This window comes from Triticum urartu, chromosome 4, assembly GCF_003073215.2.
Source record: "Triticum urartu cultivar G1812 chromosome 4, Tu2.1, whole genome shotgun sequence".
NCBI lineage: Eukaryota > Viridiplantae > Streptophyta > Magnoliopsida > Poales > Poaceae > Triticum > Triticum urartu.
Window position 1 is genome coordinate 32,571,869 of NC_053025.1, and position 72,089 is coordinate 32,643,957.

A 72,089-nucleotide genomic window follows, 5' to 3' on the forward strand; every position below is an offset into this window, starting at 1 on the left:
TTGGAGCCACCAACCGGGACCAAAGGCCGTCGCTTCCCGCCCTTTGGGCTGCTGAAAATTGGCCTTTGGTCCCGGTTGGTTTCACGAACCGTGACCAATGCCCTTGCTATATATACAGCACTTAGCAGTTTTTGACCAAATCCATCCCTTTCTTCTCCGCCCCACGCCCGCTGCTCTGCCTCGTCGCCGTCGCCGCCGAGCCGTCAGGCTGCTCCACCTCGTCGTCGCCGCCGCCTCCGACGCCGTCGGGCTGGTCCACCTCACCATCGTCGCCGCCTCCGACGCCGTCAGGCTGCTCAACTTTGCCGTCGCCGCCGCCCCGACGCCGCCCGCCTCCTCACCATTGTCCCTGCGCCCCGACGCCGCCCGCCGTGCTCCGCCACCCCTCTGTGAGCACCTGCCTCGCTCCCCTGCCTTGCCTCGCTCCCGCGCCCCTGCCCTGCCCCGCCGGCGCCACCGCTGCCGCCATGCCCCTCTGCCCCGCCGGCACCACCACTTTGGTTATTAGTTTAATTTTTTTTCATATATATATAATGTATGTGTATGTATGTGGCTATATGTTTTTGTTCATATGTTGCAATATGTTTTTTTATTTTTATTAGTTTATTTTGTTGTTCATATGTGATGTATATGTGTATGTGGCTATAATGTATATGTGTATGGGATGTATGTGGCTAGAATTTGCTAAATATATATGTTAAAAATGTTTTTTTGTTCATAGAAAGTTTTTTGTTCATATATAGAAAGTTACAATTTTAGAAAAGTTTTGTATATGCAAAAGTTACAATTTTAGAAAAAGAAGGATAGGAAAGAAGAAAATAAGAAGAGGAAAGAAAGAAGAAGAGGAGAGGAAAAGAAGAGGAGAAATAAATAAGAAGAAGAAAAAAGAAGGAAAAGAAGAGGAGAAGAAGAAAGGAATAGTGGAGAGGAAGAGAAAATAGAATATTCTATTTTCTCTTCCTCTCCACTATTCCTTTCTTCTTCTCCTCTTTTTGTTCTTCTTTTTTTCTTCGATCTTCTCCTCTAGCTATTCCTTTATTCGAGGGTTCTATAGGGTCGAGGGATCGAGGGTCGAGGGTTCCAGGGTCGTCTAGGGGTCGAGGGTTCCAGGGTCGTCGAGGGCTCGAGGGGTCAAGGATCGCCGAGGGGTCGAGAGAGGTTTTCCTAGTGTCAAAGTATTGAAGAAATCCATGGCTTCATCATTAGCCGGAAGTAACCAGGGCATGACGAAGTCCTCCAAAGTTATTTTGGAATGGTGTCCCGGATAGGATAATTTGCCTTTTTGTATGAATTTCAGCAAAGGCCTTCCAAATAACGATATTTGGAAGGTTCTTACTGAACTTTGTACCAAAAAGCGAATTATCTTATCTGGGACTCCGTTCCAAAATAACTTTGGAGAGCTTCATACCATCATGCACCTGTTACTTTCGCCTAATGATGAAGACATGGTTTTGTTGAATCCTTTGACACTAGGCAACCTCCCGACCCCTCGACGATCCTCTCGAACATGAGAGGAAGAAGAGGAGAACTCCTCTATTCTTTCTTCTCCTCTTTTTTTTCTTCTTCTTCTTCTTCTTTTTTTTATCAGGAACGAGGGTCGTCGAGGGTCGCCGAGCGGTAGAGGAGAAACCCTAAATAGAAAGTATCGTCGGTGTGAGATACATGTACTGTCGGTGTCGGACACTACATCCACGTCCCACAAGTGGCGCGGGCTTCGACGCCCACGTCACTTGTGGGACGTGGATGTAGTGTCTGACACCGACGGCCACATGTATCTCACACCCACGATACTTACTATTTAGGGTTTCCTCTACCGTTCGACGACCCTGACCCTCAACGACCCTCGTTTCCGATAAAATAAAGAAGAAGAAGAAGAAGAAGAAGAAGAAGAAGAAGAAGAAGAAGAAGAAGAAGAAGAAGAAGAAGAAGAAAGAGAAGAAGAGAAGAAGAAAAAAAAGAGAAGAAGAGCTCCGGGACTGCCGAATGAGCTGCAATTTAGACACCCGAAAGTAAGTACTATAGTAGCATGTTCCGCGCATCTACTAGTGATTCAAGCGCTAGTTTCATCAATACCATTTGGCATTCTTGCTTATCAGTTTGATTGACCTCTATTTCTTGTAAAGTGGTTGTGGCAGGAACAAAGGAATGATTTCTGTGGATACTACGTTTGCGAGTCCATCCGCCACATGACCTGTGAGCGGGGCTACACTGACGAACAATATGAAGTACGTAAATAACAGCATTCACAATTTTATTTTATTACCATCATTTGTGTTGAGTTTCATTCATTCATATATATATGTATTGACCCCCTTCTTTAAATTAGATGTTTCGGAAGCGGGATGAACTCCTAGCACCAGCTCGCATGCGAGCAATTCAAGAGGAATTGGCGGCATTCTTTCTTGACCACGTGATCGCTGAAGACGGAGAATACTATGTGGACCCTGAGTCCGTATGATTATATTTGTAAGAGATAATTATTGTATATATGTAGCCGGTAGTGTCGGATAGATATACGAGAACTTGTTGTTCGACCAATCTCTCGGAGAAGGAGAGGTGGTCGATATCACTTCTCTCTGTATGCATATATGTTCATGACGATCTTCTGTTTCCTTCGTTTGCTTACTAGCTAGCTAGCGTGTCTAGTCCTCTCCATACGTATGTATAGTACGTAGCGTCGACCAAGCACGAACATAAGAAATGACACTTCTCTCTATTAATTATAGCTAGCTAACACAATATATGAAACACCTAAATTAATCCCCCAAAACCCCCCAAACCTCCCCCCCTTTCAAAAAAACAAAAAACCCAGCCACAGAAATGCTGACGCGTGGATGCCTATTGGTTCCGGTTGATGCCACCAACCGGGACCAAAGGGTCTCCTGCCTGGGCTCCGCGCACAGGCCACGTGGAGGCCCATCTGTCCCGGTTCTGAATTGAACCGGGACTAAAGGGACAGGGCATTAGTACCGAGTCTTTAGTCCCGATTCCAGAACCGGAATAAAAGGCCCTTACGAACCGAGATAACAAGCCCTTTTTCTACCTGTGTGTGTGCGCGCGTGTGCGTGTGCGTGTGCGTGTGCGTGTGTGTGTGGCCAGCGATGGACTTCTTGTACGTGCGCCCGAGTGATCGAAAGGCCGGGGCGTGGCTATCCACACATTTGCATGGGCTTTGGCCACTAATCCATATCTAATTGATTAAAGAGCCTAGGTTGGGTTTTTACTTCTCTCTGGGGACATTCGTATGTGTTTGGGCCAACTGGGGACATTCGTATGTGTTTGGACCATAGGTTGGCTAATCACTCTATTACTTCTTAATCTTGCCGCATAATTAATCTAGACATAATACATGCATGCGTGTAGCAGCTCGTACATGCACCATGCATGTACGTATCTATTTTGTATAAGTGCACTTGGTCAAGTTTATTATAATGACACAGGAAAACAATTTTTCCATTGATAATTAGATGATGGCTTGACATTTTCTTTTTGCATCGTCGCGTGTTATATTATTTTACGCGAACATTATCGTGCCAATATTTTTTTAGCGGTGACAGAATAAGCGTTTGTGGATTTGTGCCAACGTTAGAATTTCACCGTTGATGATGACGTATGTGTACAAAAGTCATATGTCCTCTAATTTATGCGACGGTATTGTTTCTTCTCTTTTATTTCCGGGTCTGTTGTCTTATATTGAGCGGCGCCGCGGAAATTCATCATGATATTTTTTATCCGCGTATTCAGCAACTCGGTATTTTTTATTTTATGTAAATAATTTTATTTGAATAATATCTATGCGCCATATTTTACTTTTGGCCCAAATCGGTGTCAACAACTTGCAAGTAATAATGCATGGTGAAAGGTAGGGCCGGTCTCTCTCTCCTTCCCCTTACACTTTTATCAATATTACGGCAGTAGGCACAAAGGTCATGCTGGCGCAGACGGCCTTGCCGGAGCATGCTTGCCGGGGCGTCAATCAACAGATTTGCACCAGCGTTTTACTCAGGATTTTCCCTTAGCGGGACAAATGCTGAACCGAGTTCCGCGTGGGCTCATCGACGTTGATGGCGCTAAACCCTGCGCGGCTCGATCGTTGACAAGTGAAAGTGGTGGAGGAAGAAACCATATACCATATCACCTCGCCTTTTCCCCCGAATGGGGGCTGCATGGTGGCCACACTACCCGAGCCATCCAGGGTCGTTGCGTCGCCGCCACCTCTCGTTTCCGCCGCCACAGCAGCAGCCACCGTGAAGACGAGCCACGGAGCCTGGGTAAGACGAACGAGAGAGTGACGCTGCCTCCCCCCCCCTCCCGAAGCCGTTGGCGGAGTGAGCGCCAATGCTGATGACGATGCGTCTTGAAATGCTGCTCACGACCTCAGGTTTGTGCAAGCGCTTCCTCCTACCTGACGCGACAAAGATGTCATGGTGGGACACGATCACATATGGGGCCATCAGCCCCTTGTGATTCGGCAAGGGGGAAGGGAACATTTCACAAAAAGCGGAGACCATGGAGTAGCACGACAGGGGTGACACTTGTGGTTTTTACCCAGGTTCGAGTCACTGTGAAGCGTAAAACCCTACTCCTACTTTGGTGGATTGAATGGAGGACCGCGACGAACACGCAATGCTCAAGCCCGGCAAGATCGCCTCGGGGAGAGCAGCTACGCACGTGGAAGTGTACAAGGGTCTGAATCCTATTTTGGGTTGCCATGGCCCTCCTTTTTATAGGCTAAGAGGTTATTACAATGGCAAACCAGTCATTATCTACTGATTAGATATCCAACAGTGTTATCATACCTAACTCTGGCAGTTAGGACAAAGTGCATTAAATGCACTACTAGGTGTCACACTGAGGATGCAGCCCGGCAAGCCTGCCGTGCTGCTTAACCACCTTCTTATCTGTCTGCATGACACGCCTCTGGATGGGTGTCATAAAGGGGGAATCTCCCTTCCAAATGGTTGTCACGTGCCAAATGACAACCACTTAATCACTTGGGGGCTCGACACCACACTGATAAGTGACTTGCGTCGTTGTGCGGTGGAGCGGCAAAGTAGTTGAGTCTTGGCGGGGAAATCCACCCTTAGCGGCCCCGGCAAGCTTGCTGGGGGAATCTTGGGACTTGTCCTTAGTGAGGCCTCGGCCTGACCGGGCTCGCCTTCCCACTAAGGGAGGTTTTTCCTTAGTGATATCTTGTTCCCTTGGCTTGTCTTGGTCTTCTTGATCCGCCCTTTGGTTCCTCAAAGAGCTATCTCTCCAGCTTGGTCTTGTCTTGGATGCTTGTTGTTGCCGTACTCCTGCCGCGGCTTCGGCTACCGGGGTGGAAGGCCTGATGTCCGTGCACAAGTCAGGGGAAACATACACTCATGTTTGTGTACCCCGACAAGCGACTAATCTGATTGAAGTGTCTATGTTGAGGATTTTTTGCCACAGTATGCAAGGAGTATTATGGTTTAAGGGATAAATTGGTAGTAATATCAAATCGTGGTATCCCCTCGCATTTGTAAGTTTGCAACAACTTCCCATATAGATTCATCACAATCTTGGTAGCTTTAACAGTGTCGCTAGAGTTTACAAATGTCGGTATCACTGCTGAAAATACCAAGCGGCATACAACAAACTAAGAAAAAATATCTCCTTCCTAGTAAACACAATCATGCGTCGCAAACATTCATGTTGATCAATTAATACATTGATCGGTTCCATCTAACTGAAGGATGATGTTCTACTTATAATTATGTACCTTGCCCCACCGACATCCCACATTCCTTGCCCCCCCCCCCCAATGTGTGTCCATTGAAATTTAAGTTTAAAAATTAAAATGACTCTTGTACATGAATAGTAAGTGGCAACTTAATTCCACGTGTAAATACACTTAAATGATTTCATCTACCAAGTACAACCTTATTCAGTGGTCTCCAGCTGTTTGTTGCCCTCGCTATGTACATATGGCTTGATGCAACCTTAATGTAGCTCCAGTTCTGCTATGCTTGCCTCTTCTCGAAAACCATATGACACCTATAAAGAGTGTGCATTTGTCTTCTTTTTAGTCACAAGTAATATCATGGAAAAGTTGGTAGTTTCTTCGTTGCAATCTTGTATAGGTTGGATTTTTCTCTACAAGTAAGAAGATATCTATAAGACATAGGGCACATACTCACTTGGTTAGAATGGGCGACATTGGGAAAGCATGTTGAACTCTAGTGGTAGTTCAGGCGAGTAATCTGATTGAACTGTCTACCTCGAGGAGTTTTGCCACAAGATGTATGGAGCACTAAGGGATAAATTTTTAGTAACAACATATCGTGGTATCCCCTTGCATTTGTAACTTCGCACCAACTTCCCATGTAGCTTCATCACAATTTTGATAGCTTGCACGGTGTCGCTAGATCTTAGAAATCTCAGTTCCACCGGTGAAAATTCCAAGTGGAATATAACATGCTAAAAAAAGATCTCCTTCATGGTAAACATAATCATAAATTGCAAACATTTGTGTTGATCCATTAATACATCGATCAGTTCCATCTGTCCAAAGAAGTTGTTCTACTTTGTCTCTCGAAACAGTAGTCTCTCTCTCTCTCTCCAACGACACAGACACCAATGGAGGTGCGTCCGGCCAGATTGTCCACGCATACGAGGTCACCATCAAATACGAGCTAGTGCAAGGGTTTTCTAGGTTTTGTTGGACAAACGACATATCATCAATTTTATTTAAACTATGTCTGAACTTTAGTGAATACTCTCTAATTTGCATGAACATCATTCAATTTTTTTTCAAATCCGCTTTGAAATGTATGGGACATGGTTGTATGCCCAACTACTGCATCAGTGTCTGCGGATTAGTCCAGACCAGTCTACCAACAAATATCGTGTATGTTTTAGGGGCCAGTGTTGAAAATGCCGTTATACGCTTGTTTCCAACCACTTTTTTCCCATGATATGTACATCTCATGATGCAGTTGCCTGCATCAATCCATGCAGATTTGAAATTGAAGCAAGCCATTGGCTCATGTTGTGCAAGGAGGCATGACAGAATTGTTGGCCATATAGAGGAACAAAATTATTCTGCTTTTCATCTATGTAAATGCAATGTGGGAGCAAGTAGCTTCTAAAGTCTGACCTCCCTGCGATAATTATTATGTTCTCATTTTGAAATATTCGTGCACTTTTAGAAAAAATATAAATGTTCACACATTTAAGAAGCACTCACTTTTTTATATAAAAAATGTTTCAATTATTAATTTAAAAACAAAAAAAACTAGACAAACTAGGAAAGCCAAAAACAACTACTGAAAACCAGCGTTGGCTAACAACCGTAGCACGTCCGACTCGGTGGCCTGTGTAGAGAGCCGTGCATCCCCCCATCTTTTTGTTGCACAAAGTTCAAATAGGGGGTCTCATGAAAAATGAGCCTTGAAAAAATAAACTATGGTAGGATGGTGACGGTGCAACCCTACATTTAGCATTGACATCTTTTCCAAACTAGCGCCGTCTATCTTTTGTATAGTTGGTCAATTTTATTGTAGTCTCACGGAACTTTATCTTATGTATAGTTGATCAATTTTATTCTAGTTTCGTAGCTAACTTACACATCAAATTATAATTAAACTAAATAGAACATGGTTCAGTAACAACAAACTAAGGCGAATTACTTCATGCGTCCTAATTTACGTGGATGTATGCATTTTAAAGTCAAGTCTAACCAAATAGACAGGTGCTATGTGTCACACAAATTATATTATTGTATTTGTACTAGTTAAAATACCTTCAACATTATAACTTTAGTGACATATATTATTGGTTAAATTAATGGTCAAGGTTAATCACAAAAAATGAGAGTGCCATGTGAATGGGGACATAGGGGTATATAGTTTGTGGGTACTTGTTGCGCTCCCTGTGCAACCAGTCCTAGTTAATAACTCTTTTAAGGAATGACCATATATAACGCTGGTATATAATATATTAAAAAATCAAATAAAAATTCACAGCACGCGTCGAGAAAAACAAATGGAAAATTTTGACACTAAATTGTGGCTAATGTAAAGTTGGGCCCTAAACTTGTACGTTGTTAATATTGATAACAAATTAGTTGTATTTGATTTCTAATTAATTTAAAATTTAGACTTGGGATTTTTGACATCATAGATTAATGTTGTGTATATGTGCTAACTGTTTCTTATATATTTTTCAAACCATTTAAAAGTATCAACCGAAGCAAGGTGCACCACAAGCCTTGGTACAACAGATATTTCCCCCAACAAACTAAGTCTTATAACTACATGCCTTCCCCCCACTGCCGCCCCACGCTCCATGCCGCCCCCATGTGTATGTGCGCGCATACATGAACCCCCCATTGAATTTTAAGTAAAAAACTTAAAATGACTCTTGTACATGGATAGTAGGTGACAACTTACTTGCATGTGTATGTCTCTTATTTAACACATGTAAATACGCCTAAAAGATTTCATCTAGCAATTACAACCTTGTTAAATGGTCTCCAACCATTTTTCACCATCGCTATGTACATATGCCTTGAGGCAACCTCATTGTAGCCTCAGTTTAGCCATGCTTGCCACTTCTCGAAAGCCATACAACATCTATGTAGAGTATGTGCAATTGACCTCTTTAGTTAGAAGTAAATCTTGGGGAACTTGATAGTTTTTTCGTTGCAATCTTGTATGGGTTGTATCTTGCTCTACAAGTAAGAAGATGTTTGTAAGACATGGGGCACATACTCACTTGGTTAGAATGAGTGACATTTGGGAAGTATGTTGCACTCCAATGGTAGTTCATGTGACTAATCCAATTGAAGTATCTACCCAGAAGAGTTTTGCAACAAGATGTAAGGAGTATTATGGTTTAATGGACGAATTGGTAATAATAACATATTGTGGTATCCCTTCGCGTTTTAAGTTTGCACCAACTTCCCATCTAGCTTCATCATAATCTTTGTAGCTTTCACGGTGTTGCTAGAGCTTAGAAATGTCGGTGCAACTGATGAAAATGCCAAGCGGCATACCACAGACTTAAAATATATCTCCTCCATGGTAAACACAATCATGCATTACAAACCTCTGTGTTGATCAATTAATACATCGACCAGTTCCATTTGACCGAAGGATGTTGTTCTACTTTGTCTCCTGAAACAATAGTCTCTCTCTCACCCCCACACACATAATTCAAATCCTCCTTTACATGTAGGTAACATCAAGAAGGGATGTTATCGCGTTTGACCAAGTGCTAATTAAACCTGAATCGAAAGTAGGTGCACTATTTACTATATAGTCGATATTATCTTTCACCCCATCGCCAACTTGCCCTGCTCCTCTGTGTGGAGGTGACATAATGTTGGGATTTCACCACCCACTAGCGCTCAATAAACCCAGATGGGAGGTTAGCATTGGCCATGTCGTTCACGGGGTATTCGTAGAATGAAATGCACTAGAGGTCCTAGAACTATTATTGAGTGCTATTCATACTTTTTATACTCTCTTCCCATGAACCACATGGTGATAAACATGCCACAACTATTGTATCTTCATAATGAGAATTAGTTGTAAAAAATATCATGGTGTTGGCTCACAACAGGAGTTTGCCATGGTGAAGAAATAGCTAGCTAGAGAGATAGGGGTGAGTTATGTAGAGTTGGAGTTGGGAGGACAACTATGACATTTGTTGTGTGGTGGAGAAGTAAAGCAATAGTTTACTTCATGATATGGCCCATGAGTTATTATATATGAACAAGAAACCAGAATGTGCTAACATCTTCTTAATATGTGCTCATGTGATTATTGATTTGATATACAGGCATATCATTTGGTAATTTTACTAAACAAAAAGAGTGGATCGTCCAAAATTACATGAGTATATTCATTAATACAAACTAGAGATGATATGTGATGCTTTGACCTAATCATGCACTAATCATACACGCAAATGCGCACGATCAAGATCTAAGACTCACGGGAAGATATCACAACACAATTGTAGACACATATTAAAATAATACAAGCTTTGTATTACAAGCGCGAGGCCTCGAGGGCTCGAATACATAAGCTTGAATACACAAGAGTCGATGTAAGCAACAATATTTGAGTGCAGACATAAGTAAACAAGTCTGCCTTAAGAAGGCTAGCAAAACAAAGACAACATGGATCGAAAAGGCGCAAGCCTCCTGCCTGGGAGCCTCCTAACTACTCCTGGTCATCAACGGTCTGCACGTAGTAGTAGTCATCGGCGGGATCAGCTAGCTCCTAGACTCCGTCATCTGATCGCAGTAATCAGGTAGGGGAGAAAAGGGGTAGCAAAACAACCATGAGTACTCATGCAAAGTACTCGCAAGACTTACATCAGATATATACTAAGTATGCATCAGTATCAAAGGAATGGGGCTATATCTTTGGACTAAAGTGCGAAAATGCCAGAATAGAAGGGAAGGCCTAGCCTATCAAAGACTAGCATCTTGCAGGGTCTTGTAGCATTAGAAGAGTGCATATTAGCATATTAAAAAATAGCAAGTATAATGTAGTAATGCCCAGGGATCCTTCCTCGGAGTTGTATCCCTGCAAGAAAGCAATCTTGAAGCCATCATATCCATTTAGTGTCTCCAGTATCCAGTTCTAGTTTTTAATAGATCGGGATACAACTCCGAGCGTCCGTTACCATGGACATGGCTATTCGAATAGATTAACTTTCATGCAGGGGTGCACCAACTTACCCAACACACTCGATTAACTCCGGTCGAACACACTTTTTGGGTCATGCCTGGCCCTGGCTGATCAACATGTCGTAGTCCTACCTAGGCTTGATAGAGAGGCCAACACACTGGTCTACATCCTAAATGCGAAGGAGTCATGGGCCAATCATCCTTTGCAATCCTGCACGTTGCGAGGATGGCCGGGACCAGTCATGGCTACCTCTTTATACAAAGCTGGTGCTTACACGGACAACCCGGGCGCGTGCCTCTCAACTGCTGACGTCTGAGAGCTTTTGGAAGAAACATACAATACAGAGTGCCCATACTTATTCCCGCGTGGTGGTTAGTGCAAAAAGGCCAAAGGCCTACTCGGATCACATATCTAAACCGTTAGTGCCTTGGGAGCGCGCGGAGACGATCAATGATCCATGATATGTGGTCTCGTCGCCCCGTCTCACGGACTTACTACAAGGGCTAAGAATGCACGGCTGTGCCGCATAGTTCTCACGCGGGCACCCTCCAGGTCAACCCGACTCCACATCACTCGCGGGTACCCTCACGGTCAACCAGACTCACAAGAGACTATCGGGAACTCAGTCCACCTCTACCGGGGTGGTACCGCCTGTCCCTCCAGTCCCGCAGAAACAGTAACTCTCACGGGTACCCCTCGAGGCCGACCCATCTTTAACATGGTTCTGGGGGTAAAGTCAAAGTAACCGTGTGTCCATAACACCAAGGGGGAATCTGAGGGATCACCCTCAATGGATTCCACTTGATGTAACCGTCAAGGTGAACTTGGAGGAATCACCCTCGAGGGTTCACACTTGAGGTGTTGCACGGCAAAGTCGTTATCGGGAGTGGTGAAGGAGGAATCACCCTCCGTAGACCACGACCGATTAACTACACTATAGAGATCTCATCAGAAGTGCTATACGAGGTATCACCCTCGGCACTCAATAGTACCTCTGCAGAGTCGTACAACTAAGGGTGTGTGTGGTGATGTGTCGGGCTCTGGACGTCAATCACATTGATCGAGTCATCTGGTAAAAAGGCTATGCATCACTAACCAACCTATACTAAGCATATATGATAACAGCTAAGGTAACAATAGCAGGTTACAAAATTAGGCTATGCATCAGAATAGGAGCAACCAAATACAGTAGCAAAATCTAATGCAAGCATGAGAGAGAAATAATGGGCGATATAGGAATGGTCAAGGGGGGTTTGCTTTCCTGGAAGCTCTTCAGACAGATACGGACTCGATGGCGAAGTAGTCAATCACCGGATCAACAGCGGTCTCGAGGTCTATCGGAAAAGAAGTAACGGAGGAGGAAACAAATAAATAACGGAGCAATCAAATGCAGCACAAAGCATGACATGAGAATACGCCGTGCTAGAGGTAACCTAACGTAGTGCTACACATTACAGACGGGGCGGGAAAATATCCGGGAATATGTTCCCGGCTCTAGGCATTTATCAGACAAACGAACCGGAGGAGAAGATTCCATGTTTGTTGTGATGGGGGCATGTGACAGGTATGTGGATGGTGTATTCGGATTCATCATATTTTTCTGACCATTTTTTAAATATAAATTATTTTCATTAGAGTTACGGATTATTTTATATGATTTTTCAAAGTTTTAAACATTTTCTAGAATTGTCTAGATTATATTATTTTGAAAAAAAATAAATGGAAAAAGCTGCGGGTACACAGCAGGCTGTACCCAGCCATTGCATACAAGGGGCTGACTGGTGGGCCCCAGATGACTGTTCAACTGCCCAGTCAACAAAGGCTGACTGGTGGGGCCACGGGGCTGAGTCGGTGGTTGACCGTTGACTGGTCAAAGGTTGAATAGTAAGGTGACAACCATATTTCAGTGTCACATAGTTCAACCGAGTTATTTAACTAATTTTAATTATTATAAATAGAGGTGGCTCCCACTAGTCATAGACTATATAGTAATTAAACATTAACTAATCCTAAAACTAAGCTAATCTAATCAGGTTGGCCTCCTGGACAGAGGCAGCAGAAGCAACAGCGGCATCAGGCAAAGCAAGCAGCGATAGCAGGTGGTAGTAGCGCCGGCGCAAGCTACAGGCAGGGCCGCATGCGGCTGCTGGGGGTGTGCCTGGACGCGGCCAGGGCGAGCGGCGGGCACGCACATAGTAGGTCGTGGGGCAGCGGCGAGTGCGGCCAGGCGCGAGGTGCGGCGGACGTAGGGCGGCTGAGGGTGAGCAGCGGCAGCGGCGCAACAGCCGAACAAGTAGCAGCGGGAGGCACCCGACAGCGGTGGCAACGCGCGGGCGGCGCCAGTAGAGGGCGGGCGCGGTTGCAGCAGGGCGGCCGGGGCGCAGGGAGCACGAGCCGGGGCGAGGCAGGGCGCAGGCTGGGCTGTTGCGGAGACGCGCGGGCGCAGCGCATGACACGCGCACGAGGCATGGCCAGGGGACGGCCAGAACATGCGGGCGCGGCCGGGGAGCGCGCCGGACGCAACTCCAGGCAGGAGGGAGGGGGATGCCCTGCGGCGGCGGATTTGACAGAAAAAAATTGGGGGGGGGGGGGGGGGGGGGGGGGGGGGGGGGGGGGCGAGGAGCTCACCACGGACTCGTAGGGCGGCTCAAGAGGCTTGGGATGGTCGGAGATGCGCATGTTGACGGCGAGACGGATGCCAAGGTTGGAGAAGATGACGCTGGCGACGGCGGTGGCGCTCCCCGACTCTGGTCTTGCGGCGAGGGAGACGAAGAGGAGCCCGCCCGAGCTGATGTACGTGGCGAGACTACGAGGGGTGTGCGGTGGCTATGCAAACGACGGCGGCGCGGCCATGGATGGGTTCGGGCGAGATCGAGATCGAGCGTGGGAGAGGGGGATGGGGGCGAGCAGAGCTAGGGTCACGCAGGGGTCGCGGGGGATTTTGTAGGACGTCGGGGTGTCGTCGGATGGCCGTCGCGTGGCCATCCACGGCAACAGACGTGCGCACGGCGTCCACCCAGCCTCTGGTGAACAGAGGTAGGGGAAGAGCGGGTGGTGGGATGGGCCGACACTGTAGCCAGTGGGCTAGAGTGCACAGTGCCTCTTACCTCTTTTTTCTGTATTTTTTATTCTTTACTTTGCCTTTAATTTTAATAGTAAATCAGTTTTATAAAATATGAAACTTGGTCTATAAATAGTGTTACAAAGTTAGACATTGCCAAAAAAAGTTTGGAAAGCATTTGAAATATTTTGATTTTTTCATAATTTAGAAAATCATTTAAATTACTGTTTTGTCCCTGTTTTAAATGCTAGAGCCCAAACAAGCAAACAAGTGATGTTGTTTTCCTCAACCATGATTTGTTTTTGAATATTTTGCAAAATTTGAACTATTTTTCAACCATGTATGTGAACTTTAAATTTTCACTTGCAATTTGAATTTTGAATTTGACTTTGATTTTTCTTAAGTGGTAATTTGACTTAGTCAAACTTGATGACATGGCACCATTTGTGTGAGGCCACTGTAGCATGACACTGGAGGTATTACATGATACCTTGTGCATTGCTACGGGGATTGGTTGTGATTATTTCAATGAGAATTGGATGCATGAACATTATTATTTAGACTAACAGCATATGAATTGAAACTAAAATGCATAAAGTTTATTATAATTGATTATTCCATAGTTGTGTAATATTTTGATGCGAATAGCATGCATAGTGCATGTTGATATGGGTGCTTTCCTTGCATGGTGGCATCATATTTAGAGAATTGTAGTTAATGGGTATTGAATACGAGTCGCATGCATAGTGCATATAGGTGTTCTCTCATGCATGATGGCATGTTGTGCATGTTGAGAGATTTGAAGTTAGTGGGAATCGGCTATTTAGGTACATAGGATTGTCTTTCTTACATACCAAACAGGCTTTTGGCATTTTTTGGTGTTTGTTGTTTTTCACATGGATTCTTTTCCTGTCCATGTACATTTTTTTCATATTCCCGTATTTTGAATTTGTGTGTTCCAAGTGGAGCCTTAGAAAAAATATGATTATCTAACTGTTGTGATCTATTCATGCAGAATTATGGAGATGAGTGGTTATGATATGTTTGCGTACAATTATGGCGATCGAATGGTCATGGTATGTTTAGTTATAGTCGTGAAGATCTAACAGACATGATCTGTCACGTCTCCTCTATATCGTGTACCTTCTCTCACTCTCTATGTGCACATGCAACAACTGGAACATGGGTTAAATTTATTTAAAATGCCTCCCCGATAGATGCATGTGTACTTCTTTATATAGCACATGCAAATTGACATAAATAATTTAATATATCAAGTACAACCCCGTCCATTTGTTTCCAACCATCTTTTACCCTTGATGAGTACATATTTCTTGAGGCAACCTCATTGTCACTAATCCAATTGTGCTTGCCTCTTCTCAAAAACTTTCCACCCCTATATAAAGTGTGTGCCGTTGACATCTTTGGTCACAAGTAATATCATCATAAATTTGATCTTTTTTCGATGAGATCATATATGGGGTCGATCTTGCTCTACAGATAAGAAGACTATTATGAAACATAGGCACATACTTGGTTAGAGCGAGAGGGTTGAGAAAGTATATGGAACTTAGGTGTCGAGCCAAATGACCTACTACGAGAAGTATAGCGAAAATATTTTAAGAGTATCTTTGTTTAAGGGGTGAAATAGTAGCAATAATACCATGGTATTCCCTTGCATTTGTCAGTTTGTAACAATTTCTTGTCTAGCTTCCTCGCGCTCTTGACAACTTTCTCTATGTATAAGAAAAATGATTGTGACGCATAGACAAATCTCAGTTGATTAGCATGAGGGGCAATGGGAAAGTATGATGGGCCTGGGTGGTGCTTCAAGGGACAAATCCATATGATGTTTCTATCAAAGGGAGTGTAGCGACAAAGTGTTAGGATTACCTTGGTTTAAGGGATAAAACTGTAGTAAAAACACACCGTGTTATTTCACTTGCATTTGTAGATTTGTAAAAATTTCTCGTCTAGCTTCCTCCTAGTCTTGGCAAGTTTAGTGGTGTCGCTAGAGCTTGGAGATATTGATGTGTCCGATCTAAACAACAAGCAACATACATTAAAATACATATATGTCATCTTCTTCATTGTACAACCGTCTTGATCAATTTATACATTGATGATCAGTTGCATCCGACTTTGAAGAAGCTCTTCTACTTGACCTCCCAAAATTGTACCCATCTCTCTCTCTCTCTCTCTCTCTCTCTCTCACACACACACACACACACACACACACACACACACAAACACACACACAAACACGTGCGCGCGAACACACGGGGAGAGAACGAGAAAGTGTGTGATATCCCATTGAAAATTGTAGACATATGCTTAAAATGCTTCTCATTCATGAGTAGTAAGTGAAATCTTACCCGCTATGCTATCTATCTCGTGTAAATTGAGCTAAAAAAATATGTATCAAGTACAGTACAACCTCATACGCTTGTTTCCAACTACTTTTTGTTCATGATATGCACGTCTCGTGAAGCAGTTGCGTGCATCAGTCATTGCAGCTACGAACGATATCCTTTTTATAAAGAAAAGATACTTCTCGTGTAAATATTGTCAAGAATTCCAACTCTTTTTCATGGTGTTTCGAATGATAAATTAGAGAATCATGTTTATAGATCTAAAACGTAAAACATATAATGCATGTTACTCAATGAAACATATTTCTATTAGCAGCTGTGTACGCGTGAAGAGCAAATCTAATGGGAAGGGGCAAGAGCAAAACTCAAATATGCACACCCCCCCCCCCTCCCTCTTTTGTCTTAGGACATGTCCGCTCCTTTCCCTCATTTGTCCGGTACACAACAGTGTCTTCAATGTATTCAAAATTGTCTGGACACATGCATATAATTGGTGGGGATGTAAAGAGATAGAGAAAGGAGAGAAATTGATCCAAAGTGCACCGGATCCTACTTGATAGAATGTCTGGACATCCTAATACCCTCCCCAATATGGACTGACTTTAGGGATTTACGAATAGTTCGGAAAAATGGGGGAATTTTGGGGAGGGGGGGGGGGGGCACATTTGGGGGCTTCCCTTGGACATGTTCTAAGAGCATCTACAGCTGAGCGCCTCAAACCCGTCTCATACGCCCGGCCGGGCCGCCAGTCTGTCTGGTCACGTTTTCTTTTGACCCGAACAGTCCTCTCAAACGGCTCTCAAATGTCCGGGCTGACCGACATCCCTCATATCCAGCCTAAATATGGGGAGGATATGTGACGCATGGGCACGCCCGCCACGTCGGGCCCGGTCCACGCTGGCTCGCCCGACACCACATAAATTACTCCACATCCGCTCGCTGGACCAAACCATAGTCACTTGACTCCTCACCCCTCCACTCCCCTCTGCCACCCAAGCTCGTCTCCGGCATGGCGGGCAGCGGATCCGAGTCCTTCACCTTCAGATCCGTTGACCCCGAGCTCATCTCACGCAGCCTCAAGGAGGAGACGGCCTTCGGCTTGCGCTCCGCCACGCCCGAGAGGAGGCCCTTGCACGGCTGCGCTCGGACTCCATCCGTCGGGAATCCATTGTGTCCGCTCAAATAGTGCATGGATTCGGTGCTAGGCAGCCGTAGCTGCCTCGCCGGAGGCCGTCCGGTCTGTCTGCCGTCCGAACACGCTGGTGGATGCGCAACCCCTCCGTTGGCGCGGCGAGCATCGGGACACATCATGGGCCTTGTCCGACGAGGCCATGGCAGGGCGTGCCCGCCGTGCAAGGCACCGGGCGCAGGAGGCGGCAGCAGCCCTCGTGGCGGTGGATGTCAACGAGGCGGGGTCGCATTCTCCGGCACCCTGTATGGCGCATCGGTCCGGGCGCCGCAACTGCATCGTGGTGGACGTCGGTGGCTCGTCCCCGGACGAAACCGTCATCGAGCTGACATCCACGGGCACCCAACGGGTTCCGGGCTTCGACGAGGAAGAGCAGGGCATGGGAAACGGCAGCGCCTTGAGTCCCATGAGCCGGCTCATGTCCCATGCACTGCCCTACCTTGCCGGCAACTGGACCAACACTCTGAGGGGCGCAGCCAGCCGCCTGACATGGCCACGGCGAAGCCGGGCGGGTGGGGAGCGGAACCGGACAAAGCTCCACTCAAAGATCGCTACGTTGCATGTAATAATATGGACTTGAGGTATCCGGATGTGGAATGCATTTTTTAAGGCGTGATCGGTCACTGTCGACGCGTTCGCAAGTGTTTGAAGGGTCGAATTTGCCAAGTCCGGTGTTTGACACTGTGTATCTGTCATGACAAATCCACAATTCGTCCGCTCAGTGTTAGGCAAATGCAGCACTGAGGCTGAATGGTCATGAGCCATTCAGCCTCAGTGCTGCATTTGCTGCGCCATACTATAGTTGACTGGAGCCATGGATAACGATTCATAACATAGGCACGATCGTTCTCCTCCGGGCCCTTTGGAACTTTGAGGTCCCGCTAAAGCCAGACCGAGACAGCCAGCATTGCACGATGCGTCTACCGCTCTTTACCACTATCTTATCCAGTACTGCCACTGGAGACACGAACACAAACGTAGTGGCTCTCAGCTTTCCGACGTAGATGTACACTCCCAGTGGGGAGCACCAGGAGACCAGCACCACTGCCCGCACGGATCCACTCGAATCAGCGGCAACGTCAAGCCGGCCGGTCAAGGAGATGTTGATGATGATGATAACAGCCGCAGTTGGCCGACTAGTCGGCCGGCCACTCTTGTTGGAGTTCTCCACGCAAATCAAATCGGAGTGCAGGCTATTTTGGACGCCTTGCTGCGACAACTCCAAGTGGCCGCGAGATCCATAGAGGGTGGGTACATGCGCAACCCAGAGTCAAGATCGTGGCCACACCCAGCACTCACCCTAGAAAAAGACTCTCAAGTTGCAGTGCACTTCTGCAGTTCCTTTTTGGAAATCAGGTGCAGCTAAACCAGGCAGTCAGGCTTCAGATGAGCCAATCTGCCCAAAACATGAATTTTAGTTTTAGAGCAGGTAAATCACCAGGACACTGAAAAATGGGTACTGTAACTGTTATTGGCCATGCCATATTTAGAATTCTGCAACTGTTTATTGGCCATGCTATATTTAAAATTCCTTGCTTGAGAGAGTCGGGACAGGGCAACGCTAGCTGTAAATCTTGACCATTAGCAATTTGGTTGGTCAAAAGGCCAACCAGGCAACTGCAGTAGTCCAAGAAACCGAAAGAACCTGAAAACAACAGCAGGTGTGGGCGTGTGCAATCTCGAGAGTTCAGATGGCCAAAAGGCAAAAGCCGGTCAAAGATAAGAACAAGTTAAAAGCTCCGGAAGAAGAGGCAAAGCAGGTGTTAAAAAAAGATGCTACCTTCTAGGTCAAGATAAATTTTCTAACGCCTTGTAATAAGATGTGACAGCTTGCATCATCAACAAAGAAATGTAACAGAGTGCTAGAGTAACATCAGTTCACACTATGGAGCGCATCAAAATAAGCTGTTGAGTGGGAAAAAATGTGCTTTGCCAAGAATGAAAGTTATCTAAAGCTCTCTAAAAAAAAGTCATCTAAAGTTAGAGCATGTTTATTCAGATACAAGTCCAGGGAGAAAATAGTTCCAAGACATAATTTATCAAAGCAAACAGTTGAATGGAAACATTTGTTGCTAATATACATATACAGTAATATACATAATACTTTCTGAGACATAACTGACAACGCTATGTTTGCTTTGATTGATTCGCTACAAAGGAAATGTGCAGCTACTGAATTGCACATTTGCAAACCTCCAATTGCAGTTGTAAATACAGTATACAGTGTACAGCTTGACAAGTTACAGTCAAGTCAATACATTGTAAGAAAACAACTAATGAAAAATACAGAGGTCAACTTGATTGATTGGCTACAATGGAAATGCACGACTACGATGGAGATCACCAGGGTTTGACGACAAAACCCCGAATTAGCTCACACAAGGACAAATTCAGCCTGGCTACCTACTCAGATAAAACGACAACTTCAAACTGAGAACTACTTATAGAGCTTCATAACAGAACATGGAAAGAAGAGTTCAGAAGCTGCAAAGGAGGCTTGACTTGCTATATATACAGAGTATATATACAGTAAAGGAGTTGCAAATGAGACATACCAGAGTAATATATACAGTATACGATGAGAGAATACTTTTCAAGACATAACTGACAATACCACATTTGCCTTGATTGATTTGCTGCTAAGGAAATGTGCAAGTACAATGGTAATGCACGACTAGAATGGAGATCACTGGGGATTGACGGCAAAACCCAAAATTAGCTCATGGAAGAACAAATTCAGCCTGGCTACCTACTCAGATAAAAGATAAAACGGCAACTTCAAATTGAGGACTACTCTCTCCGTCCCATAATATAAGAGCATTTTTTACACTAGAGCTTTCATAACAGAACATGGAAAGGGGGGTTCAGAAGCTGCAAAGGAGACTTAACTTGGAAATGTAGATGGAGGAACTATCATCCACATCTTGACAGCAATATTACCAGCAACACATAGGAGTAGCAATTTTCAATTTCATGTGCAGCATAAATAACAACATCAATTACCATAATCCAAAAATCATAGTATGAGCGATGATAAATCTCCCCCTAAAGGCCTACTACATAGCATGCTCTAAATCCATATACAATTAGCACTACATTTGGTCTACTACTTAACCCCAGCTATAATAACATGCTGCAAAACAGGCATCTGACAAGCTAGTAGTTCAACTAAATTTCCTCCTCCTAGCCATTACCATGTAATAATAATTCGAAATCCTAAATAAATAAACAGAGCTTTTTTTTCAAGGGAGGGATGAAACTAGGAGTACAAATTACAAAAGCTTCAGGGAGAACGATCTGCTGCTAACCATTAATTAATTTCGTCCGTCGATCGAAGGAAGGGGTCACCGCCAGGCGGAGACGGTGAGCAGAGGCCGCTTCTCCCACGCGAGCGAGAGGAACGCCGGCGGCAGCTGGACGAGCGAATACTTGTACTTGGCATCGTAGTCCCAGAGCAGGAGCTCGGCCTGGCTCTCGGCGTAGTTGCTGAGGCGGACGGGCTGGAAGCCGCACCACTCCATGAGCGCCTGCCACTCGGCGCTGCCGGCCATCCTGTCGGTCCTGTCGGCGCCCTCGGGCGGCCCGACGGCCCTGCGGATGCGCTCCCCGAACATGCTCCGCTCCAGCGTCGCCCTGTCCTCGGAGTCCCGCGCCATCGCCACGTCCAGCGACTCGAACACCGCCCGGTAGTAGCTGAGCGCGCTGGCGAATCGGTCGACGAAGCCGGCGCGGTTGAGGCTCACCTCGTACTCCCCGAGGGTGACCACCGCCGGGCCGAGCGATTTGGCGAGGCGGAGGAGTCGCCGCACCGGCTCGTCGGAGTCGCCGAGCAGGTGGTAGAGCTGGAGCATGAAGTTGACGGCCACGACCTCGTCGGGGTCGACCGAGAAGTCGGACCGGTCGAGCTCGTGCACCGGCCGGAGCAACGGGACAAACTCGAAGTCCACCCCGAGAAGCTGCGCGAAGTCGCGGAGGCGCGCGCTGGTGGCGGCCAGGGACGCCGCGGGGTGCGGCCCCAGGTACGGCGAGGGGACGCCGGAGATGCGAATCCGAGACGGCTTCCCCTCGGGGCGCGTGGCCAGCGCCTGGAGGAGCGCCGCCCACTGGATGCCCTGCACGATGCCGAAGTCGACGATGTGGATCTTGGTCGCCGCGCCCGTGGCCTCCAGGATGGCCTGGTTGGCGGTGAGGTGCGCGAACTTGGAGTAGGGGCAGGCGTCGTTGAGCGTCTTGTAGCAGAGCGTGACCTCGTCGGAGGCGAGCCGCGCGTCGGACGCCGTATCGAGTTGCGCCGCGCCGCCGCAGGCGAGGCGGCGAGCGAGCGCGTCGGAGAAGTAGAAGGCCACGCGCTCCGCGGGGTCCCCGGACTCGGTGGCCGCGGCGCGGACCTTGGCGAGCTCCGCGGCGGCGAGGCCTGGGCTGGCCGCCGCGGCGCGGGAGCAGGCGAGGAGGGACTGGAGGATGGGGGCGGAGCAGGACGCGTCGGCTGAGCCCGGGGAAGAACACGCCGCCTGCGCCGCGGCGGCGACCGGGGGGAGCGCGGCCGGCGCATTCTCGTCCCGCGCGACGGCCTCCGCCTCGGCCTCGGCCGGGGGCGGGGTGGTGAAGATGAGGCGGTCGAGGTCCGAGTCCTGGAACACGGGGGCGTCGCCTATGAGGCTCTCCATCCACACGTCGGAGTCGAAGTCCGCGCCGGCGGCGAGGTCGGAGAAAACGGCATCCGCGGCGGACGCCCCGAAGACGTCGGAGAAGAAGTTCTCTCCCTGGGGCCAGGCCGCGGACCCGGCGGCCCCGAACGGCAGCGAGCCCGGGATCTGCGCGTGCGGGGGCGCGGGGGCGGGCGGCATCGGCATGGGCGGCGGGGCGAGGTGGTGGTGGTGGTGGTGGTGCCGCTGCTGCTGCTGGTTGTGCTGCTGCTGCTGCTGGATCACCTGCTGCGCGATGGCCATGAGGTTGCCGCTGTCGGCGCACATGTACGCCATGCCCTCCTCCGCCCGGCCGGTCTGCGGGGTGGGAGAGTCGCGGGGGCGCTCGCCGGTGAATCGGGGCGGGTTTGGGGGGAGGAATTGGGAGGGGAGGGGAGGGAAGGGGGGCGGCGGAGGAGAGCGGCAGGGGGATTTAAAACAGTGGGGCGTGGCCACTGTGATGGCAGTGGCAGAGGGCACGCTCACACTGTGTGGGGCGCAATGACGGGGGTGCCCTCGGGGTGTACTACTGGACTGTACTGGTCTTGTTGGCACTTGGATGGAGGTCGGTGACCCCAAACGGTAAGATGGGAGGGAGAAAGCGTGGGGGGCTTGAACTGCGGCGTTCAGGTGGGAGGATCTTCTGTGGAGTACAACTTTATAGTCTCTAAGACTGCTTACAGTAGGGAGTAATATAGAGTAGTAATTTGCCGATGTTAGAGCAAGTCTAGTAGAGCCCTCAAAACCCGAAAAATAACTGATTAGTACAATCACATATTAGTACAATCTCGTCCAATAAGTTTCAGGATCTTCTCTGGACCAGAACAAATGCAAACCATAGTTCGGCGTTGCAACCTTTCAAAATTAGTTAAGGCATGACTAGCAGTATTACAGTTCCGACGAATATGGGCAATGCAAGAATCTCTCTGTCCCAGATTACTAATAATCTCTCTAATAATAGCATGATGGGTTTTCCCCATGGACTATGTGTTAAGTCTGACGGGCGAAGTGGTCGTATTGCATTGTGGTCGAAGAAATAAATTTGTGTGAGCTTGAAATCTTTTGCTAAAGCCCATATAGATGAGTTTTATCTCTTTGGATAACTCGGAGTGGAAAGAATTCAGGATTACAAGATTCTATCGAGAGCCTCGTTGCGAACATCGAAAAGATAGTTGGTACTTGCTGAAGTATTTAAAGAGACGGTTCAAAAGCCCCTGGTTATGTGTTGGGGACTTCAATGAGGTGCTTTTCCCAATTCTGAATATTTTGGTTCTGGGGCAAGGGAGGAATGGCAAATGGATGGTTTTCGTGAGGCTGTCAACTACTGTGATTTCATTGAATCTTGGTTATGTTGGAGTACCATGTACTTGGGATAATCGGCAACACGGAAAGAACAATGTTAAGATCTGTCTCGACCGAGCCTTAGCCAATGTTGAATTTGTAGATGCTTTTCCAAATTCATGGGTTCAGCATGTGCAGACCACTATGTCAGACTACTGTGCTCTGGTGATAGAAATTAAAAGAGGCCATAATCCAAGTGCTTATAAAAGGGCATCTAAACCCTTCAGGTATGAAAATATGTGGTGTTCACATGAGGACTATGAATATATTGTTAAGGGTGCATGGAAGAGGAACAATGTTCAGAATGATTTGAATGGTATTGCATCCACCTTACGAAGAGTTCAGAATGATTTGCAACACTGGAGTTATATTAAATTTGGTTTAGTCCGCAAAAGTATCAAGGTGATTCGGGAAAATTGAAGGAGCTTCGTTCTGTATCTTCCTACCGATGTAACGCCCCGTATGTAACTTGCCATATTTGTATTCCAACTCTTGCCATTTTCGGCACTAAGTTATGATATTTCCTCGTTGTTGGGTTTTGTCTTCGTTTTGTTTTTTGTCCTTGTCAAGCATCTCATATCATGTCATCATGTGCATCGCATTTGCATACGTGTTCGTCTCATGCATCCGAGCATTTTCTCGTTGTCCGTTTTGCATTCCGGCACTCCTATGTCCTCCGGTGTCCCCTTTTGGTCTCTTTTCGTGTGTGGGTGTTAAATGTTCTCGGATTGGACCGAGACTTACCAAGCGGCCTTGGCATACCACCGGTAGACCGCCTGTCAAGTTTCGTGCCATTTGGAGTCCGTTTGATACTCCAACGGTTAACCGAGGAACCGTAAAGGCCTCGTGTGTGTTGCAGCCCAACACCTCTCCAAAGTGACCCAAAACTCACCTAAACCCCCTCCATTCTCTCGGTCGTTCGATCACGATCGTGTGGCCGAAAACTACACTCCATTTGGAGTCTCCTAGCTCCTTTACGTATAAATAGGCCTCCCCCTCCTTCATTTTCGGGTCCAGACCCTAGCTCCTCTTCCCCCGCTGCCGCCGGACACGTCCGCACCGCCGCCCGGACCAACCAGGGGCTGCCACGTGGGCAGCCCGTGCCCACATCGCCGCCGACCCGCCCGAGCCCGGGTCGGTCCCCCCCAAGCCCGGCGCGCTCCGCCCGCTCCCCGCCGCACGCACGCCGCCCAGCCACCTTCGCCAGCTCTGCCCCGCCGCCGCACTGCTCGCCGCCGTCCGCCTCGCCGGCGCCGCGCGCCACCGACGCCCTGCGCCGCCACCGCGCCCGGTCGCGGCCTCCTCCGCCTCCCCGCGCCGGAGTCTGGCCGGATCCGGCGAGATCCGGCCCGGATCTGCCATCTCTGGCGAGCCCCACTGCTTTCTCCCCGAGCTCCGGTGAGAGCTCCGACGAGCCTCGGTTTCCGTGCCATTGACTTTTACCTCGAGGTCTATTATTTCCACTAAGTCCCCAGTTTTTCAGTATTTTTAGGCATCTTCATCATGTCATAACTTTGCATCTGTAGCTCAATTTTGGGTGTGTAGCATATCAAATTGTTCGTCTGGATGTGCATTTCATTTCATTCCATTGCACCATGTTCATTTAAGTTCATCTTGACGCCCTAAATGCTGTTGCAAGAGTGCTATGTAATGTTAGTTTTTGTTTCTTAACAGATTATGGACATTTGTCATTTTTGCCATGTTTAATGTGTGCCTCCTATGAACTTTAGCCCTACATGTGTTTTGGGCTATGCCATGCCATCTTTACAGGGGTGTATTCCATGTATTTTTGTGATCAATGTGGTGACTAGCACAAGCATGCAAAGTAGCTCTCGTGATGTTACTGATTTCAGGGACTTAGAATTCTTCTAAGTCATTTCCCTGATGATATTTTTATGTCATGTATTCTTGTTGCTACAGAGTGATCCATGCCTCTTTTGAGCATGTTCAGTAAGGATGATTTTGAGATATTGTTATGTTCTATCGATCTATGCCTTTGTTTTCAATTATGGGGTACTCTAGCATGACTCAATCTTGCTCTACTTTTGCTATAAAATGTTCCTGGCAGATTGTTTACGTGTTAAGCAATTTTGCCGAGGTTGTTGTAGTTTATTCATGCATGCTATGAGAGTGTTCTTGACATGGTTAGCTTATTTATCATGTCTTCTTGCTGGGTGTATGCTTAGTTTGTCATGCAATGCCTTGTGGTGAGTGCATCGAGCTCGCAAACATGCCTACGTAACTCTGTTTTTGCCATGCTCAGTTTTCTGCTAAGTTTACATGGGTGCCATTGAATTTTCTGATCCCTTTTGGCTTGTCGTCAGTAAGGGACTTTTGTTATATGCTTTGAGTAGGTTCATGTCATGCCTTGCTTTGCCACGATATGTTCCTGTAGCATGTTGTTATCTGGCTCTAAACATTGCTTCCTGATGTTAAATCCTGGCATGTTGTTATTTTCACTAAGTCTGTGAACCTGATATCTTTTGCACTTTTGTCATGCTTGTTTGAACCTGCTATTGTGTGATTTAGCCGTAGCTCAGTGTTCATCTTTTGTAAAGCATCTTGAGTGGATCACTGCCATGTGCTTTGTTACTATGTTAGAGAGCAGTACCTTATTTTTCTTGATGCATTTAGATGGCATCGTGCTGTTAATCACAGATTGGTGCCATTATTGTTTTGCTTGCCATTTGCAAACCGTGCATCCGATTCCGGTGATCTTTATATTGATTTCGACCGAAATCAACTCATCTTTCCAGCGGCACTCTTGGTTTTCCAAGTTAAGGCCTGGTTCAGTCTTTCCTTTCCGAAGCATGCATATGCATTGCATATCACATCCCGCATATCATGCCATGTTTTGCATCATGTTACTTGCGCATTGCACCGTGGTTGATTGTGTCTCCCTTTGCTTGTGTTCTTGATTTGGGTAGAGCCGGGAGACGAGTACGTGATCGAGGAACCCGTTGAGTATGCTTACGAGGATCAAGCTTACATCAACTCGGAGAACTTTGCAGGCAAGATGACCATATCCTCGAAATCACTTCTATCTTTGCTTGCTAGTTGCTCGCTCTATTGCTATGCCTATGCCGTGATACCTACCACATGCTTTATCATGCCTCCCATATTGCCATGTCAAACCTCTAACCCACCTTGTCCTAGCAAACCGTTGTTTGGCTATGTTACCGCTTTGCTCAGCCCCTCTTATAGCGTTGCTAGTTGCAGGTGAAGATTGGAGTTTGTTCCTTGTTGGAACATGTTTATTGTTGGGATATCACTATTATATCTTGTCTACTTTAATGCATATATATTTGGTAAAGGGTGGAAGGCTCGGCCTTATGCCTGGTGTTTTGTTCCACTCTTGCCGCCCTAGTTTCCGTCATACCGGTGTTATGTTCCTTGATTTTGCGTTCCTTACACGGCTGGGTTATAATGGGAACCCCTTGACAGTCCGCCTTGATTAAAACTCCTCCAGCAAGGCCCAACCTTGGTTTTACCATTTGCCACCTAGCCTTTTTCCCTTGGGTTCTACAGACTCAAGGGTCATCTTTATTTTAAACCCCCGGGCCAGTGCTCCTCTGAGTGTTGGTCCAAACTAGAGCCCCCTGCAGCGCCACCTCGGGGAAACTCGAGGGTTGGTTTTAGTTGTACGGATTGCTTATTCGGTGTGCCCTGAGAATGAGATATGTGCAGCTCCTATCGGGATTTGTCGGCACATTCGGGCGGCTTTGCTGGTTTAGTTTTACCATTGTCGAGATGTCTTGTAACCGGGATTCCGAGTCTGATCGGGCCGTCCTGGGAGAAGGAATATCCTTCGCTGACCGTGAGAGCTTGTGATGGGCTAAGTTGGGACACCCCTGCAGGGATTTGAACTTTCGAAAGCCGTGCCCGCGGTTATGGGCAGATGGAAATTTGTTAATGTTTGGTTGTAGAAAACTTGAAACTTAACTTAATTAAAATGGATCAACAACGTGTGTAGCCTTGATGGTCGCTTTTCGGCGGAGTCCGGGAAGAGAACACGGTCTCGGGTTATGCTTGAACGTAAGTATTTCTAGGATCACTTCTTCATCATAGATTCTCGAACATGCTTTGCCTTCTCTTCTCGCTCTCATTTGCGTATGTTAGCCACCATATATGCTAGTGCTTGCTGCAGCTCCACCTCATACCTTTTCCCTACCTATAAGCTTAAATAGTCTGGATCGCGAGGGTGTGAGATTGCTGAGTCCCCGTGACTCACAGATTACTTCCAAAACCAGATGCAGGTGCCGATGATACCGTTCCAGGAGATGCGACTGAACTCAAGTGGGAGTTCGATGAGGACTCAGGACGATACTACATTTCCTTTTCAGACGATCAGTAGAGGAGCCCAGTTGGGGCGATCGGGGACATTATGCATTTGGGGTTGTCTTTATTTTGGTTCCGTAGTCGGACCTTGATTGTATTTGTATGATTGTAATGATATATTTATGCTATTGTGTGAAGTGGCGATTGTAAGCCAACTATGTACCTCTTTTTCTTCTTCAGTACATGGGATGTGTAAAGATTACCCCTCTTGCGACATTGCCTACAATGCGGTTATGCCTCTAAGTCGTGCTCCGACACGTGGGAGATATAGCCGCATCGTGGGTGTTACAACCGAGGACCAACAGTGGAGGAGCATAACCTTATCCGTCAGCTAAATAATATGTTAAGCCGTGAGGAAACAATGATGAGGCAACGGTCTAGGTTGCAATGGCTTCAAGATGGTGACAGAAATACTGCATTTTTTCATGCCAAAGCAAAAGAACGCAACCGCCAAAACCATATTGGTCCTCTAACTAAAGAAGATGGTTCTCTCACTACTAATCAATCCGAACTTAAGGCAATGGCTGAGGATTTCTTTGCTCAACTTTTCCAAGCTCAAGAGGAACTGAACCCATCACTAGTCACTCATTTTGTTCAGAAGAATGTGACTACTGCCATGAACTTGATCCTGGATGCACCATTTACAGAGGATGAAATCTCAAAAGCTCTATTTAGTATGGGACCAAATAAGATCCGGGGTGTAGATGGATTCATGGCGGGATTTTTCAAAAACATTGGGATCTAGTCAAAGATGGCGTTGGTACCAGTTGTGCTAGATTTCTTGAATAGTGGAGTGATGCCCGAAGATATTAATAAGACGGTACTGGTTCTTATTCCCAAAGTTAAACACCAGCAATTTTTGTCACAGTATCGCCCTATTTCTTTATGCAATGTTGTTATATAAAATCTTCTCAAAAGTGCTCGCTAATCGCTTGAGAATAATTATTGAGGATATTATTGGGGAAGAACGGAGTGCCTTCATACCAGGAAGACTCATAGCTGATAATGTTCTAACGGCATATGAATGTATTCACTACCTTAAAAGGAAGAAAGGAAAGATCGGTGGGTGTGCTATCAAAATTGATATGGCCAAGGCCTATGACCGCGTAGAATGGCTATATCTTCAAGAAATAATGCTTGCGCTGGGTTTTAGTGAAGCTTGGACACAACAAATAATGGAATGTGTATGTACGGTCTCTTTTTCATGCATGTGAATGGAGAATATTCAAGTTTCTTCAAGCCATCCAGAGGACTTCAACAAGGTGATCCCATATCACCATATTTATTTATATTATGTGCTGAAGGGTTGTCTTCTTTATTGAAGAATTCTGGTCCAAGATACTTAGCGAAAGGAATCAGAATTGGCATCCATGCCCCCTCGGTGTCACATCTTTTGTTCTCTGATGATTGCATTATTTTCTCTGAAGCTTCCAAGAAAGGAGCGGACAGAATTAAGACTGTGATTGAGAATTATAACCGAGCTTCAGGCCAACTACTCAATAAACAAAAATCATCAGTTTTCTTCAGTCCAAATACAGAACATGATGTTAAGATGGAAGTGCGTAACAGCTTCGGTATCCAAAATGAAGCCCTTGGTGCTAAATACTTGGGTTTACCTATGGCTGTTGGTCGACCCACTAAGGAAGCCTTCGAGCATATTCCTGAACGTGTACGCTCATTGGTATCAGGTTGGTGCGAAAAGAAGCTAAATGCAGCCGGCAGAGATGTTCTTCTCAAGTCAGTGGCGCAAGCCATGCCAATTTATTCAATGAATTGTTTCATGCTTAGTTCGGTTACATGTAAAAAATACATCGTCAATATCCATCTACTATTGGGGAGGATGTCCAGAGAAGAGGAAAATGCATTAGTTAAATTGGCCGGACATGACTCACTCCAAACTTCATGGTGGTATGGGCTTTCGTGATCTCCCTACATTCAATCTCGCGATGCTTGGGAAACAAGGATGGCGTTTAATGATGAAGCCACAACCATTATTTGCTAGGGTATTAAAAGGAAAATATTACCCGCATTACGATTTTATGCAAGCTAAGAAAGGGAAACACTCATCGCATACTTGGCGAGCGATTATTAATGGGTGAACTGTCCTAAACATAGGTCTCATCAAAATGGTGGGAACGGGCACAGAGATCAATATTTGGGAATATAAATGGATCATGTCTAATTCATCACTACGCCCCGTGTGGAAACCTGATAATACTCACCTTACTCTAGTGCGTGACCTCATTCACGAAGATGGAACATGGGATGATCATCTCATAAGAAACTCTTTCCTCCCTTCGTATGTTGATGCAATCCTCTCCATTCCTCTTGGTGGTTTGGACTATGACACTTTAGCCTGGGCATTCGAGAAACATGATATGTATTTAGTGCGCTCAGCTTATCACTATTTATTGAGTAATGCAGCTGCACGCCGGCACATTGATCCAACATCATCATGAGGTTCTGATCACCCCATGTGGAGGCTATGTTGGCAACTCAAAGTTCTCCCAAAGATAAAGCATTTCTGGTGGAGAGTACTTCATGAGTTCATTCCTACCATGGGTATCTTAAAGAGAAGACATATTGAACATATTGGGGCATGTTCTTTCTGTGGAAATAATGATGAGTCTATCTTCCATGCGATTATATCGTGTCCATCTATTAAAGCAACATGGAAAGATGTAAATAAGGCAACTAGCATCAAACTCCCTCGTCTTCACCCGGAAACATGGGCATCAGATATCATCAACGGGAAGGTATGTTCTGCGAAGGATGCTGCGACTATTACAACAGCGGCATATGCCATATGGACCAGTCGAAACAAGGAAAAAGGGGGAGATAAGAACTTCTCACCAAGCAAAGTTGCCCGATGGGTAGCAGAGGTGCTACAAGAGGTATCTGGTGCCACTCATCCCACTGATCATCATGAGAAGAAACTAGTTAAGTGGAACCCTCCTCCTGCAAACGATATAAAGAAAAATGTAGATGGAAGTTTTAATCCTACAATTGGTACTAGGGCTACTGGATGTGTGGCACGAGATAGTATGGGTCGAATCCTTGTTGCAAGAAGTCGTTGGTACAATTCTGTGGCCAATGCCCTGTCGGTGGAAGCGCTCGCATACCGTGATGGTGTTGATCTTCCAAATACTTTGAAATTCCAGCGGCTAACGGTCGAAACTGGCTATCATAATTTGGTGCAACTTTGGGAGGCTCGTCAACATCATCGGTCTGAAATTATGGGAATCCTCCATCAAATTCAAGAGATCGCTTCACAATTGCTACATTGTAATTTGATCTTTGTAAGATGTGAGGCTAACTTTGCTGCCCACTTATGTGCGCAACATGCTAGTAGTGATAACGTGTGTCGCTTGTGGACCACTCATCAAGGGTGCGTTAATATTATGAATATGTGTATCACTACGATCGAGATTCAACAAAAATAGACCACTCATCAAGGATGCATGACCATAAAAGATATAACTCATATAAATAAAACAATCATTATTCTCTGATTTAAATGAACAACCGTCTCGCATCAAACAAGATCCAGATATAATATTCATGCTCAACGTTGGCACCAAATAACAATTATTCAGGTCTAAAACTAATCCCGAAGGTAGATGTAGAGGTAGCGTGCTGATGAAGATCATATCGACCTTGGAACCATTTCTAACACGCATCGTCACCTCATTCTTAGCCAATCTTCGTTTAATCCGTAGCCCCTATTTCGAGTTGCAAATGTGAGCAACAGAACCAGTATCAAACACCCAGGCGCTACTACAAGCATTAGTAAGGTACACATACATAACATGTATATCAAATATACCTTTCACTTTGCCATCCTTCTTATCCGCCAAATGCTTGGGGTAGTTCCGCTTCTAGTGACCAGTCCCTTTGCAGTAGAAGCACTCACTTTCAGGCTTAAGTCCAGACTTGGGCTTCTTCCCGGGAGAAGCAACTTGTTTGCTATTCTTCTTGAAGTTCCCCTTCTTTCCTTTGCCTTTTTTCTCGAAACTAGTGGTCTTGTTAACCATCAACACTTGATGCTCCTTCTTTTCCATCCCTTGCATATTATAGTTCATCACGAAGCCTTTGTACCTTGGTGGAAGTGATTGAAGAACTCTGTCAATAACACTATCATCCGGAAGATTAACTCCCAGCCGAGTCAAGTGATTATGGTACCCAAACATTATGAGTATGTGTTCACTGACAAAACTGTTCTCCTCTATCTTGCAGCTATAGAACTTGTTGGAGACTTCATATCTCTCAACTCGGGCATTTGCTTAAAATATTAACTTCAACTCCTGGAACATCTCATATGCTCCATGGCGTTCAAAACGTCTTCGAAGTCCTGATTCTAAGTCATAAAGCATGGGACAGTGAACTATCGAGTAGTCATCAGATTTAGCTTGCCAGACGTTCATAACGTCCGAAGGTGCTCCTGCAGCAGGCCTTGCACCTAGCGGTGCTTCAAGGACGTAATTATTCTATGTAGCAATGAGGATAATCCTCAAGTTACGGACCCAGTCCGTGTAGTTGCTACCATCATCTTTCAACTTAGCTTTCTCTAGGAATGCATTAAAATTCAAGGGAATGGTAGCACGGGCCATTGATCTACAACATAGATATGTAAAAACTATCAGGACTAAGTTCATGGTAAATTTAAGTTCAATTAATCATATTAATTAAGAACTCCCACTTAGATAGACATCCTTCTAGACATCTAAATGATCACGTGATCCATATCAACTAAACCATGTCCGATCATCACGTGAGATGGAGTAGTTTTCAATGGTGAACATCTCTATGTTGATCATATCTACTATATGATTCATGATTGACCTTTCGGTCTCAGTGTTCCGAGGCCATGTTTGTAGATGCTAGGCTCGTCAAGTTTAGCCCGAGTATTCTGCACGTGCAAAACTGTCTTACACTCGTTGTATGCGAACATAGAACTTATCACACCCGATCATCACATGGTGTCTCGGCACGACGAACTGTCGCAACGGTGCATACTCAGGGAGAACACTTATACCTTGAAATTTAGTGAGGGATCATCTTATAATGCTACCACCGTACTAAGCAAAATAAGATGCATAAAAGATAAACATCATATGCAATCAAAATATGTGACATGATATATGGCCATCATCATCTTGTGCCTTTGATCTCCATCTCCAAAGCACCGTGATGATCTCCATCATCACCGGCTTGACACCTTGATCTCCATCGTAGCATCGTTGTCGTCTCGCCAATCTTATTGCTTCTACGACTATCGCTAACGCATAGTGATAAAATAAAGCAATTACATGGCGATTGCATTTCATACCATAAAGCGACAACCATAAGGCTCCTGTGAGTTGCCGATAACTTTTACAAAACATGATCATCTCATACAATAACGTATATCACATCTGTTTGGGAACGTAGTATGTAATTTTAAAAAAATTCCTACGATCACGCAAGATCTATCTAGGAGATGTATAGCAAGGAGAGGGGGAGAGTGTGTCCACATACCGTCGTAGACCCAAAGCGGAACCATTTGTTAACGCGGTTGATGTAGTCGATCTTCTTCTCGTTCCGACCGATCAAGCACCGGACGTACGACACCTCCGAGTTCCGCACATGTTCAGCTCGATGACGTCCCTCGAAATCTTAATCCAGCAAAGTGTCGAGGGAGAGTTCCATTAGCACGACGGTGATGGTGAAGTGATCCGCGTAGGGCTTCGCCTAAGCACTACGTGAATATGATTGGAGGCGTAAACTATGGAGAGGGGCGCCGCACACGGCTAACAATGTTTGTTGTGTCATCTAGCGGTGCCCCCCCTTCATATATATAGGTTGGAGGGGAGGAGTGGCAGCCAAGGGGGCGCCCTACTTGGGGTCCTCCCAATTCTGCCTCCCCCCTTTCCTATTCTTATTCGGAGTAGGAAGGGAAGAGGGGGAAGGGGGAATCCTATTCCCTTTTTTCTTTCCTTCTTCCCCTTTCCTTCTCCAATTTGGCCAGCCCATATGGAGGGGGTGCACCAGCCCCTTTGTGGCTGGTGTGTTTCCCCTCTTGGCCGATAAGGCCCATATCTTTTGCCGGGGGTGCTCGGAACCCCTTCCGGTGACCCGATAAGTACCTGGTGCATCCCGAAACACTTCTGGTGTCCGAATACCATTGTCCCATATATCAATCTTTACCTCTCAACCATTTCGAGACTCCTCGTCATGTCCGTGATCTCATACAAGACTCCGAACAACATTCGGTCACCAAATCACATAACTCATATAATACAAAATCGTCATCGAACGTTAAGCGTGCAGACCCTACGGGTTCGAGAACTATGTAGACATGACCGAGACACCTCTCCGGTCAATAACCAACAATAGAACCTGGATGCTCATATTGGTTCCCACATATTCTACGAAGATGTTTATCGGTCATACCGCAATGACAACATACGTTATCCCCTTTGTCATCGGTATGTTACTTGCCCGAGATTCGACCGTCGGTATCTTCATACCTAGTTCAATCTCATTACCGGCAAGTCTCTTTACTTGTTCCATAATACATTATCCCACAACTAACTCATTAGTCACGTTGCTTGTAAGGCATATTATGATGTGCATTACCGAGAGGGCCCATAGATACCTCTCCGATGCTCAGAGTGACAAATCCTAATCTCGATCTATGCCAACCCAACAAACACCTTCGGAGATACCTGTAGAGCATCTTTATAGCCACCCAGTTATGTTGTGGCGTTTGATAGCACACAAGGTATTCATCCAGTATCCGGGAGTTGCATAATCTCATAGTCAAAGGAATATGTATATGACATGAAGAAAGCAATAGCAATAAAACTGAACGGTCATAATGCTAAGCTAATGGATGGGTCTTGTCCATCACATCATTCTCCTAATGATGTGATCCCGTTCATCAAACGACAACACATGTCTATGGTTAGGAAACTTAAACATCTTTGATAAACGAGCTAGTCTAGTAGAGGCTTACTAGGGACACGGTGTTTTGTCTATGTATCCACACATGTATCAAGTTTCCGGTTAATACAATTCTAGCACGAATAATAAACATTTATAATGATATAAAGAAATATAAAATAACAACTTTATTATTGCCTCTAGGGGCATATTTCCTTCAGTCTCCCACTTGCACTAGAGTCAAAAATCTAGTTCACATCGCCATGTGATTTAACACCAATAGTTCACATCTTTATGTGATTAACACCCACAGTTCACATCGCCATGTGACCAACACCAAAAGGGTTTACTAGAGTCAATAATCTAGTTCACATCTGCATGTGATTAACACCCAAAGAGTACTAAGGTGTGATCATGTTTTGCTTGTGAGAGAAGTTTAGTCAACGGATCTGGCACATTCAGATCCGTATGTATTTTGCAAATTTCTATGTCTACAATGCTCTGCATGGAGCTACTCTAGCTAATTGCTCCCACTTTCAATATGTATCCAGATTGAGATTTTGAGTCATATGGATTAGTGTTAAAGCTTTCATCGGCGTAACTCTTTACGACGAACTCTTTATCACCGCCATAACCGAGAAACATTTCCTTAGTCCTCTTAGGTAACTAAGGATAATTTTGACTATTGTTCAGTGATCCACTCTTGGATCACTATCGTACCCCCCTTGCCAAACCCATGGCAAGGTACACAATAGGTCTGGTACACAGCATAGCATACTTTATAGAACCTATGGATGAGGCATAGGGAATGACTTTCATTCTCTTTCTATTTTCTGCTGTGGTCGGTTTTGAGTCTTAGTCAACTTCACACCTTTGCAACATAGGCAAGAACTCCTTCTTTGATTGTTCCATTTTGAACTACTTCAAAATCTTGTCAAGTTATGTACTCATTAAAAATCTTATCAAGCGTCTTGATCTATCTTTATGGATCTTGATGCTCAATATGTAAGCAGCTTCACCGAGGTCTTTCATTGAAAAATTCTTATTCAAGTATCCTTTTATACTATCCATAAATTATATATCATTTCCGATTAACAATATGTCATCCGCATATATTATCAGAAATGCTACAAAGCTTCCACTCACTTTCTTGCAAATACAGGCTTCACCATAAGTCTGTATAAAACCATATGCTTTGATCACCTTATCAAAGTGTATATTCCAACTCCGAGATGCTTGCACCAGTCCATAGATGGGTCGCCGGAGTTTGCACACTTTGTTAGCACCTTTAGGATTGAAAAAACCTTCTGGTTGCATCATATACAACTCTTCTTTAAGAAATCCATTAAGGAATGTAGTTTTGACATCCATTTGCCAGATTTCATAAAATGTGGCAATTGCTAACAAGATTCGGACAGACTTAAGCATCACCATGAGTGAAAATCTCATCGTAGTCAACACCTTGAACTTGTTGAAAACCTTTTGCAACAAGTCGAGCTTTGTAGATAGTAACACTATCATCAACGTCCGTATTCCTCTTGAAGATCCATTTATTCTCAATGGCTTGATGATCATCGGGCAAGTCCACCAAAGTCCACACTTTGTTCTCATACATGGATCATATCTCAGGTTTTATGGCCTCAAGCCATTTAGCGGAATCTGGGCTCATCACCGCTTCCTCATAGTTCGTAGGTTCGTCATGGTCTAGTAACATGACTTCCAGAATAGGATTACCATACCACTCTGGTGCGGACATGCTCTGGTTGACCTACGAGATTCGGTAGTATCTTGATCTGAAGTTTCATGATCATTATCATTAGCTTCCTCTCTAGTTGGTGTAGGCATCACGGGAACAGTTTTCTATGATGAGCTACTATCCAATTCGAGAGAAGGTACAATTACCTCATCAAGTTCTACTTTCCTCCCACTCACTTCTTTCGAGAGAAACTCCTTCTCTAGAAAGCATACGTTCTTAGCAACAAATATCTTGCCTTCGGATCTGTGATAGAAGGTGTACCCAACAGTTTCTTTTGGGTATCCTATGAAGACGCACTTCTCTGATTTGGGTTTGAGCTTATTAGGCTGAAGCTTTTTCACATAAGCATCGCAACCCCAAATTATAACAAACGACAGCTTAGGTTTCTTGCCAAACCATAGTTCATACGGTGTCATCTCAACAGATTTAGATGGTGCCCTATTTAACGTGAATGCAACTGTCTCTAATGCATGTCCCCAAAACGATAGTGGTAAATCGGTAAGAGACATCATAGATCACATCATATCCAATAAAGTACGGTTATGATGTTCGGACACACCATTACGCTGTGGTGTTCCAGGTGGCGTGAGTTGTGAAACTATTCCACATTGTTTTAAATGAAGGCCAAACTCGTAACTCAAATGTTTGCCTCCGCGATCAGATCGTAGAAACTTTATTTTTCTTGTTACGATGATTCTCCACTTCACTATGAAATTCGTTGAACTTTTCTAATGTTTCAGACTTGTGTTTCATTAAGTAGATATACTCATATCTGCTCAAATCATCTGTGAAGGTTATAAAATAACGATACCCGCCGCAAGCCTCAACACTCATCGGACCGCATACATCGGTATGTATTATTTTCAACAAGTCATTAGCTCGCTCCATTCTTCCCGAGAACGGAATTTTAGTCATCTTTCCCATGAGGTATGGTTCGCAAGTATAAAATGATTCATAATTAAGTGATTCCAAAAGTCCATCTGCATGAAGTTTCTTCATGCGCTTTACACCAATATGACCTAAACGGCAGTGCCACAAGCATGTTGCACTATCATTATCAACTTTGCATCTTTTGGCATCAATATTATGAATATGTGTATCACTACGATCGAGATTCAATAAACCATTAACATTGGGTGTATGACCATAGAAGGTTTTATTCGTGTAAACAGAACAACAATTATTCTCTGACTTAAATGAATTAACGTATTACAATAAACATGATCCAATCATCTTCATGCTCAACGTAAACACCAAATAACAGTTATATAGGTTCAACACTAATCCCAAAGTAGAGGGAGTGTGCGATGGTGATCGTATCAACCTTGGAATCACTTCCAACACACATCGTCACCACGTCCTTAACTAGTCTCTGTTCATTTTGCAACTCCTGTTTCGATTTGCTAATTTAGCAACTGAACCGGTATCAAATACCCAAGGGTTGCTACGAACACTAGTAAAGTACACAATAATATGTATATCAAATACACCTTTGTTCACTTTGCCATCCTTCTTATCCGCCAAGTATTCAGGGAACTTCCGCTTTCAGTGACCATTTCCTTTGTAGTAGAAGCACCAAGTTTCAGGCTTGAGTCTAGCTTTGGGCTTCTTCACGGGAGTGGCAACTTGCTTGCCATTCTTCTTGAAGTACCCTTTCTTTCCCTTGCCCTTTTTTCTTGAAACTAGTGGTCTTGTTAACCATCAACACTTGATGCTATTTCTTGATTTCTACCTTCGCCGATTTCAGCATCGCGCAGAGCTTGGGAATCGTTTTTTTCATTATCCCTTGCATATTATAGTTCATCACGAAGTTCTAGTAACTTGGTGATAGTGACTAGAGAACTCTATCAATCACTATCTTATCTGGAAGATTAACTCCCACTTGATTCAAGCGATTGTAGTACCCAGACATTCTGAGCACATGCTCACTACCTAAGCTATTCTCCTCCATCTTGTAGGCAAAGTACATGTCGGAGGTCTCATACCTCTTAACACGGGCATGAGCCTGAAATATCATTTCCAGCTCTTGGAACATCTCATATGCTCCATGGCATTTGCTACCTCTTAAGCATGCGTTGGTTTTCCCTTGAAGAGGAAAGGGTGATGCGGCAAAGTAGTGTAAGTATTTCCCTTAGTTTTTGAGAACCAAGGTATCAATCTAGTAGGAGACTACACGCAAGTCGACTAGTACCTGCACAAACAATCAAGACCTTGCAACCAACGCGATAAAGGGGTTGTCAATCCCTTCATGCCCACATGCAAAAGTGAGATCTGATAAAGATAATAAGATAAATATTTTTGGTATATTTGTTGTATAGATTGGAAAGTAAGGATTGCAAAATAAAATAAATAGTAAACTAGAATTATAGATCGGAAACTTATATGATGTAAAGTAGACTCGGGGGCCATAGGTTTTACTAGTGGCTTCTCTCAAGATAGCATGTATTACGGTGGGTGAACAAATTACTGCCGAGCAATTGATAGAAAAGCGCATAGTTATTATGATATCTAAGGCAATGATCATGAATATAGGCATCACGTCCGTGTCAAGTAGACCGAAACAATTCTGCATCTACAACTATTACTCCACACATCGACCGAAATGAGTATTAAGTTCATAAGAACAGAGTAACGCATTAAGCAAGATGACATGATGTAGAGGTATAAACTCAAGCAATATGATATAAACCCCATCTTTTTATCCTCGATGGCAACAATGCAATATGTGCCTTGCTGCCCCTGCTGTCACTAGGAAAGGACACCGCAAGATTGAACCCAAAGCTAAGCACTTCTCCCATTGCAAGAAAGATCAATCTAGTAGGCCAAACTAAACCAATAATTTGAAGAGACTTGCAAAGATAACCAATCATAATTAGTATGCCAAACTCCTCAGTTGTTTAAATAAATTTTCAAGATTGTAAGAAGAATCACCCCAATCCTGATCATTGCAACAAGTAGTGGACATAGCAAAACTAGCATCCCCAAGCTTAGGGTTTTGCATATTGTTAGCACAATTGACATTCATAGAATTTATAATAACATCATTGCAATCATGTTGTTTATTCAAAGATCTATCGTGAATCACTTCATAAAGTACTTCATCACAATTTTTAGATTCACGAATTTCAAGCAAAACCTCATAAAGATAATCTAGTGCACTCAACTCACTAGCAATTGGTTCATCATAATTGGATCTTTTAAAAAGATTAGCAAGAGGATGAGGATCCATAACAATAGATTTTTAGCAAGCGAAGATGCAAGCAAATAGAAGGCACATGGTAACATGAGCAAACAGAAGGACGAACGGAAGAGGGGCGAAGAAAACGACAAAGGTGAAGTGGGGGAGAGGAAAACGAGAGGCGAATGGCAAATAATGTAATGCGAGGGAGAAGAGTTTATGATGGGTACTTGGTATGTCTTGACTTGAGCATAGATTTCCCCGGCAACGGCGCCAGAAATCCTTCTTGCTACCTCTTAAGCATGCGTTGGTTTTCGCTTGAAGAGGAAAGGGTGATGCAGCAAAGTAGTGTAAGTATTTCCCTCAGTTTTTGAGAACCAAGGTATCAATCCAGTAGGAGACTACACACAAGTCGCCTAGTACCTGCACAAACAATCAAGAACCTTGCAACCAACGCGATAAAGGGGTTGTCAATCCCTTCATGGCCACTTGCAAAAGTGAGATCTTATAAAGATAATAAGATAAATATTTTTAGTATTTTTGTTGTATAGATTGGAAAATAAAGATTGCAAAATAAAATAAATAGTAAAGTAGAATTATAGATCAGAAACTTATATGATGTAAAGTAGACCCGGGGGCCATAGGTTTCACTAGTGGCTTCTCTGAAGATAGCATGTATTACGGTGGGTGAACAAATTACTGTCGAGCAATTGATAGAAAATCGCATAGTTATGATGATATCTAAGGCAATGATCATGAATATAGGCATCACATCCGTGTCAAGTAGACCGAAATGATTCTGCATCTACTACTATTACTCCACACATCAACTGCTATCCGGCATGCATCTAGAGTATTAAATTCATAAGAACAGAGTAACACATTAAGCAAGATGACATGATGTAGAGGGATAAACTCAAGCAATATGATATAAACCCATCTTTTTATCCTCGATGGCAACAATACAATACGTGCCTTACTGCCCCTGCTGTCATTGGGAAAGGACACCGCAAGATTGAACCCAAAGCTAAGCACTTCTCCCATTGCAAGAAAGATCAATCTAGTAGGCCAAACTAAACCGATAATTTGAAGAGACTTGCAAAGATATCAAATCATGCATATAAGAATTTAGAGAAGAACCAAATAATATTCATAGATAATCAAATTCATAAACCCACAATTCATCGGATCTCGGCAAACACACCGCAAAAGAGTATTACATCGAATAGATCTCCAAAAACATCAAGGAGAACTTTGTATTGAGAACCAAAGAGAGAGAAGAAGCCATCTAGCTAATAACTATGGACCCGAAGGTCTGTGGTAAACTACTCACACATCATCGAAGAGGCTATGGTGTTGATGTAGAAGCCCTCCGTGATCGAATCCCCCTCTGGCAGATCATCGGAAAAGGCCCCAGATGGGATCTCACGGGTACAGAAGGTTGAGGCGGTGGAAAAGTGATTTCGTGGCTCTCCTGGATGTTTTTAGGGTACATGGGTATATATAGGTGAAAGAAGTACGTCGGTGGAGCTTCATGAGGCCCACGAGGGTGGGGGCGCCTACCCCCTGCCTCGTGGAAGCTTCGCGGACTTCCAGACTTGTAATTCAAGTCTCGTGGGTTGCGTTTGTTCCAAGAAAGATCCTCGCGAAGGTTTCATTCCGTTTGATAATCCTTTTCTGCGAAACACTGAAATAGGCAAAAATCAGCAATCTGCACTCGGCCTCCGGTTAATAGGTTAGTCCCAAAAATAATATAAACGTGCATATTAAAGCCCATTAAACATCCAAAAAAGATAATATAATAGCATGGAACAATCAAAAATTATAGATACGCTGGAGACATATCAGCGTTCAAAACATTTTTGAAGTCCCGGTTCTAATCCGTAAAGCATGGTGCACTAAACTATTAAGTAGTCATCATACTGAGGTTGTCAAACGTTCATAACGTCTGCATCTGCTCCTGTAATAGGTCTGTCACCTAGCGGTGCATCAAGGATATAATTCTTCTGTGCAGCAACAAGGATAATCCTCAGATCACGGACTCAGTTCGCATCATTGCTACTATCATCTTTCAACTTAGTTTTCTCAAGGAACATATCAAAAACATAGGGGAGCTACAACGCGAGCTATTGATCTACAACATACATATGCAGATACTATCAGGACTAAGTTCATGATCAATTAAGTTCAATTAATCATATTACTTAAGAACTCCCACTTAGATAGACATCCCTCGAGTCTTCTAAATGATCACGTGATCCATATCAACTAAACCATGTCCGATCATCACGTGAGATGGAGTAGTTTTCAATGATGAAGATCTCTATATTGATCATATCTACTATATGATTCACGTTCGACCTTTCGGTCTCAGTGTTCCGAGGCCATGTCTGTACATGCTAGGCTCATCAAGTTTAACCCGATTATTCCGCATGTGCAAAACTGTCTTGCACCCGTTGTATGTGAACGTAGAGCTTATCACACCCGATCATCACGTGGTGTCTCGGCACGACGAACTGTCGCAACGGTGCATACTCAGATAGAACACTTATACCTTGAAATTTTAGTGAGGGATCATCTTATAATGCTACCGCCGCACTAAGCAAAATAAGATGCATAAAAGATAAACAACATATGCAATCAAAATATGTGACCTAATATGGCCATCATCATCTTGTGCCTTTGATCTCCATCTCCAAAGCACCGTCATGATTTCCATCGTCACCGGCTTGACACCTTGATCTCCATCGTAGCGTCGTTGTCGTCTCGCCAACTATTGCTTCTACAACTATTGCTAACGCATAGTGATAAAGTAAAGCAATTACATGGCATTTGCATTTCATACAATAAAGTGACAACCATAAGGCTCCTGCCAGTTGCCGAAAAATACACATATTTGCTCAAATCATCTGTTAATGTCAGAAAATAACGATACCTGCCACGAGCCTCAACACTCATCAGACCGCATACATCAGTATGTATTATTTCCAATAAGTTAGTAGCTCGCTCCATTGTTTCGAAGAACGGAGTCTTGGTCATCTTGCCCATGAGGCATGGTTCACAAGCATCAAGTGATTCCAAAAGCCCATCTGCATGGAGTTTCTTCATGCGCTTTACACCAATATGACCTAAATGGCAGTGCCACAAATAAGTTGCACTGTCATTATTAACTTTGCATCTTTTGTCATCAACATTATGAATATGTCTATCACTATGATCGAGATTGAACAAAAATAGACCACTCATCAAGGGTGCATGACCATAAAAGATATTACTCATATAAATAGAACAACCATTACTCTCTGATTTAAATGAATAACCGTCTCGCATCAAACAAGATCTAGATATAATGTTCATGCTCAACACTGGAACCAAATAACAATTTTTCAGGTCTAAAACTAATCACGAAGGTAGATGTAGAGGTAGCATGCCGACGGCGATCACATCGACCTTGGAACCATTTCCGACGCGCATCGTCACCTTGTCCTTAGCCAATCTTTGTTTAATCCGTCCCCTGTTTCGAGTTGCAAATGTGAGCAATAGAACCAGTATCAAATACCCAGGCGCTACTATGAGCATTAGTAAGGTACACATCAATAGCATGTATATCAAATATACCTTTCACTTTGCCATCCTTCTTCTCCGCCAAATACTTGGGGCAGTTCCGCTTCCAGTGACCAGTCTCTTTACAGTAGAAGCACTCGGTTTCAGGCTTAGGTCCAGACTTGGGCTTCTTCTCGGGAGCAACAACTTGTTTGCTATTCTTCTTGAAGTTCCCCTTATTTCCTTTGCCCTTTTTCTTGCAACTAGTGGTCTTGTTAACCATCAACACTTGATGCTCCTTCTTGATTTCTACCTCCGCAGCCTTGAGCACTGCGAAGAGCTCGGGAATAGTCTTTTCCACCCCTTCTTTTCCATCCCTTGCATATTATGGTTCATCACGAAGCCATTGTAGCTTGGTGGCAGTGATTGAAGAACTCTGTCAATAACACTATCATCCGGAAGATTAACTCCCAGCCGAGTCAAGTGGTTATGGTACCCAGACATTCTGAGTATGTGTTCACTGACAGAACTGTTCTCCTCCATCTTGCAGCTATAGAACTTGTTAGAGACTTCATATCTCTCAACTCTGGCATTTGGTTGAAATATTAACTTCAACTCCTGGAACATCTCATATGCTCCATGATGTTCAAAACGTCTTTGAATTCCCGATTCTAAGATGTAAAGCATGGGACACTGAACTATCGAGTAGTCATTAGGTTTAGCTTGCCAGACATTCACAACGTCCGGAGTTGCTCCTGCAGCAGGCCTTGCACCTAGCGGTGCTTCAAGGACGTAATTCTTCTATGCAACAATGAGGATAATCATCAAGTTACGGACCCAGTGTGTGTAGTTTCTACCATCATCTTTCAACTTAGCTTTCTCTAGGAACGCATTAAAATTCAAGGGAACGGTAGCACGGGCCATTGATCTACAACATAGATATGTAAAAACTATTAGGACTAAGTTCATGATAAATTTAAGTTCAATTAATCATATTACTTAAGAACTCCCACTTAGATAGACATCCCTCCAGTCATCTGAATGATCATGTGATCCATATCAACTAAACCATGTCCGATCATCACGTGATATGGAGTAGTTTTCAATGGTGAAGATCTCTATGTTGATCATATCTACTATATGATTCAAGTTCCACCTTTCGGTCTCGGTGTTCCGAGGCCATGTCTGTACATGCTAGGCTCGTCAAGTTTAACCCGGGTATTCTGCATGTGCAAAACTGTCTTACACCCGTTGTATGTGAACGTAGAGCTTATCACACCCGATCATCATGTGGTGTCTCGGCACGACGAACTGTCGCAACGGTGCATACTCAGGGAGAACACTTATACCTTGAAATTTAGTGGGGGATCATCTTATAATGCTGCCACCGTACTAAGCAAAATAAGATGCATAAAAGATAAACATCACATGCAATCAAAATATGTGACATGATATGGCTGTCATCATCTTGTTCCTTTGATCTCCATCTCCAAAGCACCGTCATGATCTCCATCGTCACCGGCTTGACACCTTGATCTCCATCGCAGCGTCGTTGTCGTCTCGCCAACTATTGCTTCTACTACTATCGCTAATGCATAGTGATAAAGTAATGCAATTACATGGCGATTGCATTTCATACAATAAAGCGACAACCATAAGGCTCCTGGCAGTTGCCGATAACTTTTACAAAACATGATCATCTCATACAATAACGTATATCACATCATGTCTTGACCATATCACATCACAACATGCCCTGCAAAAACAAGTTAGACAACCTCTACTTTGTTGTTGCAAGCTGTACGTGGGTGCTACAGGCTTCTAGTAAGAACAGTTCTTACCTATGCATCAAAACCACAACGATTTTTCGTCAAATTCGATTCAACTAAAGTTGGAGAAACAGACACCGTCAGCCACCTTTATGCAAAACAAGTTGCATGTCTGTCGGTGGAACCGGTCTCATGAACGTGGTCATGTAAGGTTGGTCTGGGCCGCTTCATCCAACAATACCGCCGAATCAAAATAAGACGTTGGTGGTAAGTAGTATGACTATGATCGCCCACAACTGTTTTGTGTTCTACTCGTGCATATCTGATACGTCCATTTTTGCATCATGTTTTCTTACTGTTATTTATAATGTTTTTATCCATAATAATGCTTTTTGGAGTAATTCTAATGCCTTTTCTCTCATTATTTGCAAGGAACACACCAAGAGGGAGAATTCGGCAGCTGGAAATCTGAACCTGGAAAAGCTACGTCAGGCCACCTATTCTACGCAACTCCAAATGAGCTGAAACTTCATGGAGATTTTTTGTGGAATATATAAGAAATACTGGAGCCAATAAACACCAGAGGGGGCCACCTATTCTACACAACACCAGAGGGGCCACCAGGTGGGCGCAACCCACCTGGGCGCACCCTGTTGGCTTATGGCCTCCTCAACCCACCTCCGGTGCCCATCTTCTGGTATATAAGTGGTTTTGACCTAGAAAAAAAAGAGAGGACTTTCGGGACGAAGCGCCGCAGCCTCGAGGCGGAACTTGGGCAGGAGCACTTTTGCCCTCCGTTGTGCCGGGGGAACTTCCCACCTGGAGGAGGAAATCATCGCCATCATCATCACCACCAACTCTCCTATCTTGGGGAGGGCAATCTCCATCAACATCTTCAACATCACCATCTCCTCTCAAACCCTAGTTCATCTCTTGTGTTCAATCTTGTTACCGGAACTATAGATTGGTACTTGTGGGTGGCTAGTAGTGTTGATTACATCTTGTAGTTGATTACTATATGGTTTATTTCGTGGAATATTATATGTTCAGATCCACTATGCTATTTAATAACCCTCTGATCTTGATAATGATAATTATTTGTGAGTAGTTGCTTTTGTTCTTGAGGTCACGGGAGAAATCATGTTGCAAGTAATCTTGTGAACTTGAGATGTGTTCGATATTTTGATAGTATGTATGTTGTTATTCCCTTAGTGGTGTCATGTGAACGTCGACTACATGACACTTCACCATATTTGGGCCTAAGGGAATGCATTGTGGAGTATCAAATAGATGATGGGTTGCGAGAGTGACAGAAACTTCAACCCCAGTTTATGCGCTATTCCGTAAGGGACCGATTGGATCCTATAGTTTAATGATATGGTTAGAATTTATTCTTAATACTTTTCTCGTAGTTGCAGATGCTTGCGGGAGGGTTAATCATAAGTAGGAGGTTTGTTCAAGTAAGAACAACACCTAAGCACCGGTCCATCGACATATCAAATTATCAAAGTAGCGAACAGAAATCGAACCAACATGATGAAAGTGACTAGATGAAATTCCCGTGTACCCTCAAGAATGCTTTGCTTATTATAAGAGACCGTTTTGGCAATGTCCTTTGCCTCAAAAGGATTGGGCTACCTCGCTGCATACTTGTTACTATTATCGTTACTTGCTCGTTACAAATTATCTTGCTATCAAACTACTCAACTACTTACGATTTCAGCACTTGCAGACATTATCTTACTGAAAACTACTTGTCATTTCCTTCCGCTCCTCGTTGGGTTCGACACTCTTACTTATCCAAAAGAGCTACAATTGATCCCCTATACTTGTGGGTCATCAATATCATCTACGCATAGACCTGGCTCGGATGCCACTATTGGGGAACGTAGCATGCAATTTTAAAAAAATCCTATGATCACGCAAGATCTATCTAGGAGATGCATAGCAATGAGAGGGGGAGAGTGTGTCCATGTACCCTGATATGTCTCCAACGTATCTATAATTTTTGATAGCTCCATGCTATATTATATATTGTTTTGGACATTATTGGGCTTTATTATCCACTTTTATATTATTTTTGGGACTAACCTATTAATCGGAGGCCCAGCCCAGAGTTGTTGTTTTTTTGCCTATTTTAGGGTTTCGAAGAAAAGGAATATCAAACGGAGTCCAAACGGAATGAAACCTTCGGGAACGTGATTTTCGGAATGAACAAGACCCAGGAGACTTGGACCCTACGTCAAGCAACCAACAGGGAGGCCACGAGGTAGGGGGGCGCGCCTACCCCCCCTCCCCCAGGCGCGCCCTCCACCCTCATGGGCCCCCTGTTGCTCCACCGACGTACTCCTTCCTCCTATATATACCTACGTACCCCCAAACGATCAGATACGGAGCCAAAAACCTAATTCCACCGCCGCAACCTTCTGTATCCACGAGATCCCATCTTGGGGCCTGTTCCGGAGCTCCGCCGGAGGGGGCATTCATCACGGAGGGCTTCTACATCAACACCATAGCCTCTCCGAGGAAGTGTGAGTAATTTAATTACCTCAGACCTTCGGGTCCATAATTATTAGCAAGATGGCTTCTTCTCTCTTTTTGGATCTCAATACAATGTTCTCCCCCTCTCTTGTGGAGATCTATTCGATGTAATCTTCTTTTTGCGGTGTGTTTGTTGAGACCGATGAATTGTGGGTTTATGATCAAGATTATCTATGAACAATATTTGAATCTTCTCTAAATTCTTTTATGTATGATTGGTTATCTTTGCAAGTCTCTTCGAATTATCAGTTTGGTTTGGCCTACTAGATTGATCTTTCTTGCAATGGGAGAAGTGCTTAGCTTTGGGTTCAATCTTGCGGAGTCCTTTCCCAGTGACAGTAGGGGCAGCAAGGCACGTATTGTATTGTTGCCATCGAGTATAACAAGATGGGGTTTTTATCATATTGCATGAATTTATCCCTCTACATCATGTCATCTTGCTTAAGGCGTTACTCTGTTTTTATGAACTTAATACTCTAGATGCATGCTGGATAGCGGTCGACGAGTGGAGTAATAGTAGTAGATGCAGGCAGGAGTCGGTCTACTTGTCTTGAACGTGATGCCTATATACATGATCATACCTAGATATTCTCATAACTATGCTCAATTCTGTCAATTGCTCAACGGTAATTCGTTCACCCACCGTAAAATACTTATGCTCTTGAGAGAAGCCACTAGTGAAACCTATGGCCCCCGGGTCTATCTTCATCATATTAATCTTCCAATACTTAGTTATTTCCTTTGCTTTTTACTTTGCTTTTATTTTACTTTGCATATTTATCATAAAAATACCAAAAATATTATTCTATCATATCTATCAGATCTCACTCTCGTAAGTGACCGTGAAGGGATTGACAACCCCTTATTGCGTTGGTTGCGAGGAGTTATTTGTTTTGTGCAGGTACGAGGGACTCGCGCGTAGCCTCCTACTGGATTGATACCTTGATTCTCAAAACTAAGGGAAATACTTACGCTACTTTGTTGCATCATCCTTTCCTCTTTAAGGAAATCCAACGCAGTGCTCAAGAGGTAGCATACCCTCATAGACCAAAAGCGGAAGCGTTAGGTTAACGCGGTTGATGTAGTCGAATGTCTTCGCGATCCAGCTGATCAAGTACCGAACGTACGGCACCTCCGGGTTCAGCACACGTTCAGCTCGATGACGTCCCTCGAACTCTTGATCCAGCAAAGTGTCGAGGGATAGTTTCATCAACACAACGGCATGGGTGATGGTGATGTGATCCGCGCAGGGCTTCGCCTAAGCACTACGTGAATATGACCGGAGGAGTAAACCGTGGAAGGAGACGCCGCACATGGCTTGGAACAATTGGTGTGTCTCCAAGGGATGCCCTGCCCGTGTATATAAAGGAGGGATTTGGAGGAGGACGACCCTAGGGGGCACACCAAGTGGGGGGAGTCCTACTAGGACTCCTGGTCCTAGTAGGATTCGACCCCCCTCTTATTCCTTCTCATGGAGGGGGGAAAGGGGGGAGGAGAGGGAGGAGGAGAAGGAAAGGGGGGCGCCGCCCCCTTCCCTAGTCCAATTCGGACTCCCATGGGGGGGCACCCCTTGTGGGCTGCCTCCTTTCTCCCCTATGGCCCATAGTGACCCATTACTTTCCCCGGGGGGGGGGGGGGGGGGGGGCGGTAACCTCCCTGTACTCCGAAAAATACCTGAAATGATCCGGAACGTTCTGGTGCCCGAATACTATCGTCCAATATATCAATCTTTACCTCTCGACTATTTCGAGACTCCTCGTCATGTCCGTGATCTCATCCGGGGCTCCGAACAATCTTCGGTCACCAAAACACATAACTCATAATATAAATTATCAACGAACGTTAGGCATGCGGACCCTACGGGTTCGAGAACTATGTAGACATGACTGAGACATATCTCCGGTCAATAACCAAAAGCGGAACCTGGATGCTCATATTGGTTCCTACATATTCTACGAAGATCTTTATCAGTCAAACCGCAATGACAACATATGTTATTCCCTTGATCATCGGTATGTTACTTGCCCGAGATTCGATCGTTGGTATCCTCATATCTAGTTCAATCTCATTATCGACAAGTCTCTTTACTCGTTCCGTAATGCATCATCCCGTAACTAACTCATTAGTCACATTGCTTGCAAGGCTTATCGTGATGTGCATTACCAAGAGGGCCCAGAGATACCTTTTCGATACTCGGAGTGACAAATCCTAATCTCGATCTATGCCGACCCAACAAACACCTTCGGAGACACCTGTAGAGCATCTTTATAATCAACCAGTTACGTTGTGATGTTTGATAGCACACAAGGTGTTCCTCTGGTATTCGGGAGTTGCATAATCTCATAGTCAAAGGAATATGTATAAGTCATGAAGAAAGCAATAGCAATAAAACTTAACGATAATTGCTAAGCTAACGGATGGGTCTAGTCCATTACATCGTTCTCTAATAATGTGATCCCGTTCATCAAATGACAACTCATGTCTATGGTCAGGAAACTTAACCATCTTTGATTAACGAGCTAGTCAAGTAGAGGCATACTAGGGACACTCTGTTTTGTCTATGTATTCACCCATGTATCAAGATTCCGGTTAATACAATTCTAGCATGAATAATAAACATTTATCATGATATAAGGAAATATAAATAACATCTTTATTATTGTCTCTAGGGCATATTTCCTTCAGCACCTCCTTTAATCATCATGACAGCCTCCAAACAGTCAGATTCCAGATCAATTGGTAGAATACCCCATTGTAGTGCCAGAGATAACCCCTCCTTAATTGCCAAGAGTTCAGCTTCCAATATATCATTGTATGAGATTAGGTGTCTACAGGAGCGAAATATAATTGTCCCCTCATGGTCTCTAAGGACCATGCCTACTCCTGCATTACCTTCGAGCACTGATCCATCTGTATTTAGTTCTTTTTTCCTTTGAGATCAACCATTTCATTACTTAAGATATGTCTGGGATTGTTGAAGTTGTGACATGGTATGATGACCGGGATGGCCAGGGCAATGGTGATGACGAGGTGGTTATGATGAGCATTGTAGCCTGTGTGGGTCGATGTAGATGGTAGAGTGGTCCGCGTCTATTGCATCGAAGGATCATGGTTCTGAGAGGGAACACCTTCACGGAAAAGCCAAAGGGGTCGAAACACTACAAAAGAATGCCAACTATGAATTGGCGAACATAAGGTTTTTATGATATTGGGAATAGCTAGAATATTATGAAGAAAAAGAGGTTGAGCAGAAGAAAGAAATGGTTTGGGAACCAATGTGGGTGGGTGAAATAGACTGACCATTACCGACCATGACATTTTGAGAGGTGGGTTGGAGGGAAGAAAGAGTATTGTGCTCATATGCCATATGAGACGAAGCGTCGCTGTCCGTGAAGCATTCCTTATTTCCTGAGGGTGTGTTTGGTATAGTGCATGGAGGATGCATGAGCTCAAAATTTTTCTCCTCTACCCATTTTTGGGTGTTTGGTAACCTACACGGGGCCTTCTCAGCATGCATGAGCTCAGCCCAAATACCCTCGTAGCATCCACGAAGAGAGATCACCCAACACATGTTCGCTGGTCAGCATGCATGAGCGAAGCAAGCGACAACGTGTTTTAAGAAATGTTCAGAATTTCTTAAAAAAGATTCAGAAAATGTTCAGAATACTAAAAATTGTTCAGATTTTCAAACCTTGTTCAGATTTTCAAAAAAAAATCAAAAAGTCTAGATTTCCAAATTCTGTTAAAATTTTCAAAAATGCACAAATTTTCAAATTTTGTTAAAAATTTCAAAGAAATTTCATAATTTTAAAAGTTTGTTTAAATTTTAAAAATAGATTTTCAAAATTTATTTAAATTTTTCAAAAAATGTTTGGATTTTCAGACAAAAATAATTTCCCAAAAAATGTTCAGATTTTCAAACAAAATGATTTCCCGAAAAATGTTCGGATTTTTCTTTAAATTTTTAAAAAGATCAAACTTTCAAATTTTGTTTAATTTTTGAAAAAAAACTTCAGAATTTGAAAAAGATGTTCACATTTTTCAAAAAACAATTCACTTATTTGAAAATATCGTTGCTACATTACCAACCGACATGTCTAAACAGATACAAGTTGTCAAACAAAGTCTCAGTTTAGCATGTCTCAACACATACATCACTATCAAGCAACAACAAATGCATGTACTCAGCATGTCTACATTCAGCATGTATCAAAGGAGAACAAGCATGCTAGGTTGGGAATGCTACCAAACACACCCTAAGAGATGCATGATGTTCAGGGCGTTCAATGGTCGTTTAGAGGACATAGTGTTTACTTCGAATCCATCATCATCATGGCAGGGTATTGCCTTTGGGTTGGAGCTCCTTTAAAAGGATCTATTGTGGACGATAGGCAATGGTACTCAAGTAAGAATCTAGAGGGATAGATGGATACCAAGAGGACCGGGCTTTAATGTTATTTCAAGGAAAGGTAGATGTCGGCTGAGGTGGGTTTCCGATTTGATCGGTATAAACGGAACATGGGATCCTGGTCGGTTTCGTCTGTACTTGCCCGTTGATGCTTTTGAAATACTAAAAATTAAGCTTCCTAGTACTGTACGAGATGATTTCATTGCCCGGGCTTGTGAACAGTCGGGTGAATTTACAGTTAAGAGTGCCTATAAACTGGCATTCGATTCACTGTATCAGCAGAACCAAAGTTCTTCAAGCACCTCGCCCTCTAGTGATAGGAAATATTGGATAGAAGGTTGGGGTTGTAATGCTGCAGCCAAGGTCTGTGTGTTTGCATGACGTACGACAACCAATGCTCTACCTACATTGGAAAGGAAGCATGGAATTTCTCTGGAATCAGATGCTAGATGTCCCATCTTTGCGATTGAGGTTGAAAGCATTTTCATGTGTTGTGCCGGTGCCCCCATGCAGTAGATCTTTGGAATTGAGTCGCAAAAATTTGGCCGCTACCACCGGTACTCGAGGTTCAGAATACAGGACATGAATGGTTGTTGCCTCTGGTTGGTGAGAATCTCTAAGGCTACATCTGCTTATGCTCTTGTGGAGGATTTGGTTCGTCCGTAATGAAATTAAACATTATAAACCTCCACCTCCTACTGATATGTCCAAGCGGTTCTTGTGTAGTTATGTCCAGTCCATCCTTGCTATCCAAAATGATCCTCTCTTCGACCCAGTAAAAGGCAAGGCGCCGGTTTCTAAACCTTCTGCAAATTTGAAGCTACGCGATGGACATGGACATGCTGGCGATGGTGGCATACGTTTGGTAGCTCCCTGAACCTATGTGGGTCAAGTTAAATACTGATGGAGCTTTTGTTCGAGAAGATGGATCAGCAGGAAGTGGTATGATCCTTAGGGACCAAGCAGGAGACATTGTTTTCTCTTCATGCAGATGCTTACACTATTCTTCCGAAGCATTTGAAGCGGAGCTCTCGGCAATCAAGGAAGGTTTGGCTTTGGCCTTGCATACGGGCAGATGCCAATTCACATTGAGACAGACTCAGTTGAAGCAGTAAATCTGTTAAAGAAAAATGGAATGGATAGATCTCTTTTGGCTTCATGGTGTATGAGATTAGATCACTCATGTCACATATAAATTCTTGTATTACTCATATTCGACGAAACCATGATTTGATGAGTCGTGTATTAGCTAGCTATGGGAGGACCAGTGGTAGAACTGCAGTTTGGCTTACCTATGGTCCTGTTAATATTGTGGAACTCTGTAATTATGATGTAGCAGGTGCTACATGAGTAATGCGAGTTATTTCCCGCAAAAAAAAATGATCAGCTGATTAGGCTCCGTTCGATACGTAGGAATCGTGCAGGAATTTTGGAGGAACGCCGATCTTACAGGAATCTTTCATTCAGAGCGTTTGGAACCAAGGATTCATCACTTCCTTTCCTCTGTAAAGTCTTATCTACGTGCACTTTCTGAAGGAAAAATAACATCCAGTCCCACCTCATGTGTTCGCGGAGGACCGAGGCAAGGGGAAGGGAAACCCTGCATCTGGCCCCCCATGGGCCCATGTCATATATAGAATATCAGTTTTGCGAAGTCTCAGTCGACTTAGACTCGTTGTGTCTCAGTCGATAGTATTTTACTTTGATTTTGCATGAAGATTCGTGCAAAAAAATTATTTTCAGTTTTTCTTTCTTCTCCTTACATACTATACTATATCACTTGACTTAGACTTGGTTAAATCCCAGGCGAATGAGACATAGCCACACCCATAGAATATGGATTTACGACATAAACTGGGTGCTTTTAACGTATTATACTCGTTTGGTGGGACCAACATAGGTAGAATCTCTTTCCAAATGTCCCTACGTTCCGAACAGCCAATCAATTGGTACGGTACAGTTTCTCGCCACAAAATTTTGCTCCTAGTAGTATCCTTTTCTTTTTCCTTCGTTTTACCGCAATCCCAAAAATCCCAACAGTGCCTTGCTCCGCCGGTGCACGTCATGTACGACACGTTGAGCTGATTCGGTACCCCCATGCTAGCGTACACGCACTGGTCTGCTACTCGTACAGCCAGCCAGCCAGCTGCCATCCATCGGACGACCGGTGTTGCCCGCAGAAAATCTTGGACGGGGCACAAGGTGGGCCACGCTGCCACGCCGAACGCTGACCCGTTCCTCCGTCCGGCCCGTGACGTCTCGCTGTCCCTCCTCCGTCCGGCCCCCCAGGCCCGCCTGCCAACGCCGAGAACCGAGGCGAGGCGACGCGCGGCCGTAGCACTGTACTCCGTGGTCGCGGCCACCCGCCCGCGCCCCTGCGCCCCGCCCGTGACGTGACCCGTGCAGGCCATTTGCTCGCGCGCGGCCCCCCACGGCCCTGCGCTGCTGACGCGACATCACCTCTGGCCTCGGCTGCGGCCTACGGCTGGCTTTGACCGCGCGGCTGCTCGGCCACGTCAGATCAGATCAGATCCTACGGCCGCGCGGCCTTAACTCGCGGTGGGGCATGGGCTATTAAGACCCGAGGTTAATGCGCCTGACCTGTCCAGCCAGCGGCCGGCCGGACGCAACGCAACACAACGCAGGCGAGGCCGGTAGCCGCTAGCTCTCGTTTGGCCCCGGTTTCCGGCCGCCGTCTCGTCGCCACGCTCCGTGCGCTTCTGTTTCAGTGCCGCCGGTAGCCTTGTCCTGGTGTAGCATGCTCACTTCACTGTGGAGTACTACGTAGAGTGCAGAGCTAGAAATACCAGATCAATCGTTGATGGCGCTTGCTGTTCGGCACGGCACGTAAATGAGGCGCTGCCAACGTTCGTGAGGAAAGCGAGCGAGCGTAGCCTGACCTGAGTTAATGAGGCGGAGACTCGCGTCGGACTCGTGCATGGCCAGCTCGCCCTACTACTGGTCTAAATCTAGAGCCAGCTCGGGACCGATCGAGTGAGACTAGGCATAATGGGTAGTAACATAGAGTAGTAGCATGCCCATGATACTACACTATGTTACTATCTTTATAGTGGAGAGTAACATATGTGTGATAACATGCAACACTTTATTTATTAGGTTATAGACTCATCTTGTCTTGATATGTGTGATGTTACTTTTCACTAGTAGTAACTAGCTATGTTACCACATGTCTCTTTTTCTTCATTTATTGCTTGTCACATTATCTATTTTATCTAGATATGTGTGATGTTACTATCTATGTTACTCTCACTGTGGGTAGTCTGGGCGACACATGCAACGGCGTTGAGACGGGAGTGGACCCCGCCTCCGGTCGGGGTCGGGGCTGTATCGATCGATCTCGCGCGCGCCGCCATGTCGGGGTCCGTGGGAACGCGGCGCTCCAAGCGAGCGCTCCAGGCAGGGATGTCAGAGCGCTCTTGGTTTTTCACTCCCCGTTTCCTTTTTTTTTGAGACAATCACTTCCCGTTTCCTGTGTCTCGGCATTTGTCGGCCCACCAAGAAATAAGAGAGATTTTTCGGCTCATCTCTTCTGTAGTCTTTGCGGCCCGCGAATCCGCGCTAATCATCATGGGAGAAAGAGGTAAAGCGACGAGGATAACGTTAAACCGTGTCGTGGGATGATCATCGGTTCACGTATCTGCAGGTGCAAAGATTAGAAGTACAGTAGCATAGTATACTGTTCGTGTGTTGAAACCAGTGACACTGACAGTATACTACTTATCTAAACACGTATACTGTCCTTTATTGAGTTAACAATATACTGTAGGCACCAGTACTATAATGTGTGCATAGTATAGTCTTCTTTTCACGTGCACAAGCTTTGCCCGTCTGACGTGTTGGGTGGAGCTGGAGATGATTGCGCGGTGGCTTTGCGGACCGAACCACGCACACAGTGGACATCAACCTCGGTCAATGGTTCCATTTCTATAGCATTTGCCTCTGTCGGGACGTGAATCTCGAGTGCTTTGCCCGGGAGATCTTTGAATGGCCAAAGGTACATATACAAGTGCGCGTAATAATTCACCCATCCGAGAGCAAAGCCACGTCCGCCGCCCTGCATATTCTGCGCAAACCCGGCCCAGTCCTCCCCAAAAATTCACCGTTTACGTGCAGCCTGTGTCCCACTTGCCTTGCGGCGCACACGTTCCTTTCGTCCATCCGTGGTGGCGTGCTGGCCGCTTTCCCTCCGAGCCCGGCCAAGAACAGAACGCCAAAGGCGCTTTACAGTTTACGCGCACGTCCTGACCTGCCAGCTCTGATGGTCTGACAGATCGCATTCGCCGATCGGGACACCCGCCTCTCCGACCCCGAAAGCTCAGGAAAGGAAGAGGCAAAGCCGAAAAGAGACCGCACTTCGTCGCCAAGGAATGCTAAAGATGGAAGCAAATCCCGCACCAACCCACACGAAAAAGGCCCCACGGTCAAGGGGCGCTTTCACACGCCGCAGCGCAGCTGAGCTCGCCCGGCCCGCACGGGCGGCGGCCTGCGACGGCTAGCGCGCGCGCACGTCGCCGTCGGCCGACCGCGCTCGGCTCGGCACAGCCCAGCCCCGCCGTCGTCACGCCGCCCGGCCCGGGCCGGCTCGGCTGGCGCGACGTGGACGCGCGCGCTTAAAATCTTCCACCCACATCGCCGTCGCCCGGCTTGACCCCAGCTTGGTAGCGTAGGCTGGCTGAGATGGCCGGCCGCGACAAAACGGCCGGTCGCGTTCAGAGCCCCCGACTCCATGGCCCGGTCGATAGGCCGCGGTCGTCGTCGCGTTGCGCTTCGTCCCCGCGCGCGGATGGGTTGCCGCGGGCTTTCTTGATCGGCGCGGCCGAAAGGCGCGGGCGGGCGTCGTACGCGTTGAACTTTTCGGTGGCGTCCGACGGCGGGTGATGTGTGCCTGATGGTGAAAGTTGCGTCCTAGATCTGCAGAGGGCTTGGATTTTGACCACGTCGCACGGCCATTTGTAGACGTTATTGTTCTTTCGATCATCCATTTCTGGCCACTTCGTGTGCCACAATTAACTTGTCTCGTTGAGTGATCATTGGTTGGCACATACCGCAATTTTCCTGGGAAGTACGAGTTGCATGCACGGTCCAAAGTTCCCAACGCTATGTGTCGATCAAATGATATAATTGTTGGAATTTTGATAGTAGGTCTTTGGGCCAAAGCCCAACTAAAATTCTAAAATTTTCTTGGCCCATTCATGCACACATGTGTATGGAGTGAGTAAGTAGTCTCATCCTGAAAGTTGAGAGAGAGTTGCAACTCTTTATAAGGTGAGCTCTTCTACCACTTATATGAGCATGAGAATAGGAGATCTACACACGTGCTCCTCCTCCTCGCTCGTCTCGTCACGCCATGCCTCGTTACGACGCGCCGCGGGTTGCGGGATTGAGCTGAGCCGCACTATATAGTCAGGTAGACGTCTATCCTAGCCGCCGCCGCTTCGTATGATTTCTCACCACCGTTTCAGATCATTGCGCCGCCAAGCAAGGACAACAAGCCTCTCGTGACCCTGTACGGGAGAGGGGCGATCGGGTTTTTGGGGAGCGCACTCGCGCGACTGCTGGCAGTGACGACTTCGCGAACGACAACTTCTTCCCCGACCTCGGCAACCTCATCCTCGACGACATGGGCGACAACGTCAACGCCGGCGGTGCTGCGCCCGCTGCACCGTATGTTATTCTATCCTTCTTGTTCGAGATCGTGGTAAAATTCATGTTTCTAATATGTGCCCTATATGTGATCCGTTCATCTACTATGCTAGTTCGCATGATTAGTTTAATCTCTGCTATTGCTGTCATGATCTATTTCCTATTTATTCGGATTAAATCTCGCAGTATTTTGCTCATTTTTCCAACAATCCAAAAACCTGATTATAGGTAATTTACTTCGAGTGGTTTTGTTGCGCATCTGAAACCGCCTGCCTTTAAGGGGGCGCAATATAAGAGGTGGCGCACGAGAGCAGTCTACTGGTTTCAGACCATGGGCTGCTATGACGCCACCAAGGGCAAGCCTGGGGGCGATCTTAATCCATCACAGCTGGAAGCTTTTGAGAAGATCGATACTCTCTTTAAAGGCGCTCTTCTGAGTGTTCTTGATGACTCCATTATGGATTCGTATATGTCGTTTGACAACGGCAAAGACATGTGGGCTGCGCTCGAGGCCAAGTTTGGTGCCTCGGACGCCGGCAGCGAGTTGTACGTCATGGAGCAATTCTATGACTACAAAATGACTGATGAGCGCCCTGTCGTACAGCAGGCTCATGAGATGCAGTCGCTCGCAAAAGAACTTGAGTACTTCAAGTGTGTGTTGCCGGACAAATTTGTTGCCGGAGGCATCATTGCCAAGCTTCCACCTTCATGGAACAATTTTGCTACTTCCCTGAAACACAAGAGACATGAGTTTTCTGTTGCGGATCTCATTGGTACTCTTGATGTTGAAAAGAAGGCGGGAGCAAAGGACACACATGCTCGAGTTGCTGAGGGAGGTTCTAGTGCCCACATGGTACAGGAGAAGAACTTCCAGCCCAACAAGTTCAAAAACAATAAGAACAAAACTCAGCGCAAAGGCAAGCTTGATACAAAGAACAAGCCATGACATTCTACCAACTTCAAGAAGAATTCTCATAAGAAGGGGAAGGGAGTTTGCCATGTCTGCGGTGATCTTAATCACTGGGCTCCGAAGTGTCCTAACCGCTTTGAGGAGCGCGAACATGAGAAGAGCGGCAAGTCCGCTAATGTTGTCATCCGTGATACTGATATGAAGGAATCAGGGTACGGTATTTTTCCTACCATCCTTTCAGTGTTCTAAACCCCTGATTGGTTAATTGACACCGGTGCCAATGTACATGTTTGTGCTGACGCCTCCATGTTTTCTTCTTACCAGGCCACTGGGACTTCTCTCGTCCTGATGGGAACGGGTCACATGCCATCGTTCGAGGTGTTGGTACGGTCGATCTGAAGTTTACTTCGGAGAAGACCGTGCGTCTGAAGAACGTTCATCATGTGTCGTCCATCAATATAAATCTCGTTAGCGGTTCCTGTTTATGTCGAGATGGTTTTAAGTTGGTTTTCGAATCCAATAAAGTTGTAATTTCTAAGTATGGATAATTTGTTGGAAAAGGCTAGGAGAGCGGAGGCTTGTTCCGCCTGTCTTTGTCAGATATTTGCACTAAAGTTATTAATAATGTTTGCCACAACAATGAGTCTGATATTTGGCATTCACGACTTTGTCACATTAACTTTGGTTGCATGACGCGGCTAGCCAATATGAATTTAATTCCAAAAATCTCTACTGTCAAAGGCTCTAAGTGCCAAGTATGTGTGCAAGCTAAGCAACCTCGCAAGTCTCATAAGACTGCAGAGGCAAGAGACTTGGCGCCACTAGAGCTTATACATTCTGATCTTTGTGAGATGAATGGCGTGTTGACAAAAGATGGAAAGAGATACTTCATGACGTTGATTGATGACTACACCTTCCGTCTGTGCGATGTGAACGATGCATTCTCTCCTCTTGTATTCGAGGTACTTATATGGACCTTCCTCGTAGCCAAATGCTATCAGAAAGATTCGAATGTATTTGATGAAAAAATCCTGATCACTCAACTGCTGGCCAGGCTGAGATCCAAATAGAAGAGCTTCATGGATCTTGTGTATGAAATCCATAGCAGTCAAGAATGCGTTTGCCACGCATGTACCTGCAAAAAAAGATACATTAATATAATATATTGCCCAGGCAAGACAACACCCAACTAGAAATCAAGTATGCGTACGCCACGGATGTACATATTCAATCGCATTAAACCAACACTTACATTGTAAGCCCATTAATTAACACTAATTAACTAACCTAAGTCTAAGCCAATAAGCAAATACTCCCTCCGTCCAGAAATACTTGTTATCAAAATAAATAAAAGGGATGTATCTAAATATATATTAATTCTAGATACATCGATTTTTATCTATTTTGATAACAACTATTTTCGGATGGAGTGGTAGTTGTGATTTATTTCCTCTTTGTACGTACGTCAATCTCTTGTTGGCTGAGCAATATGGAACTAAAAAGAAAGCATAACTATTCTGACGAAAGCAAGATTAACTAACCTACAGTAAGTCCTAAGCCCATAAGCAAGTATTTGTGATTTGTGAATCGGTGTGCACGTAGGACCGACTGCAAAACATCTCAAACACGCAACCAATACACTAGCGTATCAATTATGATTACATACCAAAGCATGCCTTATATGTATAAATGGATGACCAGGAATAGGAAACAACACAGCGCGCGATTGAAGGCGGTATTTTAGAAACGCCATGATCATTAGTAGGCGTTCTTCATAATCGTGTTCTTCGGAATCACCTCAAAACATCTACTGGTTACATGCTATTCTAAAAAACGCCTTCTAAGCTATCTAGAATCTGAGGCGATTTGGAAAAACGCCTGCAAAGCTACCTAGAATCAGAGGCGAATTGCAAATACGCCTCCGAAGCTGCTTACATTCTAAAGCGTTTGGAAAAATGCCTTCAAAGGTGCATACAACCGAGGCAGTTTGGAAAAATGCCTCCTTTCCACAAGCGTGTTATAGTGTCCACCCGGAAATCCTAGGTTTAACCATAATTGTACGATTTCTACATATTTAGCAAGGAAAGCCTACATTAAGACCTGGCCTAGGCAATCACCACCTAGTTACGATCTGTCCTAATTGTACGAGCAGCAGCAAGAAATTAAACTGAGTAACTTGTATAATTACTAGTAGCAAGTCGGATGTTAGTACTTACCATGGTCTCCTTGATTCCTGACGAGGCAATCAAGTGATTGTCTATTCACTTTGGAGCCCGACATAGCCCAGGAATACCCTGTTGGGTTCTGCGCATAGCTACAATTTATGTTTAATTTGCAATACTGTAGTAATACGAGGCAATCAAGTGACACATTATTCAATTTAGATTGTTAAACTATGAATGTTTTTAACTATACAAACATTGACCTATATGAAAGGTGCGTATAATTATTAATATGCTTGTATAACAAAATAATATTTATACTCCCCGCAAAAAAAATAAAATCTATTAATTTTAGTTTTAGAAATATTTATATTATAATTACATATTTTTATTATTCATAAAAACTATTTCAAAATAATATATGAACAATTGTTTATGCTCCACACATTTCTAGAATAAAATGAACAGTTGTAATATACAAAAAAATAGTTATGAACTTAAAAAAAATGTCCACCAATTTCCAAAAACAGAACATTTTTATAATTATGATTTTTTAAAATATTTTTATTATGATTATAGAAATGTTTATCATTTATAAGTAGTTTATTTTATTGTAATAATACATGAACAATATTTGAAAGTTGTCTTATTATTGAGATTATAATTTACATACTGTCTATAAATTTCTGAAAAACAAAAAAAATGCAAATGGGCCGTGCGGAAAGCAGCTTTTCGAATCGTTGTTCACAGCTTACAACTTGAAAAAACTAAGGAGGTGTTTGATTCGGCGCTGTAAACGCAAACTAAGGAGGTGTTTGATTCGCCAGCCCACCACGGACCAGGGCGAGAAGTTGACCAGGAAGCGTGCACTGCTGCACGTGCGCGGCTTCGCCGGCGACAACATGATGACGTGGGGGTTCCAGGTGGGCGCGCTCTCCGGGTGCGGCCAGGAGGTCTACGGCCCCTACCTGGTCCACCTCGGCGCTTCCACGTCTCTGTTGCCCGGCAGCTCCGCGGTGTTCCAGGAACAGTGCCTCGCAGCGGTGCTGCGGAAGCTCGGTGAGGGTGAGAGGTGCAGCATTGTCGGGTTAGGCCACGACGGGACCTTGGCGTTCGAGATGGGCCACGGCACACCCGGGCCTCGTCTGCTCCGTGGTCGTCTCTAGCATTGACGCGCAGTAGAAGTAGGAATGGGGGAGACAGAGAGAGGGATGGCCATGAGCTTGGCGAGGTCCGTGCTTGAGCAGCGCCGTCGCCGACGAGGTCACGGCTCCGAGCGTTGCCAAGAAGGTGGAGTTTGGCCCGCGCGCGCGAGAGAGAAATGGGCTGCGACGGATCCGGCTGTGAGTGCAAACATATCACGGGCGCCGCTACTCATGATGCAGAGCACGGATGGGCGGAATGGACAGCTGCAACCATGGACGGCGGCACGGCGGGTGCTTATGTTTTCAGCAGAGGGATCTGTGGCAGAGAAGATTGGGGGGAGGAAGGCAAACATGCAGTAATGTAGTACGTATTATGGAGAGGAGGACTAACCAGTTTGCCACATTCGCTGCAGTGCAACGGAGGCAGCCAGAGAAGAAAGTTGTCCATTGGAGCGTTTGCCACATCGCGCCCGCCAGGATGCTTCGCTCGGTTCCTGCAGATCCACTCTTCTGCCATAAATTGACGTGCATCTGGGTCCTTGGTTGACCTTAGAGCCCTAGCCTCAAGTTCCTGGAGCGTGGGAGTAGAACACTTGACCACAACAGGATCGGGGGGAGCCAACGCCATCTGAGGAAGAAACAACAAAGTATACAAGGTTAAAAGATGATGCATGGTGTATACTAAGCTGGAGAGAAATAGGGGGAGAGAGATAGAGCGCACCGCCTCCGGCCACCGGTAGTTGCACGCTTGAGTGAGTCGGCCACCAGCCTCCTTCCTCTCTTCCTTGCTTTCCTCTACTTCTCTCGGCACTCCACCTCTCCCTCTCCTCCCTCTCCTCTTCTTATCGTGGCATGGGTGCCCCTGGGTGGAGCGGCATTAAATGGAACTCTGGCCGTGGGCATGGGTGCTTTTGTAGGCATTGTTGGATGCTAGCGAGCGCCAGCAGCCCAGCACCATCCACTGTTTCAAGGCAGACCCTCACTTCTCATACGGCTGCATCAAATGCAAGTCTGCTGTGTGGGCATGGGCACCTATGCCTATGACCCATCAATTCCAATCACTTTTGCGTGTTCTAGTCGGCCAACCTTTTTCACATGTAGGGGAGGTCTCCAGCAGCGAGACTGCGAGAGGCATTGCATTGGTGATGTGACATCGCTCTCATCGGTGTTTGATGGTGGCCGTAGCTGCGGTAGACCGGTAGTGGTAGCTATGGTCTTTAAAGCGACATGGAGGATTTTGCTAGTTGGTATTTAGCCAAACATCACATTAAAGCTACATGGAGCATATATACAGCCGCCATCTGAGGAACAAACAAAGTATATAGGTTAAAAGATAATGCATGGTCTAGTACTAAGACTGAGAGCAAGAGGGAGGGAGGGAGGGAGAGAGAGAGAGAGAGAGTTGTCACAAGGTTGCCCTGCTGGCGGAGCCAATGGGTGGCATGGTCAAAATCTAGCCGTACGTTGCATCGAGTTGCATCGCGAGACAGAGGATGGAAGAGACTGGTGAGTTCAGAATCAATTCGTACGTACGTTGCATGAGGGAGAGAGGATGGGGGTAAGGTCCATGCATGGTCAGAAGAGGCGGGTAACAGGGCGTGTCCTCTGTGTTGCAGCGAATAGGATGCTCGACGATGCTAGGTTCCGTCCAGCAGTGAGAGAAATCCATGTCACTGTGTGTGTCCTTGTTGTTGGAATTTTGCTAGTAGGCCTTTGGCCCAAAGCCCAACTAAAATTCTGAAATTCTCTTGGCCCATTCATGCACACATGTGAGTGGAGTGAGTGATACTAAAGTTTAGTCCCACCCCGGAAGTTGGAGTTGCACCTCTTTATAAGGTGAGCTTTTCTACCACTTGTATGAGCATGAGAAGAGGAGACCTACACGCGCGCTCCTCCTCCTCGCTCGCCTCGTCACGACGCGCCGCGTCGCGCCGCGCCGCGGGTTGCGGGATTGAGCCGAGCCGAGGACAGAGCTATGCATGTTGTCTATATTTTTACTGCTCAGGAAAAATTAATGACTCATTAATTAATAATTAATGGACACGTTAATTACTGACTCAGACATGGGGTTTACTCCCACGACCTACCCGGCCCGCACTATATAGTCTGACAGACGTCTACCCTAGCCGCCGCCGCTTCGTATGGTTTCTCACCACCGTTCCAGATCATTGCGTCGCCAAGCAAGTCTTCTCCATCCCTCCTTTCGGCGTGCACCGGGAGAAGGGACAGCAGGCCTCTGGAACCCCGCCTCTCGTGATCCTGTACGGGAGAGGGGCGATCAGGTTTTTAGGGAGCGCACTCGCGCGACTGCTGGCAGTGACGACTTCTTCCCCGACCTCGGCAACCTCATCCTCGACGACATGAGCAACAACGTCAACGCCGGCGGTGCTGCATCCGCTGCATCGTATGTTATTCTATCCTTCTTGTTCGAGATCGTGGTAGAATTCATGTTTCTAGTATGTGCCCTAGATATGATCTGTTCATCTACTATGCTAGTTCGCATGATTAGTTTAATCTCAGCTATTGCTGTCATGATCTATTTCCTATTTATTCGGATTAAATCTCGTAGTTTATTGCTCATTTTTCCAACAATTCAAAAACCTGATTATAGGCAATTTACTCCGAGTAGTTTTGCTGCGCATCTGAAGCCACATACCTTTAAGGGGACGCAATAGAAGAGGTGGCACACGAGAGCAGTCTACTGGTTTCAGACCATGGACTATTATGACACCATCAAGGGCAAGCCTGAGGCGATCTTAATCCAGCACAGCTGGAAGCTTTTGAGAAGATTCATACCCTCTTTAAAGGCGCTCTTCTGAGTGTTCTTGATGACTCCATTGTGGATTTTTATATGTCGTTTGATAATGGCAAGGACATGTGGGCTGCGCTCGAGGCCAAGTTTGGTGCCTCGGACGCCGGCAGCGAGTTGTACGTCATGGAGAAATTCTATGACTACAAGATGACTGATGAGCGCCCTGTTGTACAGTAGGCTCATGAGATCCAGTCGCTCGCAAAAGAACTTGAGTACTTAAAGTGTGTGTTGCCGGACAAATTTGTTGCCGGAGGCATCATTGCCAAGCTTCCACATTCGTGGAACAATTTTTCTATTTCCCTGAAACACAAGAGGCAGGAGTTTTCCGTTGCGGATCTCATTGGTACTCTTGATGTTGAAGAGAAGGCGAGAGCAAAGGACACACATGCTCAAGTTGCTGAGGGAGGTTCTAGTGCCCACATGGTACAGAAGAAGAACTTCCAGCCCAACAAGTTCAAAAACAACAAGAACAAAACTCAGGGCAAAGGCAAGTTTGATACAAAGAACAAGCCATCACATTCTACCAACTTCAAAAAGAATTCTCATAAGAAGAGAAAGGGACTTTGCCATGTCTGCGGTGATCCTAATCACTGGGCTCCGAAGTGTCCTAACCGCTTTGAGGAGCGCGAACATGAGAAGAGCGGCAAGTCCGCTAATGTTGTCATCGGTGATACTGATATGAAGGAATCAGGGTACGGTATTTTTCCTACCATCCTTTCAGTATTCCAAACCCCTGATTGGTTAATTAACACCGGTGCCAATGTACATGTTTGTGCCGACGCCTCCATGTTTTGTTCTTACCAGGTCACTGGGACTTCTCCCATGCTGATGGGGAACGGGTCACATGCCATCGTTCGAGGTGTTGATACGGTTGATCTGAAGTTTACTTCGGGGAAGACCGTGCGTCTGAAGAACGTTAATCATGTGCCGCCCATCAATAAAAATCTCGTTAGCGGTTCCCGTTTATGTCGAGATGGTTTTAAGTTGGTTTTCGAATCCAATAAAGTTGTAATTTCTAAGTATGGACAATTTGTTGGAAAAGGCTATAAGGGCGGAGGCTTGTTCCGCCTGTCTTTGTCAGATATTTGCACTAAAGTTATTAATAATGTTTGCCACAACAATGAGTCTGATATTTGGCATTCACGACTTTGTCACATTAACTTTAGTTGCATGACGCGGCTAGCCAATATGAATTTAATTCCGAAAATCTCTACTGTCAAAGGCTCTAAGTGCCAAGTATGTGTGCAAGCTAAGCAACCTCGCCAGTCCCATAAGATTGCAGAGGCAAGAGACTTGGTGCCATTAGAGCTTATACATTCTGATCTTTGTGAGATGAATGACGTGTTGACAAAAGGTGGATAGAGATACTTCATGACGTTGATTGATGACCACACTTTCCGTCTGTGCGATGTGAACGATGCATTCTCTCCTCTTGTATTCCAGATACTTATATGGACCTTCCTCGTAGCCAAATGCTGTCAGAAAGATTCGAATGTACTTAATGAAAAGATCCTGATCACTCAACTGCTGGCCAGGCTGAGATCCAAATAGAAGAGCTTCACGGATCATGCGCATGAAATCCATAGCAGTCAAGAATGCGTTAGCCACGCATGTACCTGCAAAAAAGGATACAATAATATAATATATTGCCCAGGCAAGGCAGCACCCAACTAGAAATCAAGTATGCGTGCGCAACGCATGTACATATTAAATCGCATTAAACCAACGCTTACATCGTAAGCCCATTAATTAACACTAATTAACTAACCTAAATCTAAGCCAATAAGCAAATACTCCCTCCGTCCGGAAATAGTTGTCATCAAAATAAATAAAAGGGATGTATCTAGATGTATATTAGTTCTAGATACATCAATTTTTATCTATTTTGATGACAAGTATTTTCGGACGGAGTGATAGTTGTGATTTCTTTCCTCCTTTTAAGTACGTCAATCTCTTGTTGGCTGAGCAATATGAGACTAAAAATAAAGCAGAACTATTCCGACGAAAGCAAGATTAACTAACCTACAGTAAGTCCTAAGCCCATAAGCAAGTAGTTGTGATTTGTGAATCGGTGTGCACGTAGGACCGGCTGCAAAGCATCTCAAGCACGCAACCAATACACTAGCATATCAATTGTGATTACATACCAAAGCATGCCTTATATGTATAAATGGATGCCCAGGAATAGGAAACAGCACAACGCGCAATTGAAGGCGGTATTTTAGAAACGCCGTGATCATTAGGAGGCGATCTTCTTAATCGTGTTCTTCAAAATCACCTCAAAACATCTACTGGTTACAGGCTATTCTAAAAAACGCCTTCTAAGCTACCTAGAGTCTGAGGCGATTTGGAAAAACGCCTGCAAAGCTACCTAGAATCAGAGGCGATTTGAAAATAGGCCTCCAAAGCTGCTTACATTCTAAGGCGGTTTGGAAAAATGCCTTTAAAGGTGCATACAACCGAGGCAATTTGGAAAAATGCCTCCTTTCCACAAGCGTGTTATAGTGTCCACCCAAAAATCCTGGATTTAACCATAATTGTACGATTTCTACATAATTGTACGATTTCTACATATTTAGCAAGGAAAGCCTACATTAAGACCTGACCTAGGCAATCACCACCTAGTTACGATCTGTCCTAATTGTACGAGCAGCAGTAAGAAATTAAACTGAGTAACTTGTATAATTACTAGTAGCAAGTCGGATGTTAGTACTTACCATGGTCTCCTTGCTTCCTGACGAGGCAATCAAGTGATTGCCTATTCACTTTGGAGCCCGACATAGCCCAGGAATACCTTGTTGGGTTCTGCGCATAGCCACAATTTATGTTTAATTAGCAATACTGTATTAATACGAGGCAATCAAGTGACACATTATTTAATTTAGATTGTTAAACTATGAATGTTTTTAACTATACAAACGTTGACCTACATGAAAGGTGCGTATAATTATTAATACGCTTGTATAACAAAATAATATTTATATTCCCCGCAAAAAACAAAATAAAATCTATTAACTTTAGTTTTAGAAATATTTATATTATAATTACATATTTTTATTATTCATAAAAAATATTTCAAAATAATATATGAACAATTGTTTATGCTCCACACATTTCTAAAATAAAACAAACAGTTGTAATATACAAAAAATAGTTATGAACTTTTTAAAAAAAATGTCCACCAATTTCCAAAAATAGAACATTTTTATAATTCTGATTTTTTTTAAAATATTTTTGTTATGATTGTATAAATGTTTTCATCATTTTTAAGTAGTATTATTTTAGTGTAATAATACATGAACAATATTTAAAAGTTGTCTTATTATTGAGATTATAATTTACATACTGCCTATAAATTTCAGAATAACAAAAAAAATGCAAAATGGGCCGTGCGGAACGCAACTTTTCGAATCGTTGTTCACAGCTTACAACTTGCAAAAACTAAGGAGGTGTTTGTTTCGGCGTTGTAAACGCAAACTAAGGAGGTGTTTGATTCGCCAGCCCGCCACGGACCAGGGAGAGAAGTTGACCAGGAAGCGTGCACGTGCGCGGCTTCGCCGTCGACAACATGATGACGTGGGGGTTCCATGAGGGCGCACTCTCCGGGTGCGGCCAGGAGGTCTACGGCCCCTACCTGGTCCACCTTGGCGCCTCCATGTCTCTGTTGCCCGGCAGCTCCGCGGTGTTCCAGGAACGGTGCCTCGCAGCGGTGCTGCGGAAGCTCAGTGTGGGGGAGAGGTGTAGCATTGTCGTGTTAGGCCATGGCGGGTCCTTGGCGTTCGAGATGGGCCACGGCACACCCGGGCCTCGTCTGCTCCGTGGTCGTCTCTGGCGTTGACGCGGAGTAGAAGTAGGAATCGGGGAGAGAGAGGGATGGCCGTGAGCTTGGCGAGGTCCGTGCTTGAGCAGCGCCGTCGCCGACGAGGTCACGGCTCCGAGCGTTGCCAAGAAGGTGGAGTTCGGCCCGCGCGCGCGAGAGAGAAATGGGCTGCGACGGATCCGGCTGTCAGTGCAAACATATCACGGGCGCCGCTACTCGTGATGCAGAGCACGGATGGGTGGAATGGACAGCTGGAACCATGGCTGGCAGCACGGCGGGTGCTATGGTTTTTAGCAGAGGGATCTGTGGCGGAGGAGATTGGGGGGAGGAACGCAAACATGTAGTAATGTAGTACGTATTATGGAGAGGAGGACTAACCAGTTTGCCACATTCGCTGCAGTGCAACGGAGGCAGCCAGAGAAGAAAGTTGTCCGTTGGAGCGTTTGCCACATCGCGCCCGCCAGGATACTTTGCTCAGTTCGTGCAGATCCACTCTTCTGCTGTAACTTGACGTGCATCTGGGTCCTTGGTTGACCACAGAGCCCTGGCCTCAAGTTCCTGGAGCGTTGGAGTAGAACACTTGACCACAACAGGATCGGGCGGAGCCAACGCCATCTGAGGAAGAAACAACAAAGTATACAAGGTTAAAAGATAATGCATGGTGTATACTAAGTTGGAGAGAAAGAGGGGGAGAGAGATAGAGCGCACCGCCTCCGGCCACCGGTAGTTGCACGCTTGAGTGAGTCGGCCACCGGCCTCCTTCTCTTCCTTGCTTTCCTCTACTTCTCTGGGCACTCCAGCTCTCCCTCTCCTCCCTCTCCTCTTCTTATCGTGGCGTGGGTGCCTCTGGGCGGAGCGGCATTAAATGGAACTCTGGCCGTGGGCATGGGCGCTTTTGTAGGCATTGTTGGATGCTAGCGAGCGCAAGCAGCCCAGCACCGTCCACTGTTTCAAAGCAGACCCTCACTTCTCATACAGCTGCATCAAATGCAAGTCTGCTGTGTGGGCATGGGCACCTCTGCCTATGACCCATCAATTCCAATCACTTTTGCGTGTTCTAGTCGGCCAACCTTTTTCACATGTAGGGGAGGTCTCCAGCAGCGAGACTGCGAGAGGCATTGCATTGGTGATGTGACATCGCTCTCATCAGTGTTCTATGGTGGCCGTAGCTGCGATAGACTGGTAGTGGTAGCTATGGTATTTAAAGCGACATGGAGGATTTTGCTGGTTGGTATTTAGCCAAACATCATATTAAAGCTACATGGAGCATATATACAGCCGCCATCTAAGGAACAAACAAAGTATATAGGTTAAAAGATACTGCATGGTCTAGTACTAAGACTGAGAGCAAGAGGGAGAGAGAGAGAGAGTTGTCACAAGGCTGCCCGGCTGGCGGAGCCAATGGGTGGCATGGTCAAAATCAAGCCGTACGCTGCATCGATTTGCATCGAGAGACAGAGGATGGGAGAGACTGGTGAGATCAGAATCAATCCATACGTACGTTGCATGAGAGAGAGAGAGAGGATGGGGGTAAGGTCCATGCATGGTCAGAAGAGGCGGGTAACAGGGCATGTCCTCTGTGTTGCAGCGAATAGGATGCTCGACGATGCTAGGTTTCGTCCAGCAGTGAGAGAAATCCGTGTCACTGTGTGTGTCCTTCTTGTTGGAATTTTGCTAGTAGGCCTTTGGCCCAAAGCCCAACCAAAATTCTGGAATTCTCTTGGCCCATTCATGCACACATGTGAGTGGAGTGAGTGAGACTAAAGTTTAGTCCCACCCCGGAAGTTGAGAGAGAGTTGCACCTCTTTATAAGGTGAGCTCTTCTACCACTTGTATGAGCACGAGAAGAGGAGACCTACACACGCGCTCCTCCTCCTCGCTCGTCTCATCACGACGTGCCGCGGGTTGCGGGATTGAGCCGAGCCAAGGAAAAAGCTATGCACGTTGTCTATATTTTTGCTGCTCGGGAAAAATTAATGAGTCATTAATTAATAATTAATTGACGCATTAATTACTGAACCGTTTCCGATTATTTTGGATCGTGACGACTCGGACGTGGGGTTTACTCCCACGACCTACCCGGCCCGCACTATATAGTTAGGCAGACGTGTACCCTAGCCGCCACCGCTCCGTATGGTTTCTCACCACCGTTCCAGACCATTGCGCCGCCAAGCAAGTCTTCTCCATCCCTCCTTTCAGCGTGCACCGGGAGAAGGGACAGCCGGCCTCCGGAACCCCGCCTCTCGTGATCCTGTACGGGAGAGGGGCGATCAGGTTTTTGGGGAGCACACTCGCGCGACTGCTGGCAGCGGCGACTTCGCAAACGACGACTTCTTCCCCGACCTCGGCAACCTCATCCTCGACGACATGGGCGACAACGTCAACGCCGGAAGTGCTGCACCCGCTGCATCGTATGTTATTCTATCCTTCTTGTTCAAGATCGTGGTAGAATTCATGTTTCTAGCATGTGTCCTAGATGTGATCTGTTCATCTACTATGCTAGTTCGCATGATTAGTTTAATCTCTGCTATTGCTGTCTTGATCTATTTCCTATTTATTCGGATAAAATCTCGTAGTATTTTGCTCATTTTTCCAACAACCCAAAAACCTGATTATAGGCAATTTACTCCGAGTGGTTTTGCTGCGCATCTGAAGCCGCCTGCCTTTAAGGGGGCGCAATATAAGAGGTGGCGCACGAGAGCAGTCTACTGGTTTCAGACCATGGGCTGCTATGAGGCCACCAAGGGCAAGCCCGAGGGCGATCTTAATCCAGCACTGCTGGAAGCTTTTGAGAATATTCATACCCTCTTTAAAGGCGCTCTTCTTAGTGTTCTTGATGACTCCATTGTGGATTTGTGTAGGTCGTTTGATAATGGCAAGGACATGTGGGCTGCGCTCGAGGCCAAGTTTGGTGCCTCGGACGCCGGCAGCGAGTTGTACGTCATGGAGAAATTCTATGACTACAAGATGACTGATGAGCGCCCTGTTGTACAACAGGCTCATGAGATCCAGTCGCTCGCAAAAGAACTTGAGTACTTCAAGTGTGTGTTGCCGGACAAATTTGTTGCCGGAGGCATCATTGCCAAGCTTCCACCTTCGTGGAACAATTTTGCTATTTCCCTGAAACACAAGAGGCAGGAGTTTTCCGTTGCGGATCTCATTGGTACTCTTGATGTTGAAGAGAAGGCGAGAGCAAAGGACACACGTGCTCGAGTTGCTGAGGGAGGTTCTAGTGCCCACATGGTACAGAAGAAGAACTTCCAGCCCAACAAGTTCAAAAACAACAAGAACAAAACTCAGGACAAAGGCAAGTTTGATACAAAGAACAAGCCATCACATTCTACCAACTTCAAAAAGAATTCTCATAAGAAGGGGAAGGGACTTTTCCATGTCTGCGGTGATCCTAATCACTGGGCTCCGAAGTGTCCTAACCGCTTTGAGGAGCACAAACATGAGAAGAGCGGCAAGTCCGCTAATGTTGTCATCGGTGATACTGATATGAAGGAATCAGGGTACGGTATTTTTCCTACCATCCTTTCAGTATTCCAAACCCCTGATTGGTTAATTGAAACCTGTGCCAATGTACATGTTTGTGCTGACACCTCCATGTTTTCTTCTTACCAGGCCACTGGGACTTCTCCCGTGCTAATGGGGAACGGATCACATGCCATCGTTCGAGGTGTTGGTACGGTCGATCTAAAGTTTACTTCGGGGAAGACCGTGTGTCTGAAGAATGTTCATCATGTGCTGCCCATCAATAAAAATCTCGTTAGCGGTTCCCGTTTATGTCGAGATGCTTTTAAT

General features: G+C 45.3%; 1 protein-coding gene across 1 annotated transcript; it reads right to left on the reverse strand.

The window, feature by feature from the left end:
- Positions 1-20,225: 20,225 nt before the first annotated feature.
- LOC125550461 (SCARECROW-LIKE protein 7) lies at positions 20,226-22,402 on the reverse strand. The gene has a single exon (XM_048713460.1). The coding sequence runs from the start codon at positions 22,269-22,271 to the stop codon at positions 20,634-20,636; it is 1,638 nt and encodes a 545-aa protein (XP_048569417.1). The 5' UTR covers positions 22,272-22,402; the 3' UTR covers positions 20,226-20,633.
- Positions 22,403-72,089: the final 49,687 nt, after the last annotated feature.

Coding starts and splice junctions, on each gene's coding strand:
- LOC125550461 (XM_048713460.1), bottom strand. CDS start 22,271: ATGGCGTACATGTGCGCCGACAGCGGCAACCTCATGGCCATCGCGCAG.